Source organism: Talpa occidentalis, unplaced genomic scaffold (genome assembly GCF_014898055.3).
Source record: "Talpa occidentalis isolate TD23 unplaced genomic scaffold, MPIMG_talOcc4v2.1 talOcc4.12, whole genome shotgun sequence".
In the NCBI taxonomy this organism is placed as follows: domain Eukaryota; kingdom Metazoa; phylum Chordata; class Mammalia; order Eulipotyphla; family Talpidae; genus Talpa; species Talpa occidentalis.
The window spans coordinates 97,256,963-97,313,652 of NW_023601212.1; the positions used below are offsets into that span (position 1 = coordinate 97,256,963).

A 56,690-nucleotide genomic window follows, 5' to 3' on the forward strand; every position below is an offset into this window, starting at 1 on the left:
CCTGCCCACTCTAAATAGGGTCTGCATCCACCGCATCAAGATGAAACAATCCAGTGCGTAAAAGCTTCCACAGAAAAGAACTTTCATACAATTAGTGTGCAATAAGGAGAAGGGAAGGAATAGGTAAAATAATTTTCACATGAAACACCCAAAGGGACTCATTCCCTTGTGGGTAAGTGCCCAGCCAAATAGGGTTGACTCAAAGCAGGGCCGCTGAGGCCCAAAATCTTGCCTCAAGTCTAAGGCACCTTCTGGTAGGGACCCATGGAAAAGAGGCAGAAAGGGTCAGACAAGTCTGGAAGGAAAAGAGCCAAATTGAAATCAAGATAAATGCTGCCATGGTCAGCCTCCCCACGGGGCCTCTCACCCACGTCTGTTTCAGGGGTCTCCTTCCACGTCCCTCAAGTCCCTGGTGCAAGTCCAAGGCCAAGAAGCCAGTGCCGCTTCTTCGCGTCTCTGTTCCATGTGCCTCCTCCTTCCCCAGTGTCCTCCGCAGCTTCTTCTCCTCCCTGCTCAGCTCCACCCTCCTTTGGGTGGGGCAGGGAGCCTGGAACCTCCCCTTTCCCTGGGGACCCCCCTGTTGCAGAAACAGACTCAGAAAGACAAAGCTACTCACGGTATAGGAAAGCCGGGGCGAGGAGAGCAACTGGGTCGCCTTCCTCCTGATACCGGAATTGTCAGGCCTAATCTCCCAGCCAGGAACGGATCCCAGGCTGCAGGGGCAGCGCTGAGCCCCGGCCACGAGACCCCCGCGGGTTGGCGTCTCACGAAGCCGCAGCAGGGACTTCGCAGACACTCAGGCGAGCAAGCGAGAAGAGGCGGGTTTGTTTAGAGAAAGAAAAAATTTATTGAGGAGAAAAAGAGCAGAAATAAAGTGGGACTCCCGGGCCAGGAAACCAGGCCTGGGAGGGGCAAGGAAGCCAAAGTGGAGTCGGGTCTCAGGGAACACAGACCTTCTGTCCCTCATTACTCTACAGCCCCACCCGGCTCTCTGTGATGGGTGAGTTCTCGGCTGTCTCACTGCATCTGCTACCCAGCGGGGGATCTTCACCTTCCTGATCTAACAGCTTTCTCTTTCCCCATTTGTTGCATCTTTATCTTTATGGCCCAGTCCTGGGATGGGCATCCCTGCATTGCAGTTCAACAGCTGCCCTTCCAAGTTGTCCATACATTAAACCCCTCTCCCTTTCCCCGATCTCCGCCTCCCTTCACCACCTGAAGGAAGCCAGGACCAGCGTTCACAGTGTTGTCCTTGGTCCTGGCATGTTTGTTTTTCCCAGTGGAATTGGTTGCATTCCTTTGCTTGTCCTTATCTCTGAAGCCTTCCTCAATTCTCCGAGGTCCCCTCCTGCAGTGTCCCTAAAACTGCCTAATTCCTGCTTGCCCTGGCTCTCACTCCGACCCACACATTCCCCTTCACCTGTGAGTTCTGAAAGATCAACAAGCAGGCAAAGGCGAGTCTAGAAGAAACAGGGGGTTTCATAGTTGACCTTCTGCCTCCCTTTGTGGACCATAACCCAGCGTGTCAGGAAGCCCTTCTCCGAGCTCCGCCGGCGGGGAGGACAACCGCGTGGGGAAGTCTCGGGAGCAATTTGTCAGGACAGAAATCTCCTGACTGGTTTGGAAACGATCTGGAAGTTCAGCAGGAGGGTGAGCGGGGAGGGAGTGGTGATGAAGAGACTTGAGTTTTATGGTATTTTAATGATTTTTAAATGATCTTTAAAGGACAGGATTTCCTTCTATCTCCATGACCCTCTCTGGGCGACACGTCTCTCCTGTTGACCTCTGGCCCCAGTAAATTAGCAGCCACCCCAGGAACAAAGTATTTCAAACTCTTCCACCCCTGCACCCCCCACTTTGCCAAGGTTTTATTCCTTGGCTTCCTGCCATTGACGATTCAGGATTTGCCCCGTCCAGGGTGTTCTGTTTTCTTGTTAGCTCCTTACAAGAGCCCGGGACCATCAGCGTTTAGCCTCAGGCAGTCCAGCGAGCTAATAGGGACGGGCAGAGGAGAGAGGGAGCGGAGGAGAGGAAATGGCAAATGGAGTCCGGACTGCCGTCACGCTCCTCACGGAGAGCCAGGAGGCGGAGACGAGATGGCTGCCCAGTCACAGTTCATACGCGCTGGACCTGGCTTTCAGATCCGGGGGTCTGTGAATTCCATATTCCAGCCACAGGCATGAGACGAACTTGTTCTGCAGAGGTCAGGCGAGCCGAGGCCCTCCCAGCTCCCCCCAGGGAGGCTGTCCACCCTGCCTGGGCTCGCCCCAGGGTCTCAGTGAGGGAGCCATGGGCGCGCGAGACGAGGGCTTTGCTACAGGGGCCACACTCAGCCCCGCGTGGGAGAGCCGGGGAACTAGGCGCACTGCTGCCTCTGGGCTGAGCCTGCAGCCTGCAGCCTGGAGCCTGGAGCCGGCAGCGGTCAGGCGGGGGGCAGTAGGGAAGTCAAGATGGCCGGGTGTGGATGAGAATGAAGTCGTTTTTGGGGTTTTTCTGTTTGGAGAGCGGGGCCCTGGGGTTCACTCTGGGAAATGTTTTACCGGCGCTCCCCTTTCAATGGCACCGGCGAGTTTTCCAGGAGTTTCTCCACCACATAGACATGTTAGTTATACCCCAAAGGGCAGGTTTATTGTGAAAGGGAGAGAAGAATAAAGGACACCTGCATGGACACCAGCGGGCAGAAAGGGCTGCCCTGAAAGGACAGGTTTGCTGAGAGAGGCCTGCATGATCGCAGGCGGGCGGCCTTGAGGAGCTGCCTCTGCTGAGGGAGGTCAGTGAGAGAAGCCCCGGCAGGTACAGGGCACGGGCGGCGGGAAGCTGCTGCCCTGCAGAGGGAGAGAATCTGCAAAAAAGAAGCACCTGCAGGGCCACAGGTGGGCAGAAGGGCTGCTGCCCCAGGCCAGGGCAGAGATTGCCCTGATGGCGTCTTCTCTTTGGGAGGGGCTCTCTTTGGGAGAGGTTTGCTGTTGATTTGGGATAACCACGCAGAACTTGACAGGAGATTCTACGCTGGCCCTCAATCTCCGTATCTTTACCTCCGCTCTGAGCCCCAAGACACTATCAGCATCTGACACTTTGCCGGGTCTGTGTCTTGGCGCCTAAGGACTTTTGGTTCCTACAGCTGGAGGAACGGCTATGTGAACCCCGTCTACCCCACCTCCAGCTCTTGGCATCGTGTGAGCCAGGTTTCTGGTCTTGTGGTGGCTCCTTTCCGGTTTTTCTATCCTTATCCTCCATCAAGAGCTGGTGCATGCTGGGAACCTGTGTCCCCCACCTGCACTCTGGAAGTCTCGGGAATCCCGTCTGTAGGAAAAGCGCGAAGCTGCCCTTGGACATGACCTGTGTGTGCATGGGCTGAGGGGGCCGCTGGCAGACGCTGCGGGAACCAGTCTGTAGGCCCCAGATCAGCAACGGAGCCACAGCAGCCTGTTTTCTAAGCCTCAATCTCTAGGTTCCCTGGTGATTTCACAAGTTCTCCTGTAACTGCTCTCTCCATGATCGACGTCAGCTCAGCAGTCAAGTCAGGTTCTGTTGTGTAGACAGACAGGTTACCCCCACTAAAAGCAAACTAGCTGCTACGTTCTTCTGCTGTCGTCAGCACAGCTGGCTCTCTCCTCCTTACACTGGCTCTCTGGTGTCTTGACAGGTAACAGCTGAACCTCTTGCCCTGCCCCACCCCCCAAAGGAAAAAAGACCAATGCTTTTGAGTCTCCAAGCCGAAGACGGCCTATTGGCCTTCCTCCCTTGTCCTATCAGCTTCAAGTCCTCGCGCTTCAGATTTGTGTACCCGCCAACCTTCCAGATTTCCTGGTTGGAGATGCAGTTTCACTTTGGGGCTACACACCAAACTCTTGCTAATGGGGTCAAGTTTTTGGGTCTGACCCAGTCAGCGAATGTCTAGTCCACCTCGACTCAGAGGTGCCATCCTCACCCTCACTCTGTGCTGCAGGCCAGCTACCACAGCTGAGCCTGAACCGGGATCTCACAGAGGGCAGCTCCTCTCAGGAAATTCAGAACTGGCTTTCAGTAGTTTTAGAAGGTAAAGGCACAGGAGACTTGGGAAAACCAGCTTTATTTACGACAGATAGGAGGCATTTATAAAATGCCAAGAAAAACCATTTCCTGTTCACTTTTTTTAAAAATCTCAGAGCCTCTGAAGCCTGAAATTTCACAAGCACCAGGAAACAGTGCCTCTCGTGAACAAGACATGCAGTTTCCACTTTCACAATGTCAGTTCCTAGTTACGTAGTTTGTCCCACTGGGCCCTTCTATTTATCAAGCCCATTCACATTGGAGTTTCTTGGGTTCCTTGCACTAACTACAGCTTCATCTCCATGTTCCCCTGAACAGGTCTGCACAGGATGTGACTACCGAGTCCCTTAATGTGTTCTTTCTCCAGGAATGATGGCAGCCAGGAAATGAGCATAGCAGCATTTGGGAATCAGCAAATTAAAGCCTTAAATCTAATGCAGACAACTCCATTTTCCTCAACTGAAATAGTGTGTTGGGTAATGCTTTTAGAAGAGATACTGTGTGTTTCTACACACAGCACACAATGTCTAACTAAATATATACATGAATTAAATAGAAATTTATTACAGGGGCCAAGCTGAGCCCCGTGTATATAGGTATCTATATACACATACATGCATCCACCTACACAGAGAGACTTGGGGAACACCTTCAAGCTATTTCCCCAAATGACTGATCTGGCCATTCCATACCCCAAAGGAAGGGGGAGGGACAAATTAATAGCCCTTAGAATTGAAACCGAATGAGAAGGTCCATGATAGTATGTCTGAGAACATATCCATTCTGAGTACACTGAATGCAAGTCGGGAATTCATAACTTCACGCAACCAGAGGCCTCTCACAAGACAGGGGGCAGGACTGACCCTGTAACCAGGGTTCACAATCTGAACTGGCCCTTCAGGACAGACAATATTGTTAGAGGAACATAATAAACAACTCAAATATGAAAAAACAAAACAAAATATAGTACAATATATAAATATTAAAGTCTTTTAGGTAAGATTTTCAGAAAACCCAGGGATAGCTTTTATATCACAAAATGGTCCATATCGCCCAAAAATGTCTTTTGATTGGACGGTAAAATAGTACTTTTTGGAAGCTAAAAACTGAGATAGAGTACAGGCCATTGGGAGTGGTAAAGCTTTAATTTCTCCAATTTTCTTCCAAATCAACTTATTACTAGGATTCTCGTGGCATAAGAAGAGGTGGTAGCTTTCCACAGGAGCACATTTGGGATTGATTTTGGTGATGTTCCAAGTTAAGGCAATGCCCCTGGGTCTCAGCACACGTTTCACTTTAAGCTCCGGCTTCTGGGGTGGAAGTGTGTCTCGGATTTTGTCAACCAGTTCAGGTAGTAGTGGTGGTGGTTCTGGGAGAGGTGGCAGGTGCTTAAAAGATTCAAGAACCTGAAAAACACATTTATGAAAAGTTGAGTGAGTTGGATTAGTGACTTCTGATTATTTTAAAGTGGTCCATTTCAATTCTACAAATATGTGTTTCCCAGTCCTCAATCCATTTACTGAAATCATTAAGGATGTTGCAAAATATGTGAGGCTGGATCTAGTCTTTTCAAGCATACACCTCTTTTATTTATTTTTTTGAGACTTATTTATTTATGCATACAAGAGCTGGGGTATAGGCCAGAGCTACCAGAGGTGAGAGGATTCACCAGAGACGGAGCGGGGAGCAGAACAGGAGGACTGACTGAAATACACTACTGAGGGGAGCAGCAGCCGAGACAGAAGAGGTCTGCTGCACCTGTGGGTAGCTCCTGGGCCAGGGATTGAACTCATGCTGCAGTGGCTGCTTATAGCTTCATAGTGCTGAGACTTAACCCCTTGTTAAGGTGGCCTAAGCCTCTTTTAAAATTAAAATTTCAACACTCTGGAGTATCACTGATCTAGATTGGGTTAGGTCACAGACATTCTGGACAATTATCCCATCTCATTTCCATTTGTGTGCCTTTCCATGGAACAATGTGTTCATTCACATGGAAGATGTCAGTGTATGATTAACACCCATTTCCTGAGACCCTCATCAACAATTGCTATTACTCTTTAATACAAAAATCTTTTTTTTTTTTTTAAAGATTTATTTATCCAAGAACCGGGGTATAGGCCAGATGCGCAGGAGGGAGATAATTCACCAGAGACAGAGCGGGGAGCAGAACAGGCAGACTGACGAAGTACACTGCTGAGGGGAGCAGTGGGTTGAAGCAGCGGGCGAGACAGGAGAGGTCTGCTTTGCCATGTGGGATTCTCACTGGCCAGCCGGGAATTGAACCTGTGCTGCAGAGGCTGCGAACAGCTTCACAGTGCGGCGCTCAACCGCCTGCGCCACCAGGGAGGCCCATACAAAAATCATTTCTAATTTGACTAAAAAAAAGTATTTGTTTTAATTCCCATAGCTTCTGGAAGTTTCAATTAAATTATTTTAATTGTGAAGATAGACAAAATACATTAGGTTGCTTTTTAAGCTGAAATGTGACCCAAATGTTTCTTCATGAGTAAAATGGATACTTCTACTCAATTAGAAATGAATTTCCCTTAAAGAGCATTTCACCTCAGTACCTGGGCTGTATTCTGTGCCACTGGAACTGTCTCTTTGGAGACTGGAACAGCTTTTGTAGGTAACTCCATGGTGGAAACTGGACTTTCTGTGAACAACACAAGGTATAAGAAATAACATTTATCTAAAAAAATCAATCCCATTGTCCATAAAGAAAAAATAGTTTACCTCTTGGGTATAATTAAATGTGAACTACATTAAAAAAAAAAAAAGAAATACTTTTGATAAACGTTCACAAGACCCAAAGGTAAGAAATACAGAGAATTTTCCATTAATGTGACAAAATTTCCCCTCTCAAGGAAAACACAACATTATGCAATTGGGAACTAGATACAATGACACATGGGACAGGGATCTACCCTCAGTGGCCTCAAGGGCAAATTCTGCTCTGGTAGGGTAACACGGTAGTCTGCAGACTTAGAGCCATTTATATCAGGTATAGACAGGTCACACATCTAACGTCTGGGGATTAAATCTGCTGCTGAGGTCTGTATTAGCCTAGAGAGAATTAGCCGTAAATTGTGGATTGTGCAAAGAGTAGGGAGAAGGGACAGAAGCAAGAATGGGAGAAAGGAAGAAAGAAACAGGGGAAGGCAGAGAAAATGTGGGGAAGGCGAGAAACAGGGTGGCCTGTAATTTATAGGCAGTAGATGTGAAAATGGCTTGGAAATAGGGGAGAAAATGTGGAATATTGAAAAGGCTTCAAACTGGCAATCAGTAGGGCTAGGTACAAAAAATTTCAACAGTTTGAACATATTTAATAAACAGTAAAACCATTTAAGATCCATCAAGTATGCAGTAACGTAACTGTTACAGTTCACGGATCTTCCCTTTTGACTGACAAGGATAACCGAGACTTTGCACTGTATTTATTAGAACAGGTAATGACATCATGGTTTTAATTTTAAGAGTCTGCATAGCCTTTTTCTAGTGGTTTAATTTATCAGAACTAGGTTCATGAAATCATTAACTATAGGTTAATTAAGAGCAGACATGAGTAAGTTCTGTTAAATTTCCAGAAGTGAACAGTTTAACACACACACTCACAAAATCCGAACAATTTCCCATAACTAACAGTCCTTCCAATTGGTCTAGGTCAAGACAGTAACTCAACTTGATGACTGAAAATAGGACTTTTATCCCAAACCAGTTAATGTCCACAGCCTTCATGTCATTAGTGACAATGTCCTGTAAATGCTCTCCAGCTTTTTCAGTCTGTGGTCATGAAGATGAGACTTGCCTTTTCAGAATTTCACATAAATCAAATCACTCAGTAAGTACACAGAATTCTTTTGCCCAGCACATTTCTGAGATTCATCCATGTTGTTGTATATAAATATTATTTATTTTTATTGCTGAGTAGTATTTAGCTGCACAGATATACCACAGCTTATTTATCCATTCGTGTGTTGAAGATTTAGGTTTCTAGTTTGGGACCCTTAAAAATAAAGTACTATGAATATTTATGTAAGTCTTTATGCATACAGGCTTTCATTTTTTACTGGAAAATACTAAGAGTGGGATAAAAAGTGTCATATGGCTAGGGTATAGTTCATGTTCTGAGAAACTGCCAACCCACTTCCAAACTGGCTTTACTTCTTCCTCCCCCTCCCCTCCTGTATGCCTCTATAATCTGTAGTAGCCTAGAAGTTTTGTCGTTTTTTTTTTTTTTCCCTATCTGCAAAGCATGAAAATTCCAGTTCTCCATATCCTCGCCAACACTGTGTATTTTCAGTTGTTTTCATCTTAGTCATATGGTAGAAGTGTTAAGGTACTCATTATAAGTGTTAATTTCCATAATGAATTACAATGAGGATGTTTTCTTGTGCTTATTTTCCATCTCTGCATCTTCTCTAGTGAGTGTCATCTTTCTTTGGTCTTAATCCTTTATTCCCTAGCAACTTAAAGGTAAAAGGGTTAGGTTATTCTAGATCTTCCTTTTTTCAATTTTTTAATTTTCTTACATCATTGTTTATTTTTGGACAGTATTGACTTCTCCCCTCAGATGTAATCCTTCTGAATGGTCACATGGCTCCTTGTGCTATTCCCACCACTGCTATATGCCTCAGATCTATAGTTGCCTAAAAGGTTCCCCCCCACATTTTACCCTTTGTTCTGTTTCCCTGTATTCCTCCTGTAAGTGATATCATGCAATATTTTTCTTTTTCCTTCTGACTTATTTCATTGAACAGAATCCCTTCCAACTCCATCTATGTTGCTTCAAAGGGCATAAGTTTATCTTTTTTTGATTGCTGAATAGTATTCCATTGTATATATATACCACATCTTCTTGATCCATTCATATATATGCATTCATATATATATATATATATATATATATATCTCATCTCCATATCTTAGCTATTGTAAATAGTGCTGCAATAAACATCAGAATGCAGTTTTCCTCTGGAATTAATGTTTTTGTGTCCTTTGGGTAGATTCCTAGGAGTGGAATTGCTGAGTCATATGGTAGATCCATGTTTAGTAATTTGAGGGTCCTCTACAGCTTTCCATAGTGGTTGGACGACTTTGCATTCCCACCAGCAGTGTAAGAGAATTCTTTTTCCCCACAACCATGCCAGCATTTGTTGCCAGTTTTGTTTTTAAATGTGGACCATTCTCATGGGTGTGAGGTGATATCTCATTGTGGTTTTCATTTGCTTTTCCTTGCTTATCAGCATTTTTTCATATGCCTGTTGGCCATTTGCATTTCCTCTTTGGAAAGTGCCTTTTTTGCTCTTCTGCCCATTTTTTGACTGGGTTACTTTGTTTTGATGAATTGTATAAGTTTTTTGTAGATCTTTGACATCAAGTCCCTAATCAGTTGTATGACTGAAAATATTTCCTCCCAATCTGTAGGGCATCTCTTCATTTTGGTTACTGACTCTTTTGCCATACAAAGCTTTTTAGTTTGATATAGTCCCAGCTGTTTATCTTTTCCTTCATATTCTTTACTTCTGGGGCTGAGTCCTCAAAGAAGTTTCTGAGATGTATGTCGTGGAGTGTTTTGCCTATGCTTTCGTCTACATATTTTATGGTTTCAGGTCTTACATTCAAGTCTTTCATCCATTTGAGTTGGCTGTACATGGTATGAATTAGTAGTTTAGTTTCATTTATTTGCATGTAACTAGACTTTCCTTTTTGAAGAACATAAACATTTAGTGCCAATTTCCCTTTCAGCACTACTTTAACTGCATCCCTTTGATAAGCTGTTTTCATTTTTACTCAGTTCATAGTATTTTAAAATTTCCTTTTTAATTTCTCCTTTGACTCATGTATGGGGTCAAAGAAATGTGTTTAGTTTCCAAATGTCTAGGGATCTTTCTGTTATTGACTACTGAGACTTTTATGATCCTGAATATGACGTTTATGATGCAGAATATGACATATGTACTTAAAAAGAATGTGTAACCTCTGTGGTTTGGGTTGAGTGCTCTATAAATGTCAAATATTTTAAATGTGGTTGATAGTGTTGCTCAGGCTTCTATAAACTTTGTCCACAAGTTGTATCAATTACTGAGAAGGAAGAATTGACACGTCCAGCTAAAAATATTTATTTCTCTAGCATTTCACTCCTATCAGTTTTAGCATCAGGAGTTTTGAAGTTTTACTGTTAAGCACGTACACATGTTGGCTTATGTCTTCCTTATAAAATGATTGCTTTTATCATTATTTCCCTGGTAATATTTCTTATTTTGAGGTCTATTTGAATACTGTTACTCCTTGCCTATGATTAATGTCTGCATGCATTTGCATGGTTTATTTCTTCCATTCTTTTAGTTTTAACCTCTTCATGTATTTATAAAGTGCATAATATTTCAGTCTTGTTTTATTATGCAGCCCAACAATAACTGTCTTTTAATGCCATGTTTAGACCATTCACACTTGTTCTAATTATCAATATGGTCAGGTTTAAATCCGCTATCTTGTCCTTTGTTCTCTACTAGTCTCTCATATTCTTCGCTATTTTTTGTGGCTTCTCTTGTATTTCAGTATTTTTAAAATTCTATGTTATCTCCCCTATTGGTCTATTAGCTAAATTTCCACTTAAAAATTACTGTTCTAGACATTATCATTTGTATCTTAAATAACATATTTAGTTAGAGGCATGACTTGCTTTGTTAAGCATGGAATATACACGTGCTGTTTTTATTTTACTGTATCTCAAATCCTCTATTATGTAATTTAGAAACTAGTTAATTATTAAAAGTGATTATTTCATTACAGGTTCCAATTCAGTTTACAAATTTCTATTTCTAATCTTCATGAAACTGGAAATTAAAGGTTTATTAAAAATCTATCATGAGGTACTTGGAGATTCCAATAGTTCCAGCCATTGTTTGGATTCAGAGATGAGAAGACAAAGGAATTGGAATACATACACCCTGTATTCATTCTATTTTTAAATATTACATTATTACCAAATGGTAACAAACAGAATTCCATAAATATTCAATTAAGATATGAAACCTTAGAACTGGTTACCAGTTCCAGAAGACTGTATTTCAAATCCTTTTGCTTAAATCTGTGAAAGAGAGCACTTCTGTCACTCTCCCTCTACAGTCGTGTTAGGCCCCAGTTCCTACAGCATGCTTTCACAGCAGCTTCTGTTATGGTTAAGGAAAAGGGTGCATCCTACAGGTTGAAAAAGGGAGATTCATAATAGGCCAAAGAACCCAAAGTTCTTTCAGTGAGTGAATGGTTAAACTATGATACAATCATATCAATGGGATACCACTCAGCCAAAAAAAAAAAAAAAAAATAGGAATGCTATTGCTACAAAAACCTGGATGATCCTCATAGGTGGGAGGTGAGGGGCAGGGGATTATACTAAGTGAAAAAGTCAATTCCAGAAAGATATATATTATATCATTACATTTATGTAATATCAATGAAATAATTATAGTGGTAAGGAACAGATTAGTGGTTGCAGGGGACAGAAGACAGGTGTAGCTATAAAGGGGTAGCAAGGAGGAGGATTGTGGTGACAGAATAGTAATCTGGTTATGGTGGCAGTTACATGAATGTACATGTGTAAAGTTACATAAAGCTATAAACTCACACAAACTGACACATTAAAATAAACTCCATAAATGGATCAAATGTACTTTGAGTTGTTATCCTTCCCACTTTCTTAAAAAAGACAAATCACTTACTTGTGTTGCAGTTCAATTGGCCTTCTTTTGTCAGATCTATCACAGAATTACGTTTCTTCTCTACAGCCTAAGAAGTTATTGTTAAAAATAAGATTTTGCCTCAATAGCAGAAAATGTTTTTTTAAAATAAACACATTATCATTCCAAATTACCAGTTAGAAGCTAGACAATGAACATTCTGTAAGTGTTTATGTTTAACTCTATGATAAAAGAGAAGTTCATGAAAAACTGTATGGGTTCTGAGAATATTACTAAGCAAGGTCAGTATGAATTAACCTGTTAAATGAACAGGGTTGCTTAGCATTAGTTATTTGACGTCAAACTCGAACCTGGTTGTGCTAACTAGTCAGACAATTTCTCAGAGAATTAATTTCCCAAAGAATGACAAAGCTGGGTCATCCAACACTAAACTTTCTGGAACTAACATATTCAAATAAATAACATTCGGGACAATATTTATTACCTACCATAACTTCAGCTTTAGCATCAGGTGAACTGTTAGAATTTCCAGAACCTGAAAGAAAATTATTAAATATGAATATCTGACAAGTTTATTAGCTTAATAATGACGGACATTGTAGCATATGAATGTTGAAATGCAATGCTAGGAATGCTAATTAATTAATTGTATAAACATAAATAGTAATTCAATTGACCTTACCTACTCCAAATCCAATAGGCCACTTCAAAAAAAATTCTAATTTTGGTTTGAAAGGTTTTCTCTTTCTATAACTTTATCTTACTAACTCTTTATTTGAAAATTAATCTATAAATTAACAGTACTAAGGAAATAAACTTGGAAATGTACATACTTTTTATTCACAGAATCTTTCTTTGGGCTGTCTGAGATGGCTAAGAAGCATTCTTTCTAGAGCCAGTAGAAAGCCTCAGGTAAGTGCCTAATGTTTCTTTGAGTCACAATCTTAATAGCCCACAACATGGAAACAATTAAGTAGCTCTAAGGGGAGGTGAAGGTTTCCGAGATTAAGATATAAATATTAAAAGAGTAAAAAATGAAAGAAAAAAATTTTATATGAGAAATTAAGGGCAAATGAGAGCAGTATTTTAAGAGAAAGGAAATTTATGGGAAGTCTGAAGTTAAAGATTTTTACACAAGTGTAATAAGAGATACTCTAAAGGAGAACAAGTCTTATTAAAAAACAAAAATTAAAAAAATCAATGATGCTAAAGAGTAGTGATTTAAATCTTAGGTAGACCATAAGATAATGTAATAAGATGAAACAAAAGGACAAAAGTCAAGTAACTTCTACCGTTAACAGAAGGCTAGGACAAATTAGTAAAAATAATATATATGGAAGCTAAGTAGTTGTATAAGTTGCAAACCTTATAGACACAAATTAAACACAGTAAAGAAACAAAACACAAATCAATAAGCATAAGATTAAAACACCTTAATTATATTAGGGAATAATTTATGTAGGTAATATTAATTAAAGATAGAAATTAAAACATTTTGAGAACAGATCTAAAATTATTTATTGAAATATACAGTTCTAGATTTTAAATAAATAGTGATTTGAGGCTTTTTAATTTGATAGATCATATTTTAATCAACTTAAGATACCTGTTGGATTTGATGTAATTGGAGTTGTCAAATTACGACTTTCCACAGAAATGAACATAACATCATCATTGTTACTAAAATGATAAAAAATTAAAAACAAAAATAAACTAAACATGCATTATTATACTAGACAGGCAATCAGAATTCTTCAAACTTGACATTTGGCTACAGACACATTTTAATGTAATATTGTGGGGGAAAGGACCCAGAAAACCCATGTGTTACCAATCAACCACCAAAAGTTCATGGATGTGGAAGACACTTTTAAATCTTAATGCACAATTAATCAAAACATATTAAGTATACACTACAAAAATACATAAAATATACAAATATTCTAGCACTTTTATGAAAATGAAACAAAACTGAAAGAAACCCATTAAAACACTTTAATTCTTACAGATACAGGACTATAATAAAGCTATTAAAAATTAATTCTGCTACTATTTTATTAGGTCACAATAGTGACCATATTGATCACTTATTACTAAACTGAGAGAATGACAAGTAATACTGATGGTGGTTATAAAATAACCTGATCAGGAAAGTTGTCTTCGGCTCCTATTTGACCCTGACTCTACTGTTAAGAGCTGGACGTTTAAATCAAAACTTTAAAAAATCTTGCCAAATTTTATTAAGCCCATAAAATTGCTAGAAAACTATTTTCTTGTGTCTATTTAGTAATTTTAGCTTTTGTATTTAGGTCTATGATTCATTGCAAGTTATTTTTGTGAATGCTATGAGGTAAAAACTGAGGTCACTTTAGCTATTTCAGATTTGTTAGAAAGATGACCGTTCCCTAATTAAATTACCTTAGCATTTTTGTTGAAAGCCACACACTATATGTATTCTAATCTATTGATTTATAAATCTATCTTTATTACACTACCATTGTATTAATTACTACAGTTTTATATTGAGTCTTGAACTTAGGTAGTGTATGTCTTCTAACTTTGTTCTTTTATGATACTGTTTCCATCTTCTAGGTCGTTTACATTTCACTTAAAAGTTTGTAAGTGGGGGGGGCAACAGTGTGGGAAGAGGGAGCACAATGGACTATGGTTTTCATGGTGGGTGTGCTACAAGGGGGGAGAGCCTATAATTAAAAAACACTAACAGTGATGTAAAACAATGGCACTTAAGTAAAAAAAAAAAATTAAAGCTTATAATCAGCTTGTTACTTTCTACAAAATAGGCAGCAGGGATTTTGACTGATATTGCATGAGCAGTACAGAAAGTACTATGAATGAAGAAACATCTTAAATTTTTTGATTCATGAATATGGCTAAATATATTTCACCATATATTGAGATTTCTTAATTTTTTTCAGCAATACTTCATACTTTTTAAAATTAATGAACTTTTTTTGGGAACAGTTTTAGGTATAGAATTCCCATATACCCTTTTCATACACATATGACCTCTAACTGTCCTATACCACCACAGTGGTACATTTGTTACATCTGATAAACCTACACTGACACATCATCAATATCATCATCATCACCACCTGATGTCCATAGTTTTTATTAGGGTTCACTCTTTGTTTTGAACATTCATACATGGGTTTTGCTAAATATATAACATGAATCTAGCCCCTGCCTAGCTGTACTCCAATTATATATTTTAGACAACCTGATACTATTTCACAGATCTGGTTCTCTTCATTTTATTTAAGTCTTTTTTCTCCCCATAATTTTGTTTGAAGTTCCTCTTGCTATTTTATTGATTTTTTTTAAAATCAGTAATCTATTGTTAATCCTATCCAATGCACATTTCTCTTTTTATTATCTTTTCATCTCTATTTCAATTTGGGTCTTTTTAAACATCTTGCAGTGATCTCATCATGTTCATATTTTCCTCTATATTGTAGGATATTTTGAGTATATTGATAGTTATTATTGTTGTCTGCAAAGCCCATCAACTATACTAGTTCGGGGTTTGTTCCTATCACTCTATTCCTTGTGTAGATAATGGGTTTTGCTACTTCGTATGCCTGGTAATTTCATTAGATGTCACACATTGTAAAACTTATGCAGCTGTATGATGGATATTTCATTTCTCCAAAGAATGTTGGACTTTGTCTGACATGCAGTTAAATCACTCAGGATTAGTCTGAGTCCTATAAATCCTTTTAGCTTTTCTGGGTAGATGCACTGGGGTCTTGAGGATTAATTTAGCTCCTCTTACAGCCACACTCTCTGAGGAATCTCTGTTTTTCATGATACTATAAGGTCTCTCAGTACAGCCAATGGAGAAGCAAAATGTTCCCAGTTGTGTGGTCTTTATGAAATGTTTGGCTTTCTTCTTTCCAGTGGTTCTTGTTCTAGTCTTCTACAGTTTTTTATCATTTGGATATGTAGATTTGTATTGAGCAAATCCAATGATTCAAGGATTTCCTTTGTAGATCTTCAGAGGCATGTATGCAATTTCCTCTCCTCATTATTCTGCCTTACAAGTTCTAGCCAACTCAGACTCTCTAATATCTGATCTAAACACAGCAAGATCACTAGGCTATTTGGGCTCCTTCTGCTCTTCATCCTGGAACATGCCTCTAGGCTGTAGCTGGAATTATGAATGCATTTCACTTTTTTCCTTCTGTTAGGGAACAGAATCTTGTGTTTTCTGCTGAAAAATGTCAGAACAATTTTTTTTTTTTAAAAAGATTTATTTATTTATACATATATGACCCGGGCTACAGGCCAGATGTGCGGGAGGGTGAGAGGATTCACCAGAGACAGAGTGATACACTGCTGTGGGTAAGACAGGAGAGGTCTGCCACCACAATTCTTTTTCTTTAGGACAATTCATGTAGCAGTCCATATTCATGGTCAGAAGAAGACAAATCCTGAACATTCATTTTCATTTTGTGAAATAAGCAATTTTCATGTACATTAAATAACAGATTTAATTCGATAATTTCCCATATCAGATTTATCAGTAAGAGTCTGACAATAGGGCCTCCGTGGTGGCACAGGTGGTTGAGCGCCGCACTGTGAAGCTGTCTGCAGCCTCTGCAGCGTGGGTTTGATCCCAGCTGGGTGGCGAGAATCCCACATGGTGAAGCAGACCTCTCCTGTTTCATCCACTGCTCCCCTCAGCAGTGTATTTCTTCAATCTGCCTGTTCTGTTCCCCACTCTGTCTCCGGTGGATCCTCTCACCCTCCTGTGCATCTGACCTGTACCCTGGTTCTTATATAAACATAAATAAATCTTTTTTAAAAAAAAGTGTTGACAATAACCACTATTTCTGTATTCAATAAAAAAATGTTCAAATATAAATTTTATCAAGGATATTTCATTCTATTTATTATTGGTCTCTTAAAGCACTCATCAACTTTATTATATACATATACATATACATATATATATATATATATATATTTCTGCTAGTAATAGCCATCATATGAAAAGCTGGTATTTATTTTATAGCTAAACTACAAGAAAGTTGTAAATAATTATTTTCAGGGCTTCCCCTGGTGGCGCAGCGGTTGAGTGCTGGGCTGAGAAGCTCCCCACAGCCTCTGCAGTGCCAGTTCGATCCCTGGCCGCCCAAGAGGGTCCCACATGGCACGCAGACTTCTCCTACCATGCCCACTGCTCCCCTCAGCAGTGTATTTTGCCAGTCTGCCTGTTCTGCACCCCACTCTGGCGCTGGTGAATTCTCTCACCCTCCTGCGCTTCTGACTGTACCCAGTGCTTGTATAAATAAATAAATCTTAAAAAAAATAATTATTTTCAGATGTTCCTGACACTACAGTCAAAATCTCTCATCAGCTCTAAAATATTTCCAGTATTTTTAATATTTCTATTTACTGCTATTGTACAAATTAAGAATTACACATTATGTCATGTAAAAGTCTAAGAAACTAAGCAGAAAACTTTAAAAACAGACTGTGGTTTTGGCAATCTAAAATATAACAACTTCATTATTAGAAGAAAATACAGGCTAAAACCAATATAATGCCACAAATAATACCAAAGTGACTTAAATAAGAGGCAGGTAATACCAAGCATTGGCAAGAGATACACACACACACATTCTGGCTTGGTATTAGTCCTCTACAGGTTATATGTGCTACAAGTATCTTCTCCCACTTGATGGCCTGTCTTCTCACTATCTTTATAGTGCCTTTTGAGAGAAGTTTCTAATTTTAATGTGGCAAAATTGATCAAGTTTTTCATTCACAGCAAATGTATTTGTCTGTAGAAATCATCCCTTATCCAAAGTTTATGAAGTCATTCTGCATTATTTTCTAAAAGGTTTACAATTTTCCTTTGACATATAGTTCCTTCATCCATATGAGACTGATTTGTTTATAACTGGACATAAGAATCCAATTTTTTTCATATTTCCCCAATGTGAACAAATTAACAGCACCATTTACTAAAGGTCAATCACCTCCCACATGATCTGCCATATAATATCTATCACATATCTAATATATGCACAGATTTCTGGACTCTGTTATTGCTGTATTTGCCCACCATTTGCTAATATTACTTTATGTTAATTATTGTGGCATTATAATGTCCTGACATTGGATGGCAAATTCCTCCATTTTATCTTGTCAAGTTCTACACAATCATGCACTGGGAAACTGAAATTGCACTCTATAATTTGATCAAAAGTAAAGACATTTTATAATAGTGCATTGTATAAGCTATGAACACTGTCCATCTCTCCAATGAATTGTACATCTCTCCAAAGTTTGTAGTTTGGCTATGACATGTCTAGTTAAACATAATCCTAGGTATTTGATTATAATGCTATTGAAATGCTATTTTATTTTTTTAAAAATTACATTTCCTAATTGTTTACATCTGGTTTATTTCTTACATATTTGAGTTCAGCAATGTCACTAAATTCTTACTAATCCTAATAAAATATCTGTAAGTTCCTTTGGATGTCCAATATACATAACCAATCAGCCAAGAATAGTATATTTAATACTGCTTCTTTTTGAATTCTTTCTTTTTTGTATTTTTTCCATTAGCCAACAAATCCAATATGTTACACAAAGTGGTGACATCAGACATCCTTCTAATTTGTATCTCAGTGAGCAGTTCCAATGTTTCACCATTAGATTTTTAAAGGTTTTATAGATATTCTTTATCATAAATAGATATTTATCAAATCCTACATCTATTGGAAGCCAACAGTGATTCTGTTCCTGGCAAACTGATTTTTCTTTAATTGTTAACCATGTAGCACTTCTGGAACAACCTCAACTTTTATAGATTGTTGAATTTAGCTTACTGATATCTTGTTTAGGATATCTGCATCTATTTCATAGATAAAAGGTAGACAGCAAGTTTCCACTTTTGCAAAATTTTAAGATTGACTTTAGTATCAGAGTTAATGCTAGTCTCATAAAACAAAGAAGACGACCTCTTTATCCCTTGTGATTGTTTGAAACTGATGTCATTTCTTCCTTGAAAGTCTTGTGAAACCATAGAACTCATCAAGGTCAAGTCACACATTTGTTACACCAATTTATTCTTATACTCATCACGGACTGAGAATACAGCCTAAAACAGTTTTGGAATTTGCTGGTTCTTCCTTAAGCATATAGCATAAGGTGAACTGGTCATATCGTTGATAGAAAACCACTAACAAATTTCTCACAATAGTGTATAAAGTGCTAATTTAATGGTGTCTTTTTCATTTTCATCACACAGACTGTCTTCTGTCACTTTGAGTTTCAGCACATATATCAACGAATGGCAACAACAAAAATGCATTGAAATGTGACTATTACTGTCACCATCTAAATAAGTGCTCTTCATAGCAGATTCCTGGCTCAAAGCTAAAATGTAGGCTCAATATAATGGGGTATTAGGGTTTCTTCTGAAGAGTGAAAATTACATGTTAAATTCCTAGGACTCTACCATAAACAATGTAGATTTGTAATGTTTTTCCTTCCATTTATAGAATCTTTGAATGTGCATAGTTATTTGGGGGAAAGGATGTCATTCTGCAAACAATGGTCATCATTTAATTCACTTATTTTTGGTTACATACTCGCCTATTTTTAAAGGCTGAGGGATAATTTAACATATAAAAATAAAACTATACAACATTTTAGGAGTAAATGTTAAGAGTAAATATATAATATTGTAAAGTTCCAAAACTTTTGAGAATCCCAGTGAAATAACTTCACTAAAATACTTCCCCAACTGTCACCCCAAACCCAGCTCACCTCTGCCCTTGAACATTAAACCCAGGCCAGAATCACCAATCTTTTTCCTTTGTTAAAACAAACTATTTCTTGGGCCTCCCTCGTGGCTCAGGGGTTAAAGTCTCAGGGCTATCAAGCTATCGCCAGCCACTGCAGCACGAGTTCATGATACTTTCAACATGCAAAGCCAGGGAGCTAATGCACATGGTGCAGCAGACCTCTCCTGTCTCTCCGCTACTCCCCTCAGCAGTGTATTTCAGTAGATCTGCCTGTTCTGCTCCCCACTCTGCCTTTGTTGAATCCTCTCAGCCCCTCGCACCTCTGGCATACTCCCCAGTTCTTGTATGCATAAATAAATGAAAATAAATATAAAAAAAAAAAAACAAACCACCAGCTATTTCTTTCCTACCAGCCCCATTCTAGACTGAAGAGGAAGTCAGGTTTCTCAGTTGCTCTGTAACCAAATTAGACAAATAAGTTAACCTGTTCACTCTAATTTGAAGTTATCATGATACTTTCAACATGCAAAGAGCTGATTTTAGGGACTTTTTGCCAGGTTGTTCTTACTCTTCTGTGTAGTTTGTTTAACCACTATTTCATAGAGTTTTGACTTTTCCATGGACAGACTTGTAAACTATTGGAATGATTAGTTGATCACTCTATTCTACCAAAAATGAAAAGAAACACAATGAGATACCTTATTATCTAACATATTTAACATTTTAGTACTGTTAACAATAACAGCACAATTCTATTCCTTCATAATAGAAAAAATGGGTTCATATGAAGCTTTAAGCTACTATATGCATAATCGAGAAAACGATAAATATTTATACAAGCAAATAGTTAAATAAGGTTTATGTATATTTGCAGAAAGGCCTACCTTTCAGAAATAGCCTCATCATGATCCTGTGACAAAATCTTTTCACTTGCTTTTTCTGAAAGGTTAGAAGATTCATTATTCACAGAAGTCCTTCTTTCCTCTGGACTATTATTAACTGACTCTTGACTCTTATCCAAATTTATGGGCTCCGAGTCTGTAACCTGTTAAGTGGATAAAGAAAAAGTAGTTGAGGGGAGGTTTACCAACTATATTCCTCTACAAAAAAGAGATAATAGGTGCATTCTGGGACAATATGGATGGTTGGCTAATTATGCTAAGGGAAGCCAGAAACTGAAAGAAAAATACTAGATGGTTTCACCCATATGTAGACTATAAAGAAAGAAAACAAACTGGCAAAACAAAACTAACTCGTAGACTTAAAAAAATATCGTGGTTGCCAGAGGGGAGGAGTGGGAGGTAATGTGATAGTGTTCAGGCACTTTAGGGTGGAGGGTGAGCGAAGCATGTGCTGAGGTGTGAAGCTGGACTCCCAAAATTATATAAACAAAAGGCAAATGGCAGTTATACAAACAAATGGCAAATCAATAAAATTTGAAAATTTTTAAAAAAATTTAAAAATAAAAGTTCTAGCAAGAGAGAGAAGGAAAACATATATTACCTTCATCAAGTGAAATACAGACCTATAAATAAGGAATATCAGTAACTCTACATCAACAAAATTTACCAACTTAGATAAAATGGACAAATTCCCTGCCAAGATTAACTTACAAAACTGATACAAAATGAAACAAAAAATTTGAATTGCCCTATACCTAGTAAGTGATTAAATTTTCAAGAAAAAGTCTTTCTACAAAGAAAGGCTCCTTGCCAAGATAGTTTCCTATTTGATAATATTATCAAACATTTAAGGCACAAACTTTCAAAAAACTGGGGAGAGAATGCTTCCCAATTCCTTTATTAAGGTTAGCATAAATGATACCAAAGCATAAATGAATAAAAAATATTTTCATGCATGAAGACATTATAAGAAATTCAGTGAAAAAAAATATACATACATATATACATACACACACACATATATACTGAAGACTGCACAAAAATTTTATATAAAAATACAAGCAGATGCAAAAGCCTGTTTAATGATACCCATGCTGAAATATTTTGGAAATGTTCATTGTAGAGTGTATTTTGATATGATATATATGAATTACATATAGTACCCATGAGTCTTCCAAATATAAGATGAAGAGATTGATGGTAATACGATAAACATAAATATATAAAAATTGTAAAGGTAGAATTTAGGTCTTGAGTTTACCAGTGTTCACTGTAAAGTCAGCTTTGCTGTGTATGTTTGAAACTTTTGTGAGAAAATAGTGGGAGGGGCAAAAATCATCACACTACTTACTTTATAAAAGAAACACAAGTCGCATTAATTTTTGATTACTTAAGGGTATCTTATCCAGAGATAGAGTCACAGGGACATATAAAGTAATACATTTATTGTTTCTTAAAGCCTTATGTCTAGTTTGGAAATATATTAATTTCTTATAACAAAATGTAGGTCAACAAAGTTATTAAAACCCCTATGTGTTTATACCAACCTTACAGGCTGTATTACTGGATAATACATTTGGTTCCAAACGATTCCTTTGGGATAACAAAACTGTTTTAACACGTCTTTGAAGTCTAGCTATTTTTGCCTAGAAGAAAAAGATAAAAACAAATAAATATGAAACCAAGGTAATAAATAACACATAGAGGAAAGACTATTAGCCACAGTAATTTTGAGAGACATAGGCATCTATTCAAATAAATGAGAAATTTTTATACAAGGCAGAGATAGGAATCATGTTTGATGCTAGTATAACATTTAAGAAAAGATGATTAAAAACATCAAATTAGATTTCTAAATGGTCCACAATAAAATTCATGTTGGTAGAGACACCAACTAGCAAGTAATCTTAGAAGAAAAAAGATAAACAATTAAGAATCGTGAAACAGGTTTAATACACTCTAAATACAGAATATGGATTCTGAATTAAAAAAAAAAGCCTATTTATTAAGGCTACCATTGACATTGAATGACTGGTAATTTTAAGAACATCTCCCATGGGAAAATACTGCTGAGATCTAACAAATTCTATTATTAATGGTAAGTATATCAGGCCTGTGGCAAGGGATTAGATTTGCATCTGTCTTTGTTTTCCTTTCCTAAGATGTAAAATACAATCAAATTCCACTTTTTAAAAGAACTCAAATGAAATCAAATGAAATTAGAAACTTACGAAGAGTTTATCAGCTATTGCTTCATGTTTATTCCTGCACTGTGTCTTCCCAATACGTTCAGTCAATTCTTTCAGTTTGTTATCAAATAGTTTGTAATTTATACTACAAATCTCCTGTCGAATCAAGTGTTTGACCTAGAATTTTAAAATAAAAACCAAAACACCCCATGTTTCAAAAATTTAAAGCAATTTATTTTCTACTACTTATAAAACAGCTTTGTTCTTTTCTGGATTTACTGTAACCAATAAAATATATTCATATTTTATATTTATATTTGACCATACCAGTAAGTTTTTTAAAATGTAGACTATCAAATTCTCTATAAAATATCTAATACTTAAAAATACAGACAGGTTAGAAATTAAATTTGTATCTTTTAATGACCATAACTAAAACCTACTATTCCACAAAAAGGAACTCCATTATCTGAAAGCAAGAACCCAATGAAAACGTTGGCTGGTCCTGTAGTAGAGTGATAGGGAACCAAATTATGATGGTTTGAGCCTTGATGCTGCCATTAACATGCCAGATGACCTCTGAAAAGTCATGACATCCTTGAGCTTCATTTCCCTTGCCCATAAATGGGCAGATGCTACAATGTGAACATCAAAGGGTTTTAATAAGAATATAAGAATATGAAAAAGCTATACATGAAAAACACTGAATTGATATGAAGGAAATAAATCTGCAAGATAACCTTTCCTGCTTTTTCTGAAGGGGATGATTTTTTTATGTTAAAATTGAAAGAAGCCAGGGACAATTAGGTAGTGACAAGTGCTATCTAGCATAACACATGCTATTCTAATAAATCGTAGTAGCTATTGCTTGAAACATTGATGCATTTCATTATTTGGCTGTTTTAGAAAAACGACTGACCTATTTTTCATGGAGCATAATTAATCTCAATACCTACTGATGTGAACATCTCTGTTGAGCCAAACATTTAGAAACATCCACTGTAGGTTTTTGCTCAATGTGCATCTTCCTATAAGCAATTTTCAGTTTACATTTAATGTATTTGTTAGTAATATGTGTATCTTTCCTCTAATATCTTGCTTCTTGGTGCTTGAAATTAGAACAGATTTTCTATGTTAAACTCTACACTAATATCAACTGGATGATTAATCATATTCAGTAATTTTATTTGATTATCCCCAAGGTTTTTCCTTTTCATTTCCAATTGTTCTAGCTCTTCAACATTATTCTCTATGATTTCTTCTATAATGCATCCTTAATACTTAAATGGGTTCTCGATATCAGAAATGATTCCTTTTTATTTCTATATTTTAAAATATTTGATTAAAATTAGCAAGTGCTCAAAATGTATGTCTTAAGTATTAAGTGCTCAGAAAGACATACTATTTTTACTGACAGTGAATGCCCATCATCCATGTGTGGTTTTTATGGATTATTGCATGCTTGTCAATTCACTAGCTGGAATCTTGCAGAAACATACCTAAATGTATGAATTTACTTAGTATTTGTACCAAGTATTTAGTGCTAAGTACTTAGTATTTGACAAGTTTCCCTGATGAAGTATCACAGGGGATGCTTACTAGGAATCACAAACTCCTAGGCTCTACCATGGATTCTCCAAATCAAATTTTCTGAAAAACCTAAAAAGTTGTATAATTAACAGGCATCTCTAATGAATCACATCAGCTAAGTCTGAGAAAGGCACCCTAAAGCAAGTCTTCAACTATAAGTGAGCCAAAGAAACCTCAATTTAAACAAGTCATCCTGGTGATTTGGATGAAAGTGGAATTTTAAAACGTGCTTATTTTGGACTTAATGCTCATCAAAGATAATTCCTCTTTGTTAGACTGGGTATTTGTTCTCACTTAGTGGTAATATTCCTCATAAAAAAGACACAATAACCTTCATCAAATACCTCATCCCTCCCAGAAGTGGTGATGTCCAACACTACAGAATCGCATAAGAGTCTTACCCATACTTTGCAAAGGGCGCCAGAATGGCCTGAAGACTGGATACACAGCTCTAATATATAGCCAGCCTGTATGGGGGGTGAAGTAAGTAACTTGGATATTAAAAGAAAAACACCCTTCCACTTCAATAATTTAAATGGGATCAATGAACTTTATGAAACTTCAGAAGAAAAGAGTCAACATCTCTGGGGCACTCCGGATATGGAGGAATAATGTCAGCAGGAAGGCTCTATTCCACTGGGATTCCAAGAATAAACAGACATGGGGGTTGGGGGGAAGAAGAAACAGTGGTTTAGAGTTAATTATTTGGGCAGGAATTAAAATAATCAAGAGTAAGCCAATGATTTAGAGATGGGTAAAAAGATAGGAATTAGCTAAAACCCAACTTGTCTCTCGAGCATGTGCGAGACACTTCCTGTGGGAGGCATAACAAAAATCCTTTATCCCCTACAGTTCACACAAGGAAGGACCATTTTCCATGTCAACATAGACTAATAAGTATTTTGATTTGTAACTAATAGTAATGGAAGCAAGTGAAATTAGTGCTTTAAGATTAAATTGTCTGTATCCTCACCAGAACTTATTTCTGAATTCAACTACTTATTACCAGGAGTAAGATTCAGATGGAATCCCCAACCTTTTATATTAAAAGATTTTTTTATTTATTTATGCATATATTAAATATGCATAAACATACACTGGGGTGTAGGCCAGTGGTGCAGGGTGTGAGAGGATTCACCAGAGGCAGAGTGGGGAGCAGAATAGGTGGATGCACTGAAATACACTGCTGAGGGGAGCAGTGGGTGAGACAGGAGAGGTTTGTTGTGCCATGTCGGTAGCTCCCTGGTTGGGGATCAAACTCATGCCCCAGTGGCTGAAGGTAGCTTGATAGCACTGAGACTTTAACCCCTATACCACCAACCTTTTCTTAAGCAAGATTCACGCTTACCATAATTTTGCTACTCCCTCTCCTTGAGCACAATAAAACATTCAGACATTTTTTATTAGTGTCTCTAAAGCAAACGAGAGATCAAAAGGGAAAAACTGTTGACTCAACTTTTAGGTTGATCCTGCATTAGTCTCTCAAAAAGGTTTCCATTTATTATGTGAATACACATTCATCTTAATATATAACTAAAATTGCAATGGTCTGTTTTAGAAAACCATAGTGTTCTGTTTCTGAAACATTTAGCTGGACAGTTTGGACTGGGAAATTCTGGTCCATTACAATTTATAGATATTAATCTACTACAGGATGACTTTCAGTTGTAGCATTCTTATGGTAGTAAAATAGTAAAACATGATTATCAAAATAGATTTTGATTATGAAACTACTAATATCCAAGCTCATTAAACTCAAGAGTTCATCAGATATGTATGGAAACTATAGTACAAAAAGATGGAGACAAAAATGAAAGCAAAATGTGTATTTAATGACAACAGCAAAATGTCAGATAATAGAACATCTTTTTAAAATAGGCTTCTGGGTTGTCTGAGTCTATGAAGTAGCGGTCAATTATAATAAGGTCTACAAACAGCTAAAGCAGGCGATCAAAGAACTTCATGACAAGTAGAAAAGAAACTGAACTGCTCAGCAAAGGTCAAGGACAAGGAGTACCTGACTCACAAAGAGATTTGAAAGTGATATTGACCATTCGCTACCACAGCATTCTACCTATACATTATTCCCCTACGCTACCTCACATTCAGGAAACTAGATATGTCTTTGGTAATGTAATTATTTTTTTTCTAGTAAGTTCATTTGCTAATTTGGTTTTACTGTGGTGATCAATGGACTTTTACCATTTTTTACTAATAAAAGGTAAAGTTTCTGAAGTAAATACTTAGCCCCAACATTTTACCTGTTCCAGCAATGCTGTCTGCTTTTCCAGAGCTACACAAATATTTTCATTAATTTGTTCTGAGATTTTCATGCGCTTAACATTTTCTTTGTTATCTGAAAACATCCTCTTCTTTTGATTATGGCCTTAAGGAAATGGAAAAATCAGAGATAAAAATATTCCTTCTAATAAAGGAAACAGGGGAATTTTCTAATTTATGAGTTCTCTAAGTAAAGACAAAAACTAATGTGACTATGGCACCATTTAAAAAAAAAAAAAAAGGTAATTATATAAATAATTCTGACAACCTAACCCTTAAAAACAAAGGTACAAGTCTGTCTCAGCTATACTTCCCCTTAAATCTTAACATACATACACCAACAAAAACTGAGTAAGTCATCGCACATAATTCTCTATAATTACTAAATGGTCTCATCTTAATAAAGAGTTAACTAGCTGAGTCTACATAATTTTTAAACAATTTAAAATTCACCTTACTAAATTACTTTGTAGCCTAGACAAGAACACACATAAGATTTATCAATTTTTCTAATATTAACCTATAAAACATCCAACTTCTGATGAAATTACTTTTGCTAATGATTTTACAGCCATAGGACATCAATGGTAAGTGTATCTATTTTTATTATCAGCTGATAATTGGCATATAATTTACAGGACAATTTCAAAGAAATGGGTTTGCCAATAATTAAAAAAAAACCTCCTTCAACTAAGCTTATTAGGTTAATAAAAATTCAAAATATGAAATATAGATGAAATAGACCAGACAACTGCCACAAATAGCATTCAGATTTTTTTTTTTGTACTCTCCAGAGAAGGTGATTGTTTTATTTTGCCAGAATTTACTTCCCTTTGGAGACTGAGGGTATCATTTCCCTCTCCCCAGAAAAAGTAGTTCAGAAACAAGATACTGTGAAATCATTATCATTGCTTACATTTTTCTATATGTACTCTATTTTCCTACATCAGTGACTGTAAGATCACCTACAAGATGCGTATGTTTACACTTACTGTTATAACTATCAGTGTCAAGTGGTGACTGCCATGTCGAGTCTGTATTTTCACAATTGGCAATGCTGGAATGACAGGTTTTGCAGGATTCTTCACTTTTCAAAATGTGAGTAGCACAGTTATTGGAAATGACCGAATTCACTAATTTAGGCATTTTATCAACAGCCACAAAATGGGTGTCTGAACATAAAATGTCATTTTGCCTTTTATCATGTGACTCAAAATTGGAGTTTATTTCTAAATAAGAAACAATGTTGCTGATTCTGTTATCGGCCAGTGAATTGATTACTACAGACTTTGGCATTTGAACGACACCATTCAATACACTGGATGGGGAGCAAATGGATTTCAGGTTATAATCCTCTTCATGTCGTTCGAAAAAGGATCTTGTTATATTGGTCTGACATTCAAAATGGTTTTCAGAAGAGTTTTGTGAATCTTTTGCTTCTTGCATAGAGAGTCTCCTGGGAGATTCTCCTGTTTCACTCGGCTTTTCATAAGGACACACAACTTGTTCTTCAGGGTAATTCAATCCTGTTTCTGAATCAACAATTTGCACTGAATTCTGAGAACATACTTTACTTTTCTGTGAGCATACTGAATTTTTGCTGGACTCCAATGAGGAAACATCATTTTCAGAAGGTCTACATTTGTTACTTATGACACTGGTACTTGAATTCTGACTACCACTTGACAAACTATTCACAGACACTGCTGTTTTCAGGTTTTCACAATTCTTTGACTTATTCAGTTTCTCTACTTGCTTCCGGCAACTTGGAGGCATTGTTTTTTTTGCTTTTAATATCTTCCGTTTATTTCTTTCCGGACTTGCCATCTTCCATATCCTAGAATTTAAGACATCGTATTTAAAAGCATTCTCCAGCAGACAAGTTAACATATTTATTGGCATCATTAAAATAATGTTGAGACTATCTCTCCAGATTTAGGCACACATTTAATGAAAAACTATATTAACTTTAATATCACTGAAAATGTATATATAATTAAAACTTTTATATATAAATCTCAATTGTATAAATTTGAAATTTACATTGCCAATAAGCAACTATTAACTATATAACCTCATTGCTATAACCATTCACTTCTAATTTAATCATGCAAGTAAGCCATACTTGAGTTAATCTAAAGATTAAATTGCACATCTTTATAAAAACAGTAAGTTTTATATAAAACATTCTATTTTCTATTCATGTTGGCACCTTATAAAAGTTCTAGTATTCAAATTTCCAAAATAAATGGTAATGCAGCAGTAATTCTCAACAGTCATGAGTAGTAAAATAAGCATTAATACACACATGATGCTAGTTAATGTAAGTGTAATTTAGATTGTGTAATACTTAATTTTTAATTATGTCTCATAATTTAAGAAAAATCTACACAACAGAAGGATGTTATTTATCCTTCAGTATCCACATCAAGTCTGATTTGAACCACAGGTAGGTAACAGCTTAAAGAAAAGGAATATTGCCAGTTTACAAAGGTATAAGGAAAAAAAAGTTAGATTATACTGACACATGATAGACCATTACAAAATTCCTATTAAACTTAAAGTCAAAGACAGAATTTTGAACCTTTCAAGCTTAGCACATAACCCAGCAAAAGCTACCAAAATATTTTTTTTTACCATTTATCATGATTTCTTTACTTAAAGCTTCATTTACTGTATACTTTTTATTCAATTTTGATTGGGAACAGTTGCAGTATTTATGAGATCTGAAGGCTGAAATGGATATTTACAACAAGAAAATAAATCACAACTTTAAAAGCCTATATGTATACATATCGTAAAATTTCCCCTGCCCCTCCCAAAAGCATACCTTCATGAAGGGCCTGATAAATTATGGAATTTTCTTCCTATATGCCTGCATATTTAATTGTCTCTTCATGATCACAATTTTCATATTTCCCATGGAGAATGGACAAACCATTTCTTTTACCATGATTATTTTTTCAATTGATAATCTTAATTTATTACAAGCAGCTTCACCTAAAGACATTTTTTTTTTGTTGGTACTGTCAGAGCTTTGTACCCTCTACACACAAAATTTATTTCAAAGGTAGGAATTCCTGCATTAAAAAAGCAGACATTGCAATGGGAATTGTGCTATGTTATTGACTACATCTCTAACAAGAGATAAGTTCTCATTTGACCAAGAAGTCCACAAGAACTAAATCCTTACAATTCTTAAACATCAGATATCTGAAAATTTTTCCTGTTCACTTTCTGGCTTCATAAACTTCAACGACTGGCTTAACTACTTACAAATTTCAGGTACCAGGCATGACAGACCACACTCATATTACAATCACACCAATAGCATTACTTACCTACATTCAAAATTAATAGTAAATCACAAATCCACACTAAGTATATCCCTACTCAGAAAATGCCTGAAACCTATTCTACCACCAGGAGACATAAAGGAAAGGTAAAATCAAGAGGAAGAGAAAACAGTCTTCAATATTTGTAGTTAAAATATTTTATGTTGTAAATCTTAGAAGTAACATCCAGCTATATGAACACATTGCTATGCTCCATCACAGGCCTGTGGAAAAGGCCAAGACTAGTGAAACGCCCTGAAGGCCTGGGGAGTAAATCTGCATCTACATTTTGATGCATGCAATAGACATGGAACATCAATTACAAAACAACATACCAAATGTTTGGGCCAGCAACTAAAACACATACTATAGATAACTTGCATCTACTTATGTATCCCTAATAACATGCATTCTCTACATTTTACTGATCATGAAATAATCCGTATCCTACATTTTGAATTTAACCTTCTATTGTCTTTGCAGTTTCATTATGTCATGTATTAATATAGATTTTTTCAGCAAATAGTTTGCAAATAACATGTTTTGGAATTCATTTTTCCAAAGTTTGTCAATGTGAGTATGTACAGCAGCAATTCATACATTTTCCATGGCATTGTAATAATTCACTGCGTCAATATACCCAACTTGATTTATCTGAAGTTAAATCAAATTTATCTGGTTAGATAAATTTACCTTTATCTAAAGGTAAATCATTTTCAATTTTTGTTTTTGTCATTCTAACACTGCTGCTATAAACACTGTTGTTTCAAGGTGATCCTCTGTTAAGCATTTCTTGAATGGATTTGCTGGGTAGTGATAAAGTATACACGTGTATAACTTTTCAGGATAGGCAAACTGTTTTCCAAAGCAACTGTAAATAATTTGCAGCCATATGGGCAAAGTGTGTTACCATATACTCTTGAGCCTAGAGGGTTAAGACTTAATTTTTGCAAATTGACTTGCATATTGATATATGTCTTAATTTACATTTCCCTCATTACTAGTAATTTCCATGTTTTCTGGCTATACATGTTTCCTTGTCTGCACAGATCCTGATTATTTCTTGTTCATTTTTGGATTGTTTTTCTAATGTAGTGACGAAAACATGGTATATTATGAATACAAATTTTCTGTGAATCATTGTATGAGTTACAGATAGCTCGCATTCTGTGGTTTGTCGTTGCTCTTCCTAATTTTAATATATGCACATTTCACTTTCTTTACTTTTATGGTTACTTTTTGAAATACACTTCCTTACCCTATGGTGAAATGATGTGTTTAGTGTGAAATAGTAAGGCCTAACTGATGGTCGTGAAGCCCTCTGATTTACATTATCTGAGGGTGTGGAGCTATCATTGATATGCAATAATAAAAATATAATAGGATGAAAAATTGAGCAAATACATAATAGGAATGCTAGTTCAGAATAAATTAATTAGTCTTGAAAAATATACACAATGTTACATAATTGGCATAAAAGTGTACTATGTGGTACTTACAGTGTCTGAGTTTGGAAAACCTTTGCAAAAGAAAGTTTAGGGAAAACAAGCAAAACTGCCAATAAAAGGCTGAAGGAAGTAAATTACTGATAACTGTCTAAAAGGTGAAGGAAGAGTTTACATGCTATAGAAAGGTTTGGTGAAGTTTCACTACTGGAAGAATATAAAACAGCAGCTCAGTCTACCTGGGAGATCCTTGGAATCACCAGAACTCCTCTCTTCAACCAGCTTGAATCCTTTCAAGCTGTCAAAACTCATGTCATTTCACAAAGATTTTTGGAATCATGATACTGTTCCACAGCACAAGGCTGGAAACAAGTTTTAAAAATCTGTCTTTCATAACTTATAAATTCATATAGAATTAATTTTAGCATATAGGGAGAGGAAGGGATTGAATTTCATTTTTCAATCAGATATTTAACTACAATAGTTTGTTAAAGTATAATTTAATCATTTCCTTTTCTATTCTATCTGATGATGTAAGTCCTGCTAAATATACAGTTGTCCATCCCAGCCATTTATTTTAGATGTGAACTTACCACAAATCTTTTAACTTGCTCTTTTAATATAATTTAATCCAGTTACATTTATTGTAAATTCAAGTTTTCATTTGATTAAATTACATTTGGCTTTGTGTTCTCCAGTTTTCACATTTTGTAGTTAATGCTTACTTTTTGTTATTTGTTATTTCTATATTACTTTAATGTGAAATGTTCTCAGTATTTTTTAAGGTCTACATATGCACCATAATTCCAGACTGTACTACATTTGAAGAATTTCTAAAAACATTAATCCAACATTTCATTAACCACCAAGACCAGCGTAATGCAATATTGAGTATATACTATCTAAAAAAGTTAACTTTTCCTTACTTTCATCATTACCCCTCTGGAGTCTTGGTTCAATTTAGAACTTTACATACCATATTTTATCTTACTTTTACATTATACATTATACTTTATACATGATACTTTCCAAGAATGACTTCAGATATTTATACTTTCTATAGAGCTGAATTTAATTACTATGAATAATGCTGCTATGAACATTCATGTACAATATGTGGACATATTTTCCTTTTTGTTGGGCATTTAAATAAGAATGAAACTGTTGACTCATAAGGTAACTTGATATATACCTTTATTGTTTGACAATTTATGTCAACTGCACCAATTTACATACATAACTAGAGTGTACAAGGCATCCAATTTTAACCACTGCTTCTGTTTTTTACTTTTTAGCATAACCATCTCATTGTAACATCATGTGGTATCATTTTGATTTGCATTTTCTGAAGATACCACTTTGGCATCTTCCTTGGAAAAAAAAAGCCTGAGATAATTGATTCACTTCAAAACTAGGTCATTTGCCTTATTTTTGACTTGGAGTTCTTTATGGGATATAGTCTAGATTTAAGTACCTTATAAGACATCATGTACAAACTTTTCCTCACATTCTATGAGTTCAGTTTTGGGTGGCATGCCTTGAAATGCTGATTTTAAATTCTGATAATGTCCAGTTAATTTTTTTGTTGCATGTGCGTTTGGTATCATGTTCTAAGAAATCACTGTCAAATCCAAAGTCTTGTAGATTTGCCATGTTTAAGTTTTATAGTTTCAGCTCTTCAATCCACTGCAGTATTTTTTGCATGCAGTGAGGCAGGGTTTCACCTTATTCTTTCATGTGTATATGTAGTTTTTCCAGCACCACATGAATAGGCCATTCCTTTCCCCACTGAATTTTGAACTGAATTTTCTATAAATGTGAAGGGTTATTTCTGATTTTCTATTTTATCCCAATAATACACAGGTTTGTTATTATGACAGTACCAACTTGTCTTGATGTGTGAATTTTTAACTGAGGATTCACATGTCCTCCAACTTTGTTCTTCTATTTTGGCTCTTTTGAGCTTTGCAAACTGACTTAAATATTGATATATATGTCTAAATTTGCATTTCCCTCATTACTAGTACTTTCCATGTTTACTGGCTATCCATGTTTCCTTGTCTGCAAAGCTCCTGATTATTTCTTGTCCTGATTATTTCTTTTGAGTTATTTGAATAGGTATATAAACTTTAGCTCAGAATGGCAAATTCTGTAAGGAAGCTATACCTAAGATTTTGATAGGGATTGTATTGACTCTATAAACTTGTAGGCAAGTGCTAACTTAATTCTATCAAGTATTCTGATCCATGACGAAATACTTAAATCTTTAACTTCTTTCAATATTATTTTGTGCTTTTCCTAGTATAAGGTTTGTAATTCTCATTGATGCTATTGGAAATGAAACTATTTTGATTTTGGTTGTTCACTGCAATTATATGGAAATACAATATAATTTTGTATACTGATATTATATCTTCCAACATTATTGACCTTGTTTTCACGATTTAGTACTTAGGATTTTCTACATATATGATCATATCCATTACTTTAGTTTTACTTCTTCCTTTCTAATCTTGCCAAATTATCCTCATGGGATCTTCCTGCTACAACACAGAAGTGGCAATAGTGGCAACACAGAAGTGACATCCTTGTTTTGTTCCTGATTTAGAGAGAAATCGTCAGCTTTTCACTAGTAAGTATGTTAGTTATGGTATTCCTCCAGATGCTCTTTATTTGTTCAATTTTATTTGTTTATTTGCTCTTTATTTGTTTCTCCTGGTCAGTCCTACTTTGTTTTTATCATGAAGGGACACTGGATATTGTCAGGATGTATTCATGGTGTTACATCTTTTAACATAGTAATATGGGTTGCACACAGTATATTACATTAACATACTTTTGGATATGAAGCTAACTTTACATTCCTGTAATAAATACTACTTGGTCATGGCATATAATCCTTTATGTTGGATTCAGCTTACTAGTATGTTCAAGATTTTTCCATCTTTACTCATAAAAAATTTGTTCTGAAGCATTTTTATCTGTGTAATTTTGGCATGGCAATACTGGCCTTATATAATGATTTGGAAAATGTACCTTCTTCTAGTTCTTGGAAGAATTTGCAAAGAATTGGTATCTTAAATGTTTGACAGAATGAAACAATAGTCATTTTGTATTCTAATTCAATCTATTGTAAGCCTGTTTACAATTCCTTTCTACTTGAATCCATTTTGTCAATTATGTATTTTTCAGGAATTTGTTTATTTTGTTACTTGATTGGAGTACAAGTGAACTTTCCCACAGTGTTCTTTTGTGATCTTTCTAACTTCTGGAAGGCTGGGAGTAATGCTCCCTTTTCCATTCTTGATTTCAGCATGTTAAGTTTTTCACAGTCAGTCAAGGTAAAAGTTTGCCAATTTTGTTGCCTGGTTAAAAAAAAAAAAATGTTTCCTTGTTTTTTTCTTTGATTTCTGCTCTTTTTTACATCCTTCACTCTATTGACATAGGTTTAAAGAGACTCACTCTTTGTGTTAAGGTGAAATGTTAGGGTATTGATTTGAGATTTTTTTTTAAAGATTTATTTATTTATTTATTTATTTATTTATATAAGCACGGGAGGGTGAGAGAATTCACCAGAGCCAGAGCAGGGAACAGAACAGGCAGAAGGACTGAAGTACACTGCTGAGGGGAGCAGCGGGTAGCAGGAGGGGTCTACGCACCATGTGGGACCCTCGCCCAGCAGCCAGGGATCAAACCGGTGCTGCAGAGGTTGCGGGCAGCTTCACAGCCCAGTGTTCAACCACTGCGCCACCGGGGAGGCCCTAATTTCTTTCTAAAACAGGTATTTATTGGTATGATTTTTTTGAAGAACTTCTTTAACTGTACCACAAAATTTTGGTATGTTGTGTCCTTTCTTACATCATATTCTAATTTCTCTTGCAATTTGCTCCTTTGCCATTGGTTATTTAGAAGATGGCTTATTTCTATATTAACTGTGAATTTATTTTCCTTTTTTGGCTTTGAAATCTATTTTCATTCTACGTGGTCAGAGAATGTACTTCTTGTAACTTAAATCCTTCTAAATTTCTAATTTCTCTTGCAATTTCTCCTTTGCCCATTGGTTATTTAGGAGTATGATGGCTTATTTCCACATAGCTGTGAATTTTTCCTTTTTTGTTTTGAAATCTATTTTCATTCCACCATAGTCAAGAGAACGCACTTCTTGTAACTTAAATCCATCTAAATTTGTCAAGGTTTGACGTAAGTGCCATGTTCCTGTGGGAGTCCAGCAAGGGTCAGCCTTCCAAGACAAAAGTGTGGGCATGGAGTACATCTTGGCCTCCACACTCTGAGCCCATGCCACTTCTTGATGTGCTGGCAGTTCTGTGTGGGTACACGCACTGCAGCCTAGCAATGTGCCTATGGCCCCCTCCAGCAGCCCATACTCACCCTTCTTCTGAGGGTCATACTCAGGGGTGAGTAGTCCCTGACTGACGGGAGGGCCACCATGAAGACAATTCAGAATGTTGTTCACAAGATTGACACATACCTGAATGTAACTCTGGACCTCCTAGAAGAGTGGAGGACAGACTCTGCCAGTACAGTGCTGTGATGGATCTAAGTCTTTCCCACATTATGGTTATGAACCCTCCCTGCTGAATGGATTCGGTCCTCCACTGTTTGGTGTTCATCTTAACATTGGCATTCCTTCCTTGACAAAATGCTGCAACCGACATGACAGGTGCTACGAGACCTGTAGCAAAAGCAAGAATGACTGTGACAAGGAGTTCCAATACTGCCTCTCCAAGACTTGAGAGATGTGCAGAAAACACTAGAACTGGCTTAGCATGTTCTCTTAGTGTTGTCAAACAACAGTGGAATTTTTGTTTGATAGTGTAACACATTTAGGCTGTAAAACCATACTGGCAGAGCCGGTAAGCTGCACATAGGTGTCACTATGAAGGAAAAACCCCGAACTTTAGAGAAAAGTGGTAGGTGATTAACAGCAGATGAGGATGGAAGAACAAAACCTTTGACAAAGAACTAATGTTTTTACAGCATAAAGCTACATTATTTTTGTAAAAGGACTATTTTAAGACCTCATTTTTTGGGCTTTAAAACTTCAACCTAGAAAATAGTAGGGGGCTATCATCCTGGACCTTGCAGTCTAAAGAGTGCCAGATTATTGTAACGAATCTCAAAAAGGGATAGATGTTCAAGGGAGAATTTTTTTTTAAAGTTTATTACTCTATTTTCATAATTAAGATGAACCATGGACTTAAACCATGGATTTAAGAAAGATAAACCATGTATTTAATGGGATAGTGGAAAGTCATTTAGCCTACATATCAGTGTATGTTGTTATGCTTCAGTGTTTAGTTATGCTTCAGTGTTTATCACTTAACATGTGTTGCTCACAATAGACTCTGGGTATTACTCAAAGACTAAGCATTCACTAAATAAAAATTGTTCTTGAATAGTAAGTTCGTCAAGGTTTGCTTTATGGTATCCTGTAGTGTCTTCAATTAGTGACAGTCTATGTATACTAAAGAACGTACATTTTGTTGTTTGGTTGAGCGTTCAAAGACTTCTTTGGTTTACTTGGTTTACAGTGTTACTCAAATCTTCTGCAGTTTTCTACATATTATGTAAGTACTATATTCAAGTCTCCAATTATTGTGTTTCACTTCATTTTTTGTCAATATTTGTCTTTACATATTTCGATGTTATGAAGAGCGGTGGCTGTAACTGTTAAACCTTATTGAGTGACTGATCTTTTTATTTAAAAGTATCTCTTTACATGAAATTTTTTTTCAGTCTTTAATCTGAAAACAGTATAGCGACTCTGGTCTTCTTATGATTGCTGTTTGCATAATATATCTTTTCCAATCCTTACTTTTAACATAGTCGCCCTTCAAACTAGACTGTGTCTCATATAGAGAACATATAGTTGGATGCTGTTTTTTTTCTCCAGTCTGGTAATGTATATTGTTTGGGTTATTTAGCCCATAGAAATTTGGTATCAACATGGATGAGTTGGATGTCTGCTACTTTGTTTTATATTTGTGAGACTTTCTGTTTCTCTATTCCTTTACTAAACTGTTTCTTAAAGCTTGATTAGAGGCATCATTCTAAAGTTTAATTTTTGTATTACACAGAAATAATCATTGCTCTATTGATCACAATTCCAACTAATTCATTACATTTACTTAAATTATAAATTGTTTGATTAATGTAGATTTTTTTTCTTACTAGTCCTTATTTTTCTTGTCTTAATACTTTACTTATTAAGAGATGAATGGGTATCATTCATCTTAGGCACCCTCCTTTCACTGATAATCTTGGACAGGCTGAGATGTCACTGCACAGTAAATATGTTTAATTTTTAAATTAGATAGTCTATTGGATCAACTACCCTTTTATACCTAGCTAAGATATTGTCACAAATGTATTCAATTTTATCAAATGCTATTTCCTGTATATAAACATGTGCTACATAATGACATTTTGGTCAATGACACATCACATATATGGTGGTTGTCCCTATATAGCCTAGATATGTCTAAATAGCAGTGACCTTTTACTTAAAATCTCTAGACGCATTTCTAAGTATCAATGTGATAAAGTGAAGCATGACTATTTAGATGACTATACAATCTAACATTTTTCAACTTATCTGTGTAAGTTTTAAAATAGTAAATATAGCTTCTCCCTAAAATAAACCTCACTAAGCCACAATATACCTTTGTTTCTTCATGTCCTTGGATTCAATCTGTTAGCATTTTAACGCTTTAGTTTATTGTTGACAGCAATGAGTTAATTTTCCATTGTGGGTATCAAGGTTAAACTCAAAAAATGAACTATAAAGTCCTTTTATATTCTCTGAAGAGTCTGTGTTTATGAATAATATTTCTTATGTGTTCCAAACTTTGCCATACCATCCAGACGTAGTTAATAGTGAACTTTTAAAAACATACAAGACTATTCATATTTTCCTTCCTGTTATTTTAGTTGTTCTTCCACTTCAACAATTTCAAATTTATAAATTTCTTCATATATTCTGTAATTTGTAATATCTACAAGATTTGTAGTGCTGTTTTTTCCTTAATATTAGTGATTATTTTTCTCTTTTCTTGCTCTTCTAAGTAGACATTTATCCATTTAGTCAATACTTTCAAAGTGACTTAGTTTCGCACTCTCCTTTTTTACATAGTGTTCCATTTCATATTTGTTAGTATTATAATCCATTTTCTTCAGACTTGATAGGCTTATTTTAGTTTGAGATGAAAACTCAGATCTTTTCTAGTCCTTCTCCCCCACCCCCACATTATTCATTTAAAGCTATAGTTTTTCCCTTTAAGTCCTACTTAAGTCTCACAAACTTTGATAGAGCCTATGTTATCATTTGGTACATATAAGTTCTAATTTTCATTGTAATTCCTCTTGTGATGTGTAGATTCTTTAGAAACTTGTTAATATCCAGGCAATTGTGAATCCTAGAAATGTATTTATTGAAAGTTAGCTTAAATCCATTGTGATAAAAATATCCTCTAAATTTTTTAAACCCTGTAGTAATTGTTGAGGCTAGCTTCACAGTTGATTTTTCCGAAAGCTCCATACATACTTGAGCAGAACATGTATTCTAATGCAACTGGACACAGTGTTATATGTTAGTTGAACTTTTTACAATGACTTTTGGTTATTATCTCAAAGACACAATCCTGAATGCCATAATCCCTACTGTTGAAATCTTTAAAACCCAAAATCTCAAAAATATTCTGGGAATGATTTTTAAAAGATTTAAAGGACATTATATACATTTTTGGAAGTGGACTTGAGAAACAAAAACATCTTTCAAGTCATGTAATTTACACAATAAAATGTGTATTGGAAATATTTTTCACAAATTAAGATGTACAAAATAGACATCTCTTCACTTACTGAGGAAGTTTCTACATTTTCATGCACACACACCATGCTTACGTAGCAAATCAACATTGTGATAATGCACTTTCACTGAGTCAAATTTACAAAAGAAAATGCTTAAGACAACAAATTAAATGCTAAGTCTTTACACAATTTATACCTTAAGCATTGGAAATGATGCGAAGATGAAAGACGTAACATGGTGAGCTATAAAAATTTTATAATGGTAGGGAGAAAACGGAAAATTTGACATACGAAAGTCTATGGGTATGAAATTATGGGAGTCCACAAGAGAGCTCAGACCTTTACAGTAAATTATATTTTGTAGCTTTTTATTGCCAATAAGTTATTTTTTTCTCTTAGGGTATGGCTAACCTCAGAAAATACCTTCCTATTTATTTGCTACATGGTGCTGCTCCTTTTGAAAGTCAATGATTTGATGTACACTAACAAGTTATTTTTCCATTTTCTGGTCATGCTTCTATTTTCTTGAGTACACGAATCCATTCTTCTTGCACTCAAATACAGACCACCAGTTTGGTGGAAACATCAGCCACAGAACATTAACATTGTTTCATCTTCTTATCTTACTGCAAAAGTAACTATTTTTGAACCAACCAGTAACTTCATTGGCTTTTAAGGCAAATTTGCTCTTAAAAGGTCCTGGAATTTCATCAGCTAGAAGGAATGTTAATACAGATAAATGATACATTTTAAAAGTGATGTTTTCAAGGCTGCTTTGTCATGTGTCCAGTTCGCTAATATGAATTTTTCACCAAATGCACTGGGTTAAATTGGAAAAAAAGAACCCCAAAAACTCTATGGTTTAAACATCTTTAAATTCACCTTCAGAAGCCTTGACTGTGCCTAATTTCAAATCTGTCATCGTGGCTTGGGGATTAGACTAAAATCCACTTTCTTTTGCAAAATCCACCAAATCTTCAAATAAATACTTTCAGAGTGCTTTGTTTTTTCCAATCATTAATACATGAGTGTATGTATGTTTCAGAATTCCTGGGATCACAAGCAATATGGAGATATACACATATACTTCATTAAAAAAACTCTGGGGGCAATTTTGAAAGTGCCATCCATTATCCAAAGGGAAGTATGCACTAAGTTTTGTTGAATCTAGTGGTGAATATAAGAAATCCATCTTCCTTGATGGTCAAATTCCTGGCCAAAAGTGTTTAACATTGGAGAAGCCTTTATATTAGCAAGTGTCTTTTCATCGCAAATGAATCCCCTTTTAAAAACATGTCTTTTAGAGAATTTTTACAATTACTTGTTACAAAACTATTTTTGTGATTTTTACCTGGGGGAGGGGGCCTGTGACTTTTAGTTTTATACTTTGGAGATCGTGATCTTTCATAATTTCAGCATCTGGGATTAAAGCTGGCCCCACTTCACAATCTTCTGGCTATTAAAACAATATTGAGACTGTCCCACTATGGTCCTGGATTTGTCCAATTCATCATTTAAAATAATTTTCCTTCTTACAAAGTTTGAAGTTCATAGTGCATTCTGATGAAGTTTCTCTGTTCCTGGTGATGGGCCAGGAGACCAGTTTTGTCCAGCATGAAAGATTATCTGTAATGCTTATTGAGATAGTATCATAATATGCAAATACATGAAAGGGTAATTCTCCCTGTATTTTTAAAGAATCCATCAGACTGAATCTTCTTCTACTTTTTCTCAAGAGTAAAAACTTAAAAGCTATTCTAACATATGCTATGTAACTTGTTCAAGGAAATAGTTGAGTTTGTATTTTCAGATTATTATGAAGGAAATCTTGTATCACAAGTACAAATCAGTTAAGGTAGTGTGAGAGACTTTCATGACTACATAGTGATCAACAAAAAAAATTTCTACCAGGTGACAATCTCATAAGCATGAGATTTACTACTTTTAAGTGTGATCAACATCCTGCCAGCATCAGTATGATCTAAGTGCTAGAATTTTGCCTTAAATTATAAAAATGTAATCAATGGAATTGTAATGAAGCAGCATAAAATTCTCATGAGAAAAAGTAGTTGTTTATCAGCACTCCTTAATCTTCATGCCTAAGACAAGAACTTTTAAATAATTTCAACAACTTTTTAACATCTTGTCATTGTAAAATATATTCACACTAGTATTTCTTTACTTGAAAACTTTCATTGTTATCTGTACAATCTATCAATTTCCTGTAATTACAGAAGAGAATTTAGCTCTTTTTCACATTTCACATGCATTTCCCTATTTTTTAGTTGTCAATACTTAGGTAAAATTTTCCATATAACCAGCTATAGCATCGTGACTGCAGTATCTTTGATTTTTACTAAAGCTATTGTTTCAATTTCCTATAACTATCTTTCCTGGTTTTAAATTCATCACAAATTTTAAATACCAATTTTCCCTTACTTTTCATTCCTTCAAGGTGTGTTTAAAAGGTCATCTCTTCAAAAAACCTTCCCCCAAGAGAACTACTTAACTGAATTTCCCATTAAAAATTTGTTATTTTTAGTCAGAATTTTGAGAGATGTTTCTTATTTTTATATCCTCAGCAAGATGCCTTTTATATAGACTATTAAAAACTAATCAACTTACAAAAATGACCTTGGGAAAGCCACCCATAGTTTTATTTCTATAACAGTATTAGAACAGGTCTCAGCAATTTTTGCAATAGCTATTTCTTATCAGCACTTACAGAGCCTCAGAGATATACTACTGGTACCATGTTTAGTAAATACATAAAGAGCCTCTTAAGATCATGGATAGGGGTCTCCCTGGCGGCACAAGGGTTAGGGTCTCAGCATTATCAGGCTGTTGCCAGCCACTGTGGCATGAGTTCAATCTCTAGCCAGGGAGCTGACCCACATAGCTCAGCAGACCTCTCCTGTCTCGCCTGCTGCTCCCCTCAGCTGCGTATTTCAGTAGATCTGCCTGTTCTACTCCCCACTCTGTCTCTGGTGAATCCTTTCACCTCTGCATCTCTGACCTACACCCTAGTTCTTATAGGCACAAACAAATCTTAAAAGTCATGGATAAATTTAGTAAGAACTATTTACTGGCTGCTCTTTCTGCCCACTTGTATCTATGCAAGCGTCTTTTACGTTTCTGTCCCTTTTCTAATAAATCTGCTCTTTAAATATTAATAAAAACCGAACTATATACTAACATTCTTAATAAGCCCAGAAATGTAATCAGGAGCTTGAAAACTCAAATTATAGCCAATCATCTCCTGACTACAATCTTTCTGTCCTACTCAGGTTGGTAAAGTTGAAGAGGAAAGTCACCTAAATTTATGGTAATTTATCTCAAAGCACTGGTCTACTTTCAATTGAGCCTTAAAGAATATTAAAATGATGAGACAGACTAAAATAGGATATGGTATCGTTCCTTGTAGTTTAATCTCAATTTAATGAGAATACTTTGTATTTCATTTTATAAATTTTATTTTTACTTTTAACAACTATCCGTTATAATTTGATTACATCGAATGAAAGCATCTATTTACACCCACTATAAAAGAACTACATGATATGCACAGGCAAAAATGCACAGATTATGCAGTATTTTTATCCCGGAATTCAAGATCTTAGGGAGCAAGGAAATACAATGGGACTGAAAGCTGAGGTGGAGTACAACAGCCAAAAGGTAAGCAGAGCAGAAGCTAGACACACCAGTTCTTAGAAGACACAAATCATTTCCAGCAAGACCCTGTCCGTTTCTTTCTACTGAGGCAGAGATCAACCGTAGGATGTAGTCTGTGCCAGTGCAGCTAAAACTGAGAGTTACGCGCGTTAATCTGATTACGGCCAGATTCAAGATTTCTAAAAACAAATCGAAGGATAATTAGCGATTTCAGTGTAATTAGTCTTTCATTCAAGTGCTTCTTTTTTTTTTTTTCATTTTCAAGAACTTTCCTGTGATATAAATCATCCTGATCTTGACTGTCCTTTCCCGTGTTCTGTGAGTTGTTCTATCACTGTTCACTAACTAGCGCACTTGACAAAAATCTCACTGAAGGTGGTGACGTCCCAATCTAAGCGTTTAAACGGCTATCACGTCACTCTTCTCGTGCTTCCTTTCCACTGAAGAATTCAGAACAGTTACTTGTTTCCTAGCTCTCAACCACGCGTCAGTCTTCAGTGAGCTAAACACTATCTTGTCACAAAGCGGGCGACCTGCACCGGCTTCCAGGCGGAGCTGTCCTCTTCAACAGCGTGACACGGAGAGGCGGACTGCGGCTTCCCAGGGTCGCAGGGTTTCAGTCAGAGAGAGCGCAAACTCATGATCACTTCTCAGTCCCCGACACATCCTTGGCTGTGCCCCAACTGGATCATCGAGCTTGGGGAGCTTGGGGCACGGCCATAAGCAACCGGTCAGCTTGCGTAGGTTTTTTTTTTTTTTTTTCCCCCACTGGAAAAGGCACTTTTCTGTCAGAACTTTCATCACTCGCGCCTAGCTTCCTTCCACCGGCCAGCTCCCACAGGTGGCCATTACATGTCGGCGCTCCAGGGTCCTTCATGTCAAGCAAGCACTTGGGCCTCTTAGAATTTGCTAGAACCCTCAAGTTCTGGTGACTCCTTCATAATAATACCTCTCTCAGTTGCCTCCCCGTCGCTGGCTGAAATCCAGTGAACTGCTGAAGCACCTGTTTTCTTCAGGTAAGCGCAACCGCCGGCCCGGGCGCGGGCGGCCGGGGACTACATTTCCTCCGCTGACTGGAAAGTAGTCCAGGCCAGCGGCTACTCCCTCGCCCGCCACAGCCCTGGGGGCAGCTCCCGCCAAGCCCGGACGCGGACGCCGAGCCTCCGGGGCCGGAGTCGCCCCGCGCGCCACCTCCTCACCCGCCGCCCGCTCCGAGAGCGGCTGCGGCCGCGTCCGGTCGCCCCTGGCGGGCATCTTCGCAGCCAGCGCGGAGCCCCGGCGCCGCCGCGGACCTGCTAGCCCCGGCCGGCTCGCCCGGCGCGCCGAGGCTTCCGCGGCCGCCCCTCACAGACGCGCGCGGCCGCGCCTAACCGCCGCCAACCGCCAACCGCCACTCGCGCGGGGCCCTCACCCGGCCCCCAACGTACCTAGAGGCGCCGCGCCGGCCGCTGCGCTCCCTCCTGCCGCCGCCAGCTGCCCCAGCGCGCAAAATGACGCGCTCGCGAGCACCGCCTGAGGTAAGTCTCCCTCGGCCCGCCCCCGGCGAACTCCGGGCCAATGGCAGCGCGAAGGGGAGGCCGCCCCGCCAATCCCGGGAGGCCGGGGCGGGGCGGGGAGGAGGCGGCGGCAAGTGGAAGTTAGCTGAGGGGCGCCCGCCGGCGCCGCGGGCGCGCTTCTTCCCGTCGGCCCCTTCGGCTGCCGCGGCCTCTCACCTGCGCGGCGCGTCGGGCGGGAGGGCTTTTGGGCGACCTGTGTGGAGGTTGGGGAGGTTTTGGGGAAAAAGTTACTTGAGTGTTAATTACAAAACCGGCAGGCCGCCCGCAGGCCGCAGCTTTGAATTGTTTTCACTGATTTGAGTTTTTCAAATGCTGTGTGGAGATGGCGTTTCCCTTTTATTGCTGAGCTTTCGGCCAGGAAGGCCTCAAATTTTGAGGCCCAGGCGGTGGTGGGCCTGGCCCAAGGGTGTTGTCTTGGATTTTCTAAGTTGTCCCGCGTGCCCGGCACCCATTTCAGATGACGAGGCCCAGCCTGCTGCCAGGTGGCGGCCCTGTGGTGCTTGTCTTGGTTGGTTTGGTCGTTAATTGAGTGCGAGGTGCAGGAACCGGGTAACCTGTCAGAGTTGGAGGAGCCCTTCACCCCAACCCTCTCTCAGAGTGGTGCTCCCTGCCTTGGAACAGTAGCTGCTTCAACAGGAAAGATGAGACAGGGCCAAGCCGTTTGGAAGTTTAACGCACCCTAATGCAGTTGGCACCCAAGATAAGGCCTGGGATTCCAGGGGTTCTGCAAGGTCAATACTGTCCTCATCGCAGGAAAAGCTTCTTTGCTTTCTACAGTCATGTGGTCCCAGGAATGTTTGGGAAATTGATGTGATATTGAAGATCACAGAAAAAGATGTGAAATCCAGCTGTCTTATTCAACGTAAAGAAATTGGCAGAGTTGTAAAACAATGCCAATCTTCGCACAAAGTTCTTTTTGCAGAAAACAAGTTTGAGTATCAGGCCATATATGGGGTTGCTGCGAGAGGGGGAATGTGGGCGGGAGTGGGAGGAAAGTAAATTTGGGGGCCGGATTAGGAATTTGGACTTGGTTCTGTCAACAGGAAGTAGCCTTTAGAAATGTTATGGCTATTTAGGGTCATAGGATAACTTGTGTGTCATTTTCACAATAATGGTAAATGATTTATTGGGCTTTATGTTAATCAAGTCCATTTCATGCAGTATTTTTCATTTATTTCCACGTTTGAAGTTGAACCTTGGGTCATTTATTAGCCATGTGGTCTTAGGTGAGTTAGGTTAGGTCTCAGAACCAATGCTCTTATCTCTAAAATGGGAATAACAACAATAAATGATTTGAGTTCTTAGAGCATTTAGCACTTCCCCATATTAATTAAATTCTCATACTATCATACTATGTGAAGTTTTCTGAAGTCTCTGAATTTACCAAATTAAAAAAAAAAATACATGGGATGACAGAGGTTCATCTTGTCATACATTTCTCGATTGGTCATAGGCACTAGATATATGGTAACTTGTTAAAATTGGTAAAGTTGAGTGCTCTGAATGATTTTGAGCAAATCTCTTAGTTTTTTTGTCTTGGAATATTTTTCGTTTGTTGTTTTCTTCCGGTGACAATTGTGTGAGCAGAATTTTGACCCCCATGATCTTTGTCACCTGGTATTCCTCTCACGATTATGTTACATTCCATGCAAATATAATTAAGGTTACTAACCACCTGACCTTAACGTAGAGGGATTAGCCTGAATTTTCTGGGTAATATCAATGTAATCACATGAACCCCACTAGACAAAGTAACAAGTCAGAGATGCAGCAGAAATGAAATTCATGGAGATTTGACTCAACCTGTAAGTACTGCTTCACAAACAAAGGACCTAATAAATACCATGCAAAAGGAATGAATTTGGCCTCAACCTGAACAAGCCTGGAGGCAGATTCTTATCAGAGCCTGAGGGGGTGGGGATGGCTATATAAGTAAAAGTAAAAATGAAAAATCTAGCCATCCTGTGTTAGGTAACAACCAAGCAGCTGGGAGCTGTTGAGTCAGGCCCCAGGAGGACCAGGCACTTAGGCTTGTTGGGGCTTGTGCATAGCTGAGAAGAAAATGGACCAAGGACTGAAATGCAGCTAATCACCACTTGACAAACTTTCCACCACTCAGAATTGCACTGACTGAAAATCTCATTTGCTGAAAGCTGATTTAGCCCCATCCCTTTTGCCTATATAAGTACACACTTGCTCCTGGCAGATCTCCTTGGGCATTTAGCACACACGATATGTTGCGGATCAGCTGGGTACTTGTGTTCTAGCGACTGAGGAATAATCACTGACATACCACGTTGAAGATTAGCAAGCTCAGGGTTATTGTGAGAAAGCAGGAGGGGGTCCAAGAGAGGAGCCTGTTACCGAGGGGTAGGAGCCCTTTTTATAAGCACTCTTGGGGACTCTCCACTGGGGCTTTTTTCTGCTTTGGGGTACTTTTCCATTGCCCTACTTTGCCTCAAGGCCCCCTTTTGTCACTCAGAGGTGTGAAGAACCACAAGCGGCTCTTATTTCCCTACACCTTTCCTGTGGCTGCCAGCTCATGCCTGCCAGCTTTGTGACTATCAGCCTTTGCCCACAGCCCTTCGCTCCTTCACATCCTTGCATTTGTATGCCTTGAATTGCTATCCTGAAGCCAGGAATAAACATTTGCTGTAATACTCATACACAATACCGTTCCACTAGTATTGCTGTTGACATCAGGTGTCTTGATTCCAGCCTTATCAAGCCCTCTATAGAGTTCCCATGTGAATCCACTGGGCTTCATGTATGAAACTGTGAGATATGGGTGTTGTTTTAAAACAGTAAGTTTGTGGAGATTATGGCAACAACAGAAAACTAATACTAGCATTTATCAAAATAAGTGCAGTGGCAGATGCTTCTCGCACTCCTGATTTGAGTCTTTGTACATTTATGGCCTGTAGTGCCAGTGAGGTTTTCTATGATCCGGGCAGATGGGTAAAGGAGTCCGGAAACCCTTGGTGGCTTTTTCAGGCTTTTATTGAGCTTTTTCACATTATTTGTTTTGCAGCAACCACATACATGGCAGGCCTCCCAGCCCCTGGCAAGTCTTCACTCTTTCTGGGCTCTCTAGCATTCTCTCAAGGGCTCTGTTCTCTGCTTCTTTGCTACTGCTGCTGCTTCCACCTCTGCTCTCTTGGAGTCCCCATGATGCTGCCTTTATGTGCCCAGCCTCTCAGCCCAGGTGTGCCCACTTATGCATGCCCACACCCTTCTCCAGGTGCCCACCATCAGGCATGCGTACAAGCCCACAGGTGTCTATCATTAATACTAATGGTGGGAGGGCGGAAAATCCTGACATTTTCACTTACTTACCCTACATGGCTCCTCCCTAGAGAGAAAAGTTAGGGCCTATGTCTTCCTGTTTACCATGTTTATCATAAGTCTGTGGTGTCCAGTGTGTTGAGGGAAAAATCTATATAGCTCAACCCAAAACATTGACATTACTTTGTATGTTAATAACCAGAACAAACCTACTCAGCCCATTTCTTACCATTTGCTTAAATGGATCAAAGATGAGTCTCCAAAGTGCTTTTACCAGTAGTAGACTTCAGGGCTGAGCTGAGATCTATTTCTACATAGATTATTGCAAATACTATACTAAAGTGAAACTTTTGTTTAATGTTGTTTATTCTGTGTTCAGTTTTTGTTGACTCCAAATCTTTTTTATGTCAACTTTATAGATGTAAAAATTTATAATAGAAAACACACGTTTTATGTGTACAATGAGTTCTGAGAAATATAGCCACCGCCACAATCAGGATCAACCCCACAGTTCACTTGTGTACTTTGCAGTCATCCAAAACCTCTGAACCCCAGCTCCAAGAAATCCCTGATCTTCAGTAAAAATACATTCTTGTGCTCAACCTAGGTTTTCATATAAGTGGAATTATGTAATATTCTTTTGTCTCTTACATTCAGCATAATGTTCTTGAGATTCATCCCTGTTGCTGTGTGTTTAGTAGTTAGTTTCCCCCTCCCTTTTTACTAGGTGGTAGCACTGTATTGCAGGGATGAATTACTCTGTGTTTCCCCATTCACCTGCTGGTAGGCACTTGGGTTGTTTCCACTTTTGTCTTTTATGAATAACATTACCTTAAACATATATGTACACATCTTTCAGGGGCTATATATTTCTTTTCCACCAGAGCATGAAAGTAATAGATTATATGATAAGTATATGCTAACTTCAAGGGTTAGAAAAATTTTCTGTAAGGGCCAGAAAGTAAATATTTTAGATTTGTGGGCCTTATGGCCTCTGTTCTAGTTCCTCAGGTCAGCTGTTACTGTGTGAAAGTAGCCTTAGGGTATACATATTTGAGTGAATATGGCTGTGTTACAATAAAACCTAATTTACAAAAACAGCAGTGAATCAGATTTGGCTCAAGGCCCATAGTTTGTTGAACTCTGGCAACCTAGGTTGCAAAGATTCACTATTATGTTTTCTTTCAGATATTTTATAGCCATGGTTTTCATATTTAGATCCAGATCAATACTGAGTTAGTTGTAGTAGATGGGTGTAATGTTAGGTATTCTGTTCATGCTGTTTTTCTTGTTTCAGTAAATCTGTTGAAAGACTATTCTTTCCTGCTTTCAATTACTTCGACATATTTATCAAAAAGCAATTGACCACATACTTAAATGTCTAACTTTGTTTTTGTTGACTTATATATTTATCCTCATGTTGATATTCCATGATTTTGATTGTTGTGGCTTTATAATAGGCCTTGAATTTAGAGGATATAAATCCTCCAACTCTGTTTTATTTTTTCAAGGTTGTTTTGCCTATTATAGGTCCTCATTTCCGTATAAATTATAGAATCCACTTGTCACTTTATTATTAATTACAAAATCAATTTATTAGGATACAACTAGAAATTAAAAAACAAACAAAACGGAACTAGCCCAAGTAGACACTATCAGAATGCATTTCATGTTTAAGTATTATTTTGTTTAAAACACATACACACACATATTGCGTGTACATATGTATCTGCATTAGAGTTGCCATGTAAATATATTCTTACTCTGATACAGATAAAAAGTTGGTGTAATGTACCTTATCCTGCTGTACATTGAGTTGCTGAATGAGTCACTTAGATAAAGCAGTGTAAGAAGCAGTTTATATTTTTTAAAACTGGAATAATTTTTTGAAAGATTTATTTAATTTATTTATTTATTTACATTTTATTTTTATATTCCCCATACAATTACAACCCCCTTATTTTGACCCCAATCCCTCCTTTCCCTGGCCCCCACCCCCCATAGTGTCTCTGGTTCATAGCTGTTTGTTGATTTTGATTTTTTCTTTCTTATAGTTATTCTTTTTCATGGTCCCTTATTTAAGTTTTCTAGATTCCTGCTATGAGTGAGACCATCCGGTATTTTTCTTTTTCTTTCTGGCTTATTTCGCTGAGCAGGATCCCTTCCATCTCCATCCATGTTGCTGCAAATTGCATGTGTTAATCTTTTTGGAATGCTGAGTAATATTCCATGGTGTATATGGACCACATCTTCTTGATCCAGTCATCTATTTTTGGGCATTTGGGTTGCTTCCATAGCTTAGCTATTGTAAATAGTGCTGCTATAAACATAGGGGTGCAGGTGCTCTTTGGAACTCATGTTTCTGTGTCCTTTGGGTAAATACCTAGGAGTGGAATTGCTGGATCCTATGGAAGCTCTATGTTTAGTAGGTCCAGAAATCTCCACACAGCTCTCCATAGTGGTTGGACCAGTTTGCACTCCCACCAGCAGTGCAGGAGAGTTCCTTTTTCTCCACAACCTTGCCAACATTTGTTGTTGCTAGTTTTTTTAATATGTGCCATTCTCACTGGTGTAAGACGGTATCTCATTGTAGTTTTGATTTGCATTTCCCTGATTACAAGTAATGTTGAACATTTTTTCATAGGCCTGTTGGCCATTTGCATTTCCTCTTCAGAGAAGTTTCTTTTTAGCTCTTCTGCCCATTTTTTGACTAGATTATTTTCTTTGTTTGTGCTGAGTCTCATCAGCTCTTTGTAGATTTTTGTGATCAGTCCTTTATCTTTAGCGTTGTGTGCAAAAATGTTCTCCCAGTCAGTGGGGTTTCTCTTTGTTTTTGTTATTGTCTCTTTTGCTGTGCAGGAGCTCTTTAATTTGATGTAGTCCCAGCTGTTTATCTTTGCCTTCACTATCACTGCTTTGGGTGATGTGTCTGGAAAGATGTCTTTGATGTGCATATCATGTAGTGTTTCGCCTATATTTCCTTCTATGAATTTTGTGGTTTCAGGTCTTATGTCTAGTTCTTTAATCCATTTTGAGTCGGTTTTTGTGCATGGTGTTAGGTAGTAGTCAAGCTTCATTCTTTTGCATGTAGCGGCCCAGTTTTCCCAGCACCATTTACTGAACAAACTTTCTTTGCTCCAATGCATGTTCTTTGCTCCTTTGTCAAAGATTAGTTGACCATAAATCTGTGGGTTTATTTCTGGATTTTCTATTCTATTCCATTGGTCCGTGTGTCTGTTCTTGTTCCAGTACCATGCAGTTTTGATGATTATGGCTTTGTAGTATAGTTTGAAGTCTGAGAGTGTGATGCCTCCATTCCCTTCTTTTGTTTTCAGGAGAGCTTTGGCTATTCGGGGTTTTTGGTGATTCCATATGAATTTCATCAATAATTGTTCTATTTCTTTGAAGAATGACATTGAAATTTTTATCAGAATAGCATTGAATCTGTATATTGCTTTTGGTAGGATGGCCATTTTAATAATGTTAATTCTTCCAATCCATGAGCAGGGGATGTCTTTCCATTTCTTTGTGTCTTCTTCTATTCCTTTTAACAGTGTTTTATATTTTTCTTTGTATAGGTCCTTTACCTCTTTTGTTAGATTTATTCCCAAGTATTTGATTGTTTTTAAAACTAGAATAATTTTTATTTTAATTGCATTGAACACATGGACAAATATGGTCATAAATGACATTTTAAAATATTGAATCTTGTAATCCTGACTGTTAACATTCTAAAATACATTATTTGTCATATGTAAGTATAATTTTCATTAAAAGTATTATTAGTAATCAACTGAATGTTGAAATTATAGAGTACTTTTGTTCTTTTTACTTTTCTATATCAAAAATATTTTTAAAATATTTAGCTAGACCCCTCCCAAAGATACTAATTTGGTTATGCAACCGCTCAATTTAATTTGAGTGATTCAGAGACAAGTAACTATATTAAAAAAAAAAGAGAGTAATTGTTTCTGTCTTCCCAACTAAAATAAAAGATTCATTTCCAAAAGAAAAAATTATTGGATGGTGTGTCCTTAGCCACTAAATTTTCCAAAGTTAATTGAAAAAGATGTATGTGAAATTACATATTTATCCATATCACGAAAGTACCTTCATCCAAAAAACTCTTTGTATATATGTATTCATAATCTGTTTTCTCTTTTGAAAATGTATTTCTAACTTTCCCCAGGGAAACAACCAAGAAACTATGACTGATCTAATGCAATGGACTCCAATCCTAAGTGTTCAATCTAAATATTATTTCCCACTTCAAGAAGCCAGGTGTTCTGGGAAAAACAGTCGATTCCAGGTCTGAGTAGGAAAGTACAACATGTCCTGGAACATCCCACATTCAAGAGGAGGAGTCTTAAATAGAGGCAGATTTTAGAATTTGTGCACGTTTTGCAGTGACTATACAGCCCTGAAATTATTTTGATTTTTTAAAAAAATACCCAATTAGCTGTATACATACACATTGTATACATATAAACTAAAACAATAGAAGCATATTCTGTGTGGTAAAAATTGAAATTCCCAGGCCTCCCCTGGTGGCACAGTGGTTGAGCGCTGGGCTGCGAGGCTGCCTGCAGCCTCTGCAGCGCCGGTTCAATCCCCAGCCGCCGGCGAGGGTCCCACCAAAAAAAAAACCCAAAAAAACAACCAAAAAAAACCATTGAAATTCCCTTTTCACAACTAAACTTAACCCCTCTCTGATCTTCCTAGCATGACTTTATAGATATTTTCCTATTTGTACACACATGCACTCACACTGAGATAGCTACCCATACATATGTACATCTAAATGTAGAGTTTTGATTATCATATGAATATGCTGTACTATTGTATTTATCAATAAAAATATGAATGTCTTGAAACGCTTCCTGTGTCAACATAGAGCTAGCTCATTCTTCTTTAAAAACTGGACACATACTGTATTGTATTGTTATATAGTGATTTCTTCAACCAACTCCCAACTGGAAAACACAGGATGATGTCCTCTCCCCCTTTTCCTACTAGTTTGGCCATGACTGTCATTTCGGCCTTGTCTTCCGAGTTCCACAAATTAAACACCAAAAAGTGCTGAAATGAATGGCATCTACCTATTAAATTTTGATGGTAATTGTCAAATGGTGGTTTCGTGGGGAAGTTGCTCTAAAGGGGAAATTGTTCCAGGAAGGAAGGGTAGACTTTTATCATTTAGGATGTTTTGCAAGTAACAAAACAATGTAAAGTAACTCATGAGAAATGAGAAGTTATTTACCAAAAAAGAGAGGACTAGAGGCTTCCTTGGTCTTGTAAGGGAATGGGAAATTGAAAAACAATCAGGATTCTGTCTTTTCATTCATCTTTGCTTCTCTCTGTAGACCAATTTTCTGTTTTTCCATGCATGCTGAAGATAGGACTATCTCAAACCTTCCACGAACTAATGTCCAGGAGACATCCCTCCCCCAATACCCCTCTCTCTACCTCAACTAATTGGAACTCCAGATTCCAAAAAGAGAGAGAGAACCCCCTGGCTCAGACCAGGTGGGGGATGGTCCTACAGTACAACCATGTCAACCACAGCCCCTTGTCACCAGATGTATCTTATCTTTTAAAAACACCCTGTTGAGTGTAAACGACAGAAAAAAAGACATCCTTTTAATTTCACAGAGGTAGCCACACGTTATCAAACTTACTGCTCTGGGAGAAAAGAGACAACCAGATTAAATGAATTAAAGAAAATAGTTAAGACTTCTTAAAGTCGTGATTGCAAAGTAGTGTTTCCTTTCGCCTCCCCAGTGCAGTGACTAAGAGCCAGTGGTTTCAGAGTAACTGAAATTCAGTGCTGACAACTTCAGGTCAGCTTTGTTGTGGTTGTGAAAGGAAATCCGGTGGAGAGCACGCCAACAAGTGCAACCTGCAGCAAGGGGCAGGTAGGTGTTCTTGTTACCAGGCACACACTAGCAGGTTCTTGAGCGCCCTTCTCAAGAATGTAATGAGAACTGGAGTCAGAATGTGAGTGGGAGCTGAGAGCAAGACAGCAAGAGGTGGAACTCCAGGGAGACCATATCAAAGAGAAGTTTCTGATCTGGGTCCAGCTGAGAATTAAAAGGTTGATGGTGTCAGTTGTCTCTACCTTGTTTTCCTCATTAATTTTTCTTTCCTTCAGTTGGTCAGATCAACTGATCAGACCGTCCAGTGAATTCCCATTTTTTGGACTTGTGCCCTCGTAAAAAGCTGCCATAGTCCTGAAATACACTCACACTACACCGTGAGCCCAGTAGTGCCCTCAGTGGCGGTCATGGAAAGGACAGCGCAAGCCCGGTCTGTGCAAGCATTAAAGGGCGGGATCTGAGGTGGGTCCTGTGACTTCTTGGCATGTGGGTGGGTCTCAGCGGATGTCCTGCCCTGGTCCACTTAACACGGTCTTGTGCAGTTAAAGTAGTGATTGGCCCAGGGTTTCCTCATTTGTGCCTATAACGGTTGATGTCTTCTCAACCTTGGCACAATCTGCGGCCCACAGACAGTGGCCACTGGCCGGCCCAGACTCTGGGGCAGCCCCCAGAGCGCCACTCCCACAACCCTCTGAGCCAGGGGCCGGGCCACCGCATCTGGGTTGGGTGAAGACATGGAGCCATTGGGCGGAGCACATTGGGGTGACAATGGTGGTGGCCCCAGAGGGCCCCAGAGGCCCAGAAGGCTGGTGTGGACTGAAGAGTGGTTGGCCACCTCAGCGTCAGGCCAAGGAGCCATGCAGATCCAGGATCTGGGCAGACTGGTCACCTTCAGACAAAACCATAGCCTCACCCGGACAAAATGGACCAGGGCCTCTGGACATGATAGTGAACTGGGTGCATGTCCCACACCAGCTGTTGGAGCCCTTGCTGGCCCTGAGGCAGTTGGCTTTTGGAAGTCAGAAATGGTAGACTAACCATCCTTCCCTGAGGTTAATAAGGGCCTGTGCATTCAGTACGGAAAAGCTGCTGGCATCCATCCACACCGCCTCCCCAGTCGTTGGGAAGAAAACAATCTGCTGCATCGAGGCCTTCTAAGGTAGAGGTTACTGACTTATGATAGAGTAAGAAACGTCTTCTAAAATGACTTTTTGAAATGGAATTGTTAGATGAGCTTTATAAGCAACCCCAGTGGTGACAGACTTCCACATTTGTTCCATGCTTTAGAGGACACGGATCAGGTCACCAGAAGAAAAGACCACACTGTATGCCAGACTGGTCCTATGCAGAAAGCATTTTCGTATTAAAACCATTGTTTTGTAGGTGTGTGCTGTTTCACTCTACCCTTAGTGCTGACAACGCTAAATACTTTCTGAAACATCAAATCTTTGCAGGTGTTCTGAAGTATCTGATATATATTAAATGTAGAGGTAGTAAAATAATACATGTTGTGAATATCTTTTTGTTCATACTTATAAAACTTTTTGTTTTAGAATGACCAAACCACTTATTTGAGCACACACTGTATTTTTACATTCTTTCAGAGAAGGAGAGAGGAAAAGCAAGTGCAAAGAAGTCTGCCAGTGTAATTATACTTAGGTTCCTACGCTTTGTTTTAAGGTGCTATGTATATAGTAGTGTATGTATCCCGAGGTCAACAGAGCCAGTGGGTGATCTGTCTATCTGTGTATCTATGTATCTACCTGTCTTTCTTGAAATTGGCTCCCTCCCTCCCTCCATGGCGCTCTTCCCATCAAGATAAGTGAGTGGTAATCTGTCATGTGTAACTACTTGATCACCAGATAATGTGGAAGTGATATTGTGCCATTTTCTGGGCTCAGCTTTAGAAATGGACAGCTTCCATTCCCTGTCCCTGGGACCCTGCCTCTTGGCGACCACCTGCCATGTAACGAGGAAGCCTGTACAGCCTATGGCACGGGCAAGGTCTGGAGGTTCTTGTGGAAAGGAGTTGAATACCCCCACCCTCAGCTCTGCTGAGTTCCCAGACAACAACCATCCACAACTTGCCAACCATGTGAGGGAGCCATCTTGGAAGTGGATTCTCCACTCCCCAAACCACCCCAGCCGATGCCCTGTGGAGCAGAACCCTGAAAGCTGAACAAACTACAGATGTGTGAACTGAAGAAATGATGGTTGTTTTAACCCACCAAGTTTTGGGTGGTTTGTTTTGCAGCAATAACAACTGGATCCATGGAATTAAAAAGGGTCGAGACGGCAGGTATTCCAGGCCCAGAACAATTCCCACATTGGCCACAGCACCAAACTCACATACCCAGAATCCTTAAGGCAAGCTGTATTTCAGCATTCCGATTTTTGGACTTGACAATGATATTACAGTACACTGTGTCATATTTTCATAACGTTCCCAGTGGGTAATGTAAAATGTTAATACAGTCATAGGAGAATGTATAAACATGCACCTGAGTGCAACAAATTAAGACCATAAGTAGCCACAAGTCAAGCTTTGCTCCCAAAGGAATTTTCTACAAAAGAAAAGGAAATTTTTAGGTTTAAAAACTATTTTGGATTTCTATTTTTTGGAGCTGCACTTAAGGGTGATGGATGGACCTGTAATTTGGCCTGCCTAAAAAGTAGGGGGAAGAAAGGGATTCAGGAGAGAGACTGCAGGAAAGGCAGTGGGTAAAGAAGAGTCTTGTATCTTGATTTTCTGGGCTTTGAGTTTGGAGCTTGTCTTAAGGGTCACAGGGAAGCAGAGAAGTGAATGGTGAGAGGAAGATTTGACTCTAGTGTGGAACATACATTGGATGAATGGCCTGAGGCAGAGATCGTTAGAGTGGCAGAGACAAGGATGTGTCTGAGTCACACTCTGCTGTGCTAAGTGGCAGAACTCACAGAAAAAATAATAAATTCATCCTGTGGTTTGAGGCTGCTGCTCCTGGGGGACCTGCCTCACCCTTCCCCCAGCTGCCCTATTAGTAGCTCAGCCCACCCTAGTCAGGTCCAGGGTACACGGGTGCAGCAGCTGGCTGGACTTGGGAGCTGAGGAAGAGGGAAAGTCAAGGGTGATACATTACTGTTCACTGCAGGCTGAGGAGCAGCTCTCCGCTTGTATGGAGAGGCCTCCTGGATACATTTTCTTTTCTGCTTTGCATGATATTTTGGGAAC

The 56,690-nt window shown here is 37.9% G+C and overlaps 1 protein-coding gene, 1 long non-coding RNA gene and 1 pseudogene across 3 annotated transcripts; 2 read left to right on the plus strand and 1 right to left on the minus strand.

Annotated features, from left to right (window-relative positions):
* The first annotated feature begins 599 nt into the window (after positions 1 to 599).
* Positions 600 to 33,840, plus strand: LOC129145535 (uncharacterized). Its single transcript, XR_008551256.1, has 3 exons — positions 600 to 1,000; positions 12,582 to 12,647; positions 33,818 to 33,840. It is a non-coding gene; the product is annotated as an uncharacterized LOC129145535 (long non-coding RNA).
* On the minus strand, positions 4,031 to 44,256 carry ATF7IP2 (activating transcription factor 7 interacting protein 2). Of its 2 annotated transcripts, XM_037507615.2 has the most exons (12): positions 44,193 to 44,256; positions 35,753 to 35,956; positions 27,476 to 28,320; positions 26,465 to 26,589; positions 22,656 to 22,790; positions 21,972 to 22,070; positions 20,407 to 20,567; positions 13,342 to 13,415; positions 12,224 to 12,270; positions 11,757 to 11,823; positions 6,603 to 6,688; positions 4,031 to 5,438 (listed from the first exon to the last, which is right to left on the minus strand). In XM_037507615.2, the coding sequence occupies exons 3-12, from the start codon at positions 28,308 to 28,310 to the stop codon at positions 5,025 to 5,027; spliced, it is 2,043 nt and encodes a 680-aa protein (XP_037363512.1). In that variant the 5' UTR covers positions 28,311 to 28,320; positions 35,753 to 35,956; positions 44,193 to 44,256; the 3' UTR covers positions 4,031 to 5,024. The 2 variants fall into 2 exon arrangements, with proteins under 2 accessions (XP_037363512.1, XP_037363514.1); XM_037507617.2 differs by lacking the exon at positions 35,753 to 35,956.
* Positions 35,473 to 36,267, plus strand: LOC119242362 (group XIIA secretory phospholipase A2-like; annotated as a pseudogene).
* Positions 44,257 to 56,690: the final 12,434 nt, after the last annotated feature.

Excerpts from the sequence above, each read along its gene's own strand:
- ATF7IP2 (XM_037507617.2), bottom strand. The coding sequence starts at position 28,310 with ATGGCAAGTCCGGAAAGAAATAAACGGAAGATATTAAAAGCAAAAAAA. Across the intron at positions 11,824-12,223 it reads ATGCTAAAGCTGAAGTTATG|GCTGTAGAGAAGAAACGTAA; the intron begins GTAGGTAATAAA and ends ATAACTTCTTAG. Across the intron at positions 5,439-6,602 it reads TGGCACAGAATACAGCCCAG|GTTCTTGAATCTTTTAAGCA; the intron begins GTACTGAGGTGA and ends TGTGTTTTTCAG.